Source organism: Ranitomeya imitator, chromosome 4 (genome assembly GCF_032444005.1).
Source record: "Ranitomeya imitator isolate aRanImi1 chromosome 4, aRanImi1.pri, whole genome shotgun sequence".
NCBI lineage: Eukaryota > Metazoa > Chordata > Amphibia > Anura > Dendrobatidae > Ranitomeya > Ranitomeya imitator.
In genome coordinates, this window is record NC_091285.1 from 8,039,256 (window position 1) to 8,111,344 (window position 72,089).

The window sequence follows — 72,089 nt, forward strand, 5'->3', positions numbered from 1 at the left end:
AGTCGGAAAGCCTTCCCAGTGGTGGATTCTGTTAAAGATCTGGTCAGACGGGAGTGGGACAAGCTGGATAAAGGGTTTTTACCTTCAGCTGCAAAAAGAAGGTACCCCTTTGAAGATGACACTTTATCCCAGTGGATGAAGGTTCCGAAAATAGATGCGGCAGTAGCCTCTACTTCAAAAACAGCCTCACTTCCGTTAGAAGATGTAGGGCTCCTCAAGGATCCTTCAGACAGAAAGGCTGACATGCTCCTTAACCCCTTCATGACCAGGGGATTTTTTCGTTTTTCCGTGTTCGTTTTTCGCTCCCCTCCTTCCCAGAGCCATAACTTTTTTATTTTTCCGTCAATTTGGCCATGTGAGGGCTTATTTTTTGCGGGACGAGTTGTACTTTTGAACGACATCATTGGTTTTAGCATGTCGTGTACTAGAAAACGGGAAAAAAATTCCAAGTGCGGTGAAATTGCAAAAAAAGTGCAATCCCACATTGGTTTTTTGTTTGGCTTTTTTGCTAGGTTCACTAAATGCTAAAACTGACCTGCCATTATGATTCTCCAGGTCATTACGAGTTCATAGACACCAAACATGACTAGGTTATTTTTTATCTAAGTGGTGAAAAAAAATTCCAAACTTTGCTAAAAAAAAAAAAAAAAAAAAATTGCGCCATTTTCCAATACTCGTAGCGTCTCCATTTTTCGTGATCTGGGGTCGGTTGAGGGCTTATTTTTTGCGTGCCGAGATGACGTTTTTAATGATAGCATTTCGGTGCAGATACGTTCTTTTGATCGCCCGTTATTGCATTTTAATGCAATGTCGCGGCGACCAAAAAAACGTAATTCTGGCGTTTCGAGTTTTTTTCCCACTACGCTGTTTAGCGATCAGGTTAATACTTTTTTTATTTGATAGATCGGGCAATTCTGAGCGCGGCGATACCAAATATGCGTAGATTTGATATTTTTTTTTTATTGATTTATTTTGATTGGGGCGAAAGGGGGGTGATTTAAACTTTTATGTTTTTTTTATTTTTTTCACATTTTTTTTAACTTTTTTTTTTAACTTTTGCCATGCTTCAATAGCCTCCATGGGAGGCTAGAAGCAGGGACAGCACGATCGGCTCTGCTACATAGCAGCGATCTGCTGATCGCTGCTATGTAGCAGAATTGCACGTGTGCTGTGAGCGCCGACCACAGGGTGGCGCTCACAGCGACGGGCAATCAGTAACCATAGAGGTCTCAAGGACCTCTATGGCTACAATGGAGACGCATCGCCGACCCCCGGACATGTGACGGGGGTCGGCGATGACGTCATTTCCGGCCGCCCGGCCGGAAGCGGTAGTTAAATGCCGCTGTCTGCGTTTGACAGCGGCATTTAACTAGTTAATAGGTGCGGGCAGATCGCGATTCTGCCCGCGCCTATTACGGGCACATGTCAGCTGTTCAAAACAGCTGACATGTCCCGGCTTTGGTGCGGGCTCACCGCGGAGCCCTGCATCAAAGCAGGGGAGCCGGCATCGGACGGTATAGTACGTCCGATGCCGGTAAGGGGTTAAAAAACTATGGGAGTCATCATCTGGAGCCTTTAAGCCGGCTATCGCAGGCACCTGTACGGCCAGATCAATCATGGTCTGGGTGACTCAGCTGGAGGAGCAGCTTAAAGCGAAGGTACCCAGGGATAAATTGTTGAATTCCCTGTCTCAGGTCAGAGAAGGAGCGGCTTATCTAGCGGATGCCTCAATTGATTCTCTGAAATTGGCGGCAAGATCGGCAGGTCTTTCGAATGCAGCCAGACGGGCTCTATGGCTTAAGACCTGGAAGGGGGATGCCCAGGCTAAAGCTAAACTTTGCTCCATTCCGTGTAGGGGTGAGTACCTATTCGGCCCGGTGCTGGATGACATCCTTGCAAAGGCAGAAGATAGGAAGAAGGGATTTCCTAAAACGTTTAATCCCACTTTTAGGAACGCCTTCCGAAGACGCATGCCCTTCAGGAGATTCCAGCCAGACCAGCAGGGATATAATCGTGACTGGGAAACATCAGATCATAAGAAGAAAGGTGGATACTATAAGAACCCTTCATCTTTCTCAAGACGTAGATGTAACTACAGATAGAACAGATCTACCAGTAGGGGGAAGACTAAAGTTCTTCTCAGATAAATGGAAAGAGATTACTTCTAGTGCCTGGATAATGGGGGTGGTTGAGTCCGGATTAAAATTAGAATTTTTAAGAACTCCCCCAGATTATTTTGTGATAACATCGCTGGACACTCCGGCCCAACAACAGGCCTTAGAATTAGAGATTCAACAATTGCTTACAAAGCGAGTTATTGAAGAAGTACCAAAACATCAGGAGAAGTCGGGGTTTTATTCGCCGCTATTCTTAATCTCTAAACCTGATGGGTCCTTTAGGACTATCATAAATTTACGTAAATTGAATAAATATCTTCAGTACCACGCTTTTAAGATGGAATCCATTAAATCAACAACTAAGCTTTTGTTCCCTAGGTGCTACATGTCGGTCTTGGATCTAAAAGATGCGTACTACCATCTTCCAGTTCACAGAAATCACCAGCAATTCCTCAGGATGGCAGTATGGGTAAACCATCAGATTAAACATTTTCAATTTTTGGCAATGCCATTTGGCCTGTCCATGGCACCTAGAGTTTTTACTAAGATTGTGTCGGAAGTAATGGCCCATATCAGGGAGAGAGAAACCCTTGTGGTGCCCTATCTAGACGATTTTTTGATAGTAGGAAATTCAGTTGACCAGTGTACGTCTAGGGTAAATGCCATAATATCATCCCTACAGGAACTCGGATGGATTATCAACTGGGAAAAGTCAAAACTGGAACCCACAAGACGTCAAATGTTCCTAGGGGTTCTTCTAGACTCAGAAGATCAATCATCCTTCCTACCAGAAGAAAAGAAGCGGAAGATCATTCAAAGGATCACGGCCGTAAGGACAGTTACAAACTTAAGTTTAAGAGACGCAATGTCTCTACTACGATCTCTGACTGCGTGTATACCGGCGGTGAGATGGGCTCAGGCTCATACCCGAATGCTTCAATACGAAGTTCTTCAAGCAGAAAAAGATCTTCACGGTGCTCTGAGCAGAAGGTTCAAATTATCACCCGCCACTCTTCACGATCTGAGATGGTGGCTCAATCCAGCACATTTGTCAAAAGGAGTTCTCTGGACCATCACTCCGAACAATATAGTTACAACAGATGCCAGCCCGTTCGGTTGGGGAGCCCATATGGGAGACATTCTAACCCAAGGGCGATGGTCGATTCAAGAGTCCCAGAACTCCTCAAATCTAAGAGAGCTTACGGCAGTCAATCAGGCTCTTCTCTTCTTACTACCATCCCTGAGGAATATGCATGTACAGATACAAACAGACAATATGACTGTGGTAGCCTACATCAATCATCAGGGGGGGACAAGGTCTCGATCCCTGATGACCACTACAGCACAGATATTGTCCCTGGCCGAGAAACACTTACAATCCCTGTCGGCAGTTCATATAAAAGGGGAACTCAATATAGAGGCGGACTATCTCAGTCGCCATTCCCTGCGTCAGGGAGAGTGGTCCCTAAACCAACAGATATTCGATCAGATAGTCAATCTGTGGGGGTTGCCGACAATAGATCTGTTTGCTACAAGGAAGAACAGGAAGGTCAGAAGGTTCGCATCTTTAAGGTACCGTCACACTAGACGATATCGCTAGCGATTCGTGACGTTGCAGCGTCCTCGCTAGCGATATCGTCCAGTGTGACAGGCAGCAGCGATCAGGCCCCTGCTGTGCTGTCGCTGGTCGGGGAAGAAAGTCCAGAACTTTATTTCGTCGCTGGACTCCCCGCAGACATCGCTGAATCGGCGTGTGTGACACCGATTCAGCGATGTCTTCACTGGTAACCAGGGTAAACATCGGGTAACTAAGCGCAGGGCCGCTCTTAGTAACCCGATGTTTACCCTGGTTACCATCCTAAAAGTAAAAAAAACAAACACTACATACTTACCTACAGCCGTCTGTCCTCCAGCGCTGTGCTCTGCACTCCTCCTGCTCTGGCTGTGAGCGTCGGTCAGCCGGAAAGCAGAGCGGTGACGTCACCGCTCTGCTTTCCGGCCGCTGTGCTCACACAGCCAGAGCAGGAGGAGTGCAGAGCGCAGCGCTGGAGGACAGACAGCGGTAGGTAAGTATGTAGTGTTTGTTTTTTTTTACTTTTAGGATGGTAACCAGGGTAAACATCAGGTTACTAAGCGCGGCCCTGCGCTTAGTAACCCGATGTTTACCCTGGTTACCAGTGAAGACATCGCTGGATCGGTGTCACACACGCCGATCCAGCGATGTCAGCAGGAGTCCAGCGACGAAATAAAGTTCTGGACTTTTATTCAGCGACCAACGATCTCCCAGCAGGGGCCTGATCGTTGGTCGCTGTCACACATAACGATTTCATTAACGATATCGTTTCTACGTCACAAAAAGCAACGATATCGTTAACAATATCGTTATGTGTGAAGGTACAGGGTGGAGCGCGGTAATTTGCTGATTTGGGAATGAAATAAAAAAATTATGATCATTAGAAAAATTTATTTTATATTTTAATTATACTGAACAGTAATGGAATTTTTAAATTACATGGTTTTAAATGGTGTATCTGGCAAATGTCGACCTTCGCTATCCACACACTGCTGCATACGTTTTCTGAAGTTTTCATGAACTCTAACAAGCATGTCCACTGGTATTCTGCCAATTTCAGCTTCAATATTGTTCCTTAGGTCTTCCAAGGTGTTGGAACGGTTGATATACACCTAAGGGTACCGTCACACAGTGAAATTTTGATCGCTACGACGGCACGATTCGTGACGTTCGAGCGATATATCTGTGACGTTCGAGCGATATCGCAATGTCTGACACGCTCCTGCGATCAGGGACCCTGCTGAGAATCGTACGTCGTAGCAGATCGTTTGAAACTTTCTTTCGTCGTCTAGTGTCCCGCTGTGGCGGCATGATTGCATGGTGTAACATATATCGTATACGATGTGCGCATAGTAACCAACGGCTTCTACATCGCACATACGTCATGAAATTATCGCTCCAGCGTCGTAGATTGCAAAGTGTGACAGCAGTCTACGACGCTGGAGCGATATTGTTACGACGCTGGAGCGTCACGGATCGTACCGTCGTAGCGATGAAAATTGCACTGTGTGACGGTACCCTTAGACTTCAGGTAACCCCAAAGGAAAAAAATCGCATGGGGCTAAATCTGGTGAGCGTGCTGGCCAGTTCACATCTCCCCTCAAAGAGATAAGCCGTCCAGGAAACATTTGCCTCAAACAATTCATGGTAACCCTCGCTGTGTGTGCAGTGGCACCATCCTGTTGGAACCATGTATCCTCTAGTTCCATTGCCTCAAGAGCCGGCTGAAAATAATCCTGTATCATAGACAAGTACCGTTCGGAGTTCAGTTATGGCACGACCATTATCCTGAAAAAAGTAAGGACCAATGATGCCTACTCGTGATATGGCGCACCACACAGTGACGCGGTCCGAATGCAGAGGTCTCTCGTGAACTTCTCTGGGGTTTGTTTCACTCCAGTAACGCATATTTTGTTTGTTTACACACCCACTGAGGTGAAAATGTGCCTCATCAGAAAAAAACACAATTGCGTCACGGGGTATCGTTGCTAACATGTCTTCACAAGAGGTCCGCCGTGTCAAATAGTCCCATGCTGACAAATGTTGGACCACGCACATTTTATACGGGTGAAAATTCAGTTCATCATGAAGAATCCGGTGGAGAGAACGTCTTGAAATGCCAAGAGCAAATGATTGCTTCCGAGCAGAGCGTTTCGGAGATTGCAGTACTGCTGCTCTAACTCTCTCCATGTTTTGTGGTGTTGTAATCCTTCTCTCAGGTCCCCTTCGTACACATGACACATTCCCTGCTGTTCTGAATGCATTCACCCAATTTACAATTGATTGCCGTCCAGGAACACGTCCGCGTGGAGGAACAGCGAATTGTAAACGAAAAGCACGCTGCACTGCAATGATCGAGTGGGCATTTGAAAAATACGCTTCAACACAAAATGACCTCTTCTCACGTGTCCACTGCATGATGGGAACTGAAAGGCAGAGGAATACAAATCTCCCATCAGCCACTGTAAGCCACACCCACTCTCCCCTCTCTTCGACCGACAGTGCCGCCACAGCATGCAGTGCAAAAAAGCAAATTACCGCGCTCCACCCTTAAGAGTTCATGTTTCAGCCTTGGGAGCTCTATATAACAGTGATATAGCTGGTAACAGATGGGTTGCTAGGTTTATTAAGGCATGTCAGCGTTCTAACCCAATCCATATTGTAAGAATACCCCCTTGGGATCTGAATTTGGTGCTTGAGGCGTTGACTGAACCTCCGTTCGAGCCATTAGACTCTATTTCAATGAAAAATTTAACCTTAAAAACAGCTCTACTCTTAAGGTACCGTCACACATAGCGACGCTGCAGCGATACCGACAACGATCCGGATCGCTGCAACGTCGCTGTTTGGTCGCTGGAGAGCTGTCACACAGACAGCTCTCCAGCGACCAACGATCCCGAGGTCCCCGGTAACCAGGGTAAACATCGGGTAACTAAGCGCAGGGCCGCGCTTAGTAACCCGATGTTTACCCTGGTTACCATCCTAAAAAGTAAAAAAACAAACGCTACATACTTACCTTCTGCTGTCTGTCCTCGGCGCTCTGCTTCTCTGGTCTGGCTGTGAGCGCCGGGCAGCCAGAAAGCAGAGTGGTGACGTCACCGCTCTGCTTTCCGGCTGACCGACGCTCACAGCCAGAGCAGGAGGAGTGCAGAGCACAGCGCTGGAGGACAGACGGCGGTAGGTAAGTATGTAGTGTTTGTTTTTTTACTTTTAGGATGGTAACCAGGGTAAACATCGGGTTACTAAGCGCGGCCCTGCGCTTAGTTACCCGATGTTTACCCTGGTTACAAGCAAAGACATCGCTGAATCGGTGTCACACACGCCGATCCAGCGATGTCTGCAGGGAGTCCAGCGACGAAACAAAGTTCTGGACTTTCTTCCCCGACCAGCGATCTCACAGCAGGGGCCTGATCGCTGCTGCCTGTCACACTGGACGATATCGCTAGCGAGGACGCTGCAACGTCACGGATCGCTAGCGATATCGCCCAGTGTGACGGTACCTTTAGCATTAACATCTGCCAGGAGGGTCAGTGATATACATGCGTTATCAGTAGATCCTCCCTATCTAATAATTCTCCAGGATAAGATTGTCTTAAAACCTGATCCCGCATACTTACCGAAAGTAGCAACTAAATTTCATAGAAGTCAGGAGATTTATTTACCATCTTTCTATGAAAATCCAGATTCAGAAGAGGAGAAAAAATATCATACTCTAGATGTAAAGAGGGCGATATTAGAATACCTGGATAGGACACAAAGCTGGAGACAGAGTAGGGCTCTGTTTGTTTCTTTCCAGAATCAGAAAAAGGGTTCTGGTGTCACGAAGAACTCTATCGCTAGATGGATTAGAGAAGCGATATGTCTTGCCTATTCTGCCAGGGGAGTAACACCACCAGAAGGCATCAGGGCGCACTCCACTCGGGCCATGGCATCATCCTGGGCGGAGAAGGCGGATGTCCCCATTGAAATGATATGTAAGGCGGCAACTTGGTCATCACCTTCCACCTTTTATAAGCACTATCGCCTTGATCTATCTGCTAATTCCAGCTTACAGTTTGGCCGTTCAGTACTTAGTGCTGTGGTCCCTCCCAGTTAAATAGTCTTTGAAAGTCTCTCGTTGTGGGTGCTGTCGTGGCGATAGGAAAACCGGTTTTTACGTACCGGTAATAGGATTTTACAGAGTCCACGACAGCACCCATACATTCCCCCCCGTATTTAGTTACTTATTCCTGCACTCTGTTGGAAGGTGTGCCTTAGAGATCACTCTATGGAGGTGGTGGTATTTAGTAGTGTTTAAGATAATATTGTCATGTACTGATTCATTGGCGGTAACCCTTGTACTCTGGAACACAAACTGGAGGGCGAGGGGGACCGCCCCTTTTTAACCTGTAGGTTCCTGTCCGGAAGGTGGGCGGATCCCCTCTCTCGTTGTGGGTGCTGTCGTGGACTCTGTAAAATCCTATTACCGGTACGTAAAAACCGGTATTCTTGTACATAGGGGCGGTATTATAGTAGTTGTATTCTTGTACATAGGGGCGGTATTATAGCAGTTGTATTCTTGTATATAGGGGCAGTATTATAGTAGTTATATTCTTGTACATAGGAGCAGTATTATAGTAGTTATATTCTTGTACATAGGAGCAGTGTTATAGTAGTTATATTCTTGTACATAGGGGCAGTATTATAGTAGTTATATTCTTGTACATAGGGGGCAGTATTATAGTAGTTATATTCTTGTACATAGGAGCAGTATTATACTAGTTATATTCTTGTACATAGGGGCAGTATTATAGTAGTTATGTTCTTGTATATAGGGCAGTATTATAGTAGCTATGTTCTTGTACATAAGGGCAGTATTATAGTAGTTATATTCTTGTACATAGTGGCAGTATTATAGTAGTTATATTCTTGTACATAGGAGCAGTATTATAGTAGTTATATTCTTGTACATAGGGGCAGTATTATAGTAGTTATATTCTTGTACATAGGGGGCAGTATTATAGTAGTTATATTCTTGTACATAAGAGCAGTATTATAGTAGTTATATTCTTGTACATAAGAGCAGTATTATAGTAGTTATATTCTTGTACATAGGAGCAGTATTATAGTAGTTATGTTCTTGTACATAGGGGCAGTATTATAGTAGTTATATTCTTGCACATAGGGGCAGTATTATAATAGTTATATTCTTGGATATAGGGGCGGTATTATAGCAGTTGTATTCTTGTATATAGGGGTAGTATTATAGTAGTTATATTCTTGTACATAGGAGCAGTATTAAAATAGTTATATTCTTGGATATAGGGGCGGTATTATAGTAGTTATATTCTTGTACATAGGGGCAGTATTATAGTAGTTATATTCTTGTACATAGGGGCAGTATTATAGTAGTTATATTCTTGTACATAGGGGCAGTATTATAGTAGTTATATTCTTGTACATAGGGGCAGTATTATAGTAGTGATATTCTTGTACACAGGGGCAGTATTATAGCAGTTGTATTCTTGTACATAGGGGCAGTATTATAGTAGTGATATTCTTGTACATAGGGGCAGTATTATAGCAGTTGTATTCTTGTACATAGGGGCAGTATTCTATGATTATTTCTAGGTGATATGATTGAACTCTATATGATGATAGTGTCTGGCCTGTGGTCAGGGTGATGTCGCTTGTTACCTGCAGGTGAATGTGGGGCTATAATTCCTGTGGTTGTTTGGGGGGTGCTTGTGTCCCCGTTCTATGAAGGTAAGCAGCCCATCCTCCGAAGACTAGTAGATCTTTTTAACTAGAACCTGAAGACCCACCTCTTCCGACAAGCCTACAACCTGCAGTAACCACCGATTGACCAAACCGCTGCATGACCAGCTCTACCCTCTCCTCCTGTATCCTCACCCATCCCTTGTAGATTGTGAGCCCTCGCGGGCAGGGTCCTCTCTCCTCCTGTACCAGTTGTGACTTGTATTGTTAAAGATTATTGTACTTGTTTTATTATGCATACCCCTCCTCACATGTAAAGCGCCATGGAATAAATGGCGCTATAATAATAAATAATAATAATAATAACTACTAGCCGCTGAGTATCGCTGTCGCTGTTGTAGAGTGGTGCAGCCTTGTTGACAAGGCGTGTTGGTGAGGAATTAGCCCCTCGCACACACAATACACAGCGATGTGACGCCGACCTTGTGCTCATCTTCTATCTTCTATCATTTCTTTTAATCTCTTCAGAATTTTGTCTGGACACTTCTCACAGCTGGAGGGTTGTTACAGTTGCAGCCTGCCTGTGCCCTAATCTGCCAGGATACAGCTTGCTACAATGTATCAGACGGTATAATAGGCTGTTTTGCTGCAGAGGGATTTTCAGACTGGATGCAACTGTAACAAACCCTCAGCTCTGTAGTATCCAGTCTTGACCTTTTGCTCCTTTGATGTGAAATAAGATCCGGACACCAAGAAATTCACTTGAATTTTTAATGCGCGATTCAAGGTCTGAGATTTATGGAAACCCAGATGATCACCGGACGGGCGCGGAGCGTCATCGTACGGCACCGAGTCGTGACATTTGCAGTTTTCTTGTCTGAATAACAAATTACATTTTCTATCCAAGTCTCTGAAGATTCGCGAGGATGAGGCTTGGGATTGGTCAAAGGCACCGAGTGATGGAGGAGGAGTCAGACAGTAGGCCCCAACTCCATATTATTGCAGCTCCTATCAATAACAGAGAGTGGGATAAATCTATACATCTCCCTGTTGGAGCCGCCACTCCTCCAGGTATGTGGGGGGACGAGGAGCCCACCTCTTCCTGGGGAAAGAGCTCACACAGCGACAACGACAGGATACATGCTCCAATTACAGCCAGAGCTGCGCTCGCTGTTCTGTCATTACTCCATATCTGCTCCAATCACAGCCAGGGCTGCGCTCGCTGTTCTGTCATTACTCCATATCTGCACCAATCACAGCCAGGGCTGCGCTCGCTGTTCTGTCACTACTCCATATCTGCACCAATCACAGCCAGGGCTGCGCTCGCTGTTCTGTCACTACTCCATATCTGCACCAATCACAGCCAGGGCTGCGCTCGCTGTTCTGTCACTACTCCATATCTGCACCAATCACAGCCAGGGCTGCGCTCGCTGTTCTGTCACTACTCCATATCTGCACCAATCACAGCCAGGGCTGCGCTCGCTGTTCTGTCACTACTCCATATCTGCACCAATCACAGCCAGGGCTGCGCTCGCTGTTCTGTCACTACTCCATATCTGCACCAATCACAGCCAGGGCTGCGCTCGCTGTTCTGTCACTACTCCATATCTGCACCAATCACAGCCAGGGCTGCGCTCGCTGTTCTGTCACTACTCCATATCTGCACCAATCACAGCCAGGGCTGCGCTCGCTGTTCTGTCATTACTCCATATCTGCACCAATCACAGCCAGGGCTGCGCTCGCTGTTCTGTCATTACTCCATATCTGCACCAATCACAGCCAGGGCTGCGCTCGCTGTTCTGTCACTACTCCATATCTGCACCAATCACAGCCAGGGCTGCGCTCGCTGTTCTGTCACTACTCCATATCTGCACCAATCACAGCCAGGGCTGCGCTCGCTGTTCTGTCACTACTCCATATCTGCACCAATCACAGCCAGGGCTGCGCTCGCTGTTCTGTCACTACTCCATATCTGCACCAATCACAGCCAGGGCTGCGCTCGCTGTTCTGTCATTACTCCATATCTGCACCAATCACAGCCAGGGCTGCCCTCGCTGTTCTGTCATTACTCCATATCTGCACCAATCACAGCCAGGGCTGCGCTCGCTGTTCTGTCATTACTCCATATCTGCACCAATCACAGCCAGGGCTGCGCTCGCTGTCCTGTCACTACTCCATATCTGCACCAATCACAGCCAGGGCTGCGCTCGCTGTTTTGTCACTACTCCATATCTGCACCAATCACAGCCAGGGCTGCGCTCGCTGTTCTGTCATTACTCCATATCTGCACCAATCACAGCCATGGCTGCGCTCGCTGTTCTGTCACTACTCCATATCTGCTCCAATCACAGCCAGGGCTGCACTCACTGTTCTGTCATTACTCCATATCTGCACCAATCACAGCCATGGCTGCGCTCGCTGTTCTGTCACTACTCCATATCTGCTCCAATCACAGCCAGGGCTGCGCTCGCTGTTCTGTCATTACTCCATATCTGCACCAATCACAGCCAGGGCTGCACTCACTGTTCTGTCATTACTCCATATCTGCTGCAGTCACTATTCTGTCTTTACTCTATACCTTACCCATGATGCAGTGCAGGTGGAGGTGCCTTGTACAACACTGACAGCTGCTCCAGATGTGGCTAGAGTACAAGGCGGTGCATCAGTATCAGGCCTGGATCACACATACGCGAGATACGGCCGAGTCTCACAGGTGAAAACCCAGATCTGGCACCGGCACTCCAGAGCAGAACGTGCGGCTCCATGTATTGCTGTGCGGCTGCACGCTCTGCTCTGGAGTGCCGGGGCCAGAGCTGGGTTTTCACCTGCGAGACTCGGCCGTATCTCGCGTATGTGTGATCGCGACCTTAGGTGTAGATTAACCTGGGAGATGCAGATGAGGAGGGGGCCGAATATAAGGCACTTAATACTAATCAACACAAACGACATAATCCGATCATGAGGATGAGCAGCGGAGATCCTGGATCTCTCCATCACCAGAGGCCCTGGACCCCGTCCTCCACCCGTCACCAGAGGTCCTGGACCCCGTCCTCCACCCGTCACCAGAGGCCCTGGCCCCCGTCCTCCACCCGTCACCAGAGGCCCTGGACCCCGTCCTCCACCCGTCACCAGAGGTCCTGGACCCCCGTCCTCCACCCGTCACCAGAGGTCCTGGACCCCCGTCCTCCACCCGTCACCAGAGGTCCTGGACCCCGTCCTCCACCCGTCACCAGAGGCCCTGGACCCCGTCCTCCACCCGTCACCAGAGGTCCTGGACCCCGTCCTCCACCCGTCACCAGAGGTCCTGGACCCCGTCCTCCACCCGTCACCAGAGGTCCTGGACCCCGTCCTCCACCTGTCACCAGAGGTCCTGGACCCCCGTCCGCCACCCGTCACCAGAGGTCCTGGACCCCGTCCTCCACCCGTCACCAGAGGCCCTGGACCCCGTCCTCCACCCGTCACCAGAGGCCCTGGACCCCGTCCTCCACCCGTCACCAGAGGTCCTGGACCCCGTCCTCCACCCGTCACCATGGCACATGCGCTGCAGGCACTTCGCTATAATCACATCTTATAATCTCCCCATCACCTCCAGAGCTGAAATCACTATTCTGCCGGAGTTGGCTGCTTCTGCATTACAAACAGTGTAGAGAACTCTCGGTCCTTTACTACACAATGCAGCTTGTTCCCACCATGCACCACAGTGGACTATGCAATTTACAGCCCAGCCTCATTCGTAGGTGCTGCTTTGGATGTGACTGGAGTAGAAGATCTGATGCGAGTTAGGACTTGTAACGCTTTCCGTCATGTTTTGGAGCCACACCACATTGAAACTCCGAACATCCCTAAACATTCACACCCCTGCCCAAGCCTCCAGAACCCACTGCCCTTACTTCCCTTCCCCCATCGGTGTCTGCAGCAGCCGGCGTGTCCCCATGATACAAGAGGCGGCGCTGGCCGATCCGGCTCTCTGGTGACCACAGGCGGCACCAGAACATTCATTGTGCCCAGTGCTGTGGAGGGATGGGATTACTTAATGCCAGTGTGATCCACAGCGCCCCCACAGGATGGATGGGGCATCAGCGTCCTGTGGGATTTGCTGCTAGTAATTATTAGGTGCGGAACGGCTGAACCAGACGCAACATCCTGCAAGTCCACATTCAGATTTATAGGGAACAAATATTTAAGGTGATGGCAGGCGGCTCCGCGACCCACGTCACCACCCAGGGCCCGCCTATACCCCACCAGGGCCCGCCTCACCGCCCCAGGACCACCACCTCCCCCCAGGGCCCGCATATACCCCACCTGGACCTGCCTCACCACCCAGGGCCCGCCTATACCCCACCAGGGCCCGCCTCACCGCCCCAGGACCACCACCTCCCCCCAGGGCCCGCATATACCCCACCTGGACCTGCCTCACCACCCCAGGGCCCGCCTCACGACACCTCGATAACCTCCATGCTGCCGGAGAAGCTGTTCTGGCTGCCAACCTTACCCAGCTCCTCTCGGGACCGGCCGTCCACCAGTTCATTTCCAAACTCCATTTGGCAGCTGCGCCTTTTAAATTGCTTTTCGAAGGGACTTTCTTCGTGCCAGCTGCGCCGAGAGTCCCCGTGGGTGCTCGGCTTCTGCCTCCTGCGCACTGCGCAGCAAGGGTCGGCGGGCAACTGTCCGCAGCTGAAGGCCGTGAAGTTTCCCCCTCCGTACAGAGCAGACGCCGAGTAGAAGTGGGAAGGGACGTCGGGGGTGAAGTACCAGCTGCCGGTCAGCGAGGAGGCCCGAGTCGCCAAGATGTCCGAGTGCCAGTCCTTCATACCCAGCGCCGGCTTGGACAGGTGCTGTTGACTGCTGGACAGTCCAAACAGAAAGTTACTTTTGCGATTGTCCTCCATGCTCCCGCTACGGAACAGTGGAGCCGCCAGGGACCGGGCGCCGCTGCGGCTCATCATCTGCTGCTGCCGCGCTTTACTTTCTGCTTGCCGGCAGGGGCTAGGCTGCTCCGGGACCCTTGCTGCCGCCTGCTCACGGTCAGGGCTGGCCTCCGGGGTCTGCTCCGACACCTCCTCCACAGGGGAGAACTGGAACATCTTGCTGCTACCTCCGTCATGGCTGCTGGAAGCGTTGTAGAACTCCTTGTGCTCCTCGGAGGAGGAGGAGGCAGAGACGGCTGCGCTGCCCGTGCTGCAGTAAGACACGGACTTGATGTCCAGGGAGAAGGAACGCTTCATCTTATTGCTGTCCTCCAGCTTCTCCCGCTGGGACACGTGCAGCCCGTTGATGCCCTGCAGCAGAGGAGCCGCGTCTTCCTCCTGCATTTTCTCAGCTGAGGTAGGGTGAGCGAGCGGTGGACTCGCTGGCTGCGGAGGAAGCTCCGCCGGGGGGCCGCCGTGCTCCAGCTGCAGCTTCCGTTTGCAGACCGGGGTTGTCTGGCCCGTCGGAGTCTTGATCTTCTTCTCGAAGTCCAGGAGCTGCCCCAGGAAGTTGAAGTTCGGGGAGATGGTCGGTCTCTTCTCCTTTACGAACCTGCGGAGAGAAGCGAGAGGTCAGAACTGCTCCGATCTCCGAGGCGCCGCCATCACACCCAGCGGCTCCCGCCCAGAGAGGGGCGTCACCTATAAGCCTCATCCAGGGTCATGTCCATCCTCTTCATGATGTAGGCGATGGCGATTGTCGCAGAGCGCGAGATTCCCGCCAGGCAGTGGACCAGGACACGCCCGTTGGAGGCCTTCGCCTTTTCTGTGCAACAGGAAAAAAAAATAAAAAATTTACTAAATATGATGGCGGGATGGGGCAGGGGTGGGGTCACTGGTCAGAAGCCCCTCCCACCACCGCGAGACCTCACCTATGAAGTCCACAGACTTGTCCAGCCACGGCAGGATCTTCTCACAGAAGCTGTCGTTCACCGGGACGCGCAGGAAGTGAGAGTCGCAGATGAAGTCGGGTTTGGGGCAGGTGTTACTCGCGTTCAGGACAAAACCAATCTCGTTCTGCTGCATCAGCTCCTGCGGAAGGAGGAAATCGCAGAGATTGGGCCGATCAGCGGCGACCACAGAGGACGAGGAACAACTGCACTGGAATAAACGGTCGCTGTGATCACTGCGCCAATTTCTCCATATCAGGTGGCACACCTCAGGGCTACTGGCCCTTTAAATCTGCAGCTATTCGGCTCCTCACCTTGTTGAGGACGTCCCGCTGGCAGCCCAGGTAGAGATGAGGCAATATCCGCGTGGGGCCGGCGCTGGACACGGGGAGACACGGCTGAGAGATGCAGGTGGGGACGATGGAGGCTTTCCCTTCACACAAGCCAGGGAAGTACGAGGAAAACTGGTAAAAGCCACCTGGAAAAGAGGAACGAGCAGGTAAGAGAGTGCCGAAAAACAGCAGGAAAGCGACAAAACAACTGGTGAGAAAGCGCTAAAAAACAGCAGGTGGGAAAGTGACAAAAAAACAGCATGTAGGAAAGCGACAAAAAAACAGCATGTAGGAAAGCGACAAAAAAACAGCAGGTGGGAAAGCGCCAAAAAACAGCAGGTGGGAAAGCGCCAAAAAACAGCAGGTGGGAAAGCGCCAAAAAACAGCAGGTGGGAAAGCGCCAAAAAACAGCAGGTGGGAAAGCGCCAAAAAACAGCAGGTGGGAAAGCGCCAAAAAACAGCAGGTGGGAAAGCGCCAAAAAACAGCAGGTGGGAAAGCGCCAAAAAACAGCAGGTGGGAAAGCGCCAAAAAACAGCAGGTGGGAAAGCGCCAAAAAACAGCAGGTGGGAAAGCGCCAAAAAACAGCAGGTGGGAAAGCGCCAAAAAACAGCAGGTGGGAAAGCGCCAAAAAACAGCAGGTGGGAAAGCGCCAAAAAACAGCAGGTGGGAAAGCGCCAAAAAACAGCAGGTGGGAAAGCGCCAAAAAACAGCAGGTGGGAAAGAGCCAAAAAACAGCAGGTGGGAAAGAGCCAAAACACCCGCAGGCGGGAAAGCGCCAAAAAACCCGCAGGCGGGAAAGCGCCAAAAAACCCACAGGTGGGAAAGCGCCAAAAGACCCGCAGGCGGGAAAGCGCCAAAAAACCCGCAGGCGGGAAAGCGCCAAAAAACCCGCAGGCGGGAAAGCGCCAAAAAACCCGCAGGTGGAAGAGTGCCAAAAAACAGCAGGTGGGAAAGCGCCAAAAAACAGCAGGTGGAAAAGCGCCAAAAATGACTAAGGCCCCTTTCACACATCAATGGATTGCGACTGATGGCAAAAAACCTGAATTTTGAAAGGAAAAAAAAAAAAAACAGATCCAGCGACTGATGCTGCCGGATCCGTTTTTTTCTCATAGATTTGTATTAGTGACGGATGGCCTCACGTTTCATCTGCCGTTAGCCGGTTCCATTGAAAATTGTCTGTCGGCCGGAGACAACAGACAGTAACAATTTTTATGTACGTCGAAAAAACGGACAGCGACAGATACATCGCCGTCCATCGTTTGCTCGAATGGAAGCCAATGGCGACGGATTCCTTTTTTTTCCGCTAGTTGGATCCATCCAAAAAAACGGATCCGTCGCATCAGTTTTTTACAATCTGTGACGGATCTGTCGATCCAACGGATTGTGACTGACGGCAAAAAACAGATGTGTGAAAGGGGCCTGACCCCTCCAAACTAGTGGGAACGCGGCTCAGCAAGAGCAAATCGGGGGATTACACAGAACATGACAAACGACTGTCACTGAATACAGACATCTGTAACCAGAGGCTGAAGATCAGCACTGTCCGGACAGCTGTCACAGCTGAGGGTTTGTTACACTGCATCCACACTGCGCAACAAAGGAACAAGTCTCTGCCGTCCTGAGGTTTTACTATTGGATCCAAAGTGGACGGACGCCGATACCTGACAGGAGATGCACGTGGCTGAACAGCTTCTCCAGCTTTCCCAGCAGAACAAAAAGGAAACAGTCAGTGGGCAGGGAGGCGACGTCCGCCGAGCTCTGATCGTACACAACGACCTGCTGCACCTGACACTCCAACTCCACCTGCAGAGAAAAGAGGGGACAGGGGGTCAAAAAGAGCACAGACATCAGCGACAGTGCACAGTACCACCCCCCGTGTATACACACCGTACGGTACCACCCCCCGTACATACACCGCACGGTACCACCCCTGTGTATACACCGCATGGTACCACCCCCCCGTGTATACACCGTACGGTACCACCCCCCGTACATACACCGCACGGTACCACCCCTGTGTATACACCGCATGGTACCACCCCCGTATATACACACCGCACGGTACCACCCCCCCGTGTATACACCGCACAGTACCACCCCCGTACATACACCGCACGGTACCACCCCCCGTGTATACACCGCGCGGTACCACCCCCCCCCCCCCATATATACACACCGCACGGTACCACCCCCCGTACATACACCGCACGGTACCACCCCTGTGTATACACCGCATGGTACCACCCCCGTATATACACACCGCACGGTACCACCCCCCCGTGTATACACCGCACAGTACCACCCCCGTACATACACCGCACAGTACCACCCCCGTACATACACTGCACGGTACCACCCCCGTACATACACCGCACGGTACCACCCCCCGTGTATACACCGCACGGTACCACCCCCGTACATACACTGCACGGTACCACCCCCCGTACATACACCGCGCGGTACCACCCCCCCGTGTATACACCGCACAGTACCACCCCCGTACATACACCGCACGGTACCACCCCCCGTACATACACCGCACGGTACCACCCCCCCCCCATATATACACACCACACGGTACCAACCCCCCCATATATACACACCGCACGGTACCACCCCCCGTACATACACCGCACGGTACCACCCCTGTGTATACACCGCATGGTACCACCCCCGTATATACACACCGCACGGTACCACCCCCGTACATACACCGCACGGTACCACCCCTGTGTATACACCGCACGGTACCCCCCCCCCCCCATATATACAAACCGCGCGGTACCCCCCCCCCCCATATATACACACCGCACGGTACCACCCCCCCATATATACACACCGCACGGTACCACCCCCCGTACATACACCGCACGGTACCACCCCCGTACATACACCGCACGGTACCACCCCCCGTACATACACCGCGCGGTACCCCCCCCCCCCCATATATACAAACCGCGCGGTACCCCCCCCCCCCCCATATATACACACCGCACGGTACCACCCCCCCATATATACACACCGCACGGTACCACCCCTCGTACATACACCGCACGGTACCACCCCTGTGTATACACCGCACGGTACCACCCCTGTGTATACACCGCATGGTACCACCCCCGTATATACACACCGCACGGTACCACCCCCCCGTGTATACACCGCACAGTACCACCCCCGTACATACACCGCACGGTACCACCCCCCGTACATACACCGCGCGGTACCACCCCCCCATATATACACACCACACGGTACCAACCCCCCCATATATACACACCGCACGGTACCACCCCCCGTACATACACCGCACGGTACCACCCCTGTGTATACACCGCATGGTACCACCCCCGTATATACACACCGCACGGTACCACCCCCCCGTGTATACACCGCACAGTACCACCCCCGTACATACACCGCACGGTACCACCCCCCGTACATACACCGCGCGGTACCACCCCCCCATATATACACACCACACGGTACCAACCCCCCCATATATACACACCGCACGGTACCACCCCCCGTACATACACCGCACGGTACCACCCCTGTGTATACACCGCATGGTACCACCCCCGTATATACACACCGCACGGTACCACCCCCCCGTGTATACACCGCACGGTACCACCCCCCGTACATACACCGCGCGGTACCACCCCCCCCCCCCATATATACACACCGCACGGTACCACCCCCCCGTGTATACACCGCACAGTACCACCCCCGTACATACACCGCACGGTACCACCCCCCGTACATACACCGCGCGGTACCACCCCCCCCATATATACACACCACACGGTACCAACCCCCCCATATATACACACCGCACGGTACCACCCCCCGTACATACACCGCACGGTACCACCCCTGTGTATACACCGCACGGTACCACCCCCGTATATACACCGCACGGTACCACCCCCGTACATACACCGCACGGTACCACCCCTGTGTATACACCGCACGGTACCACCCCCGTATATACACACCGCACGGTACCACCCCCCCGTGTATACACCGCACAGTACCACCCCCGTACATACACCGCACGGTACCACCCCCCGTACATACACCGCGCGGTACCACCCCCCCCATATATACACACCACACGGTACCACCCCCCCCCCATATATACACACCGCACGGTACCACCCCCCGTACATACACCGCACGGTACCACCCCTGTGTATACACCGCATGGTACCACCCCCGTATATACACACCGCACGGTACCACCCCCCCGTACATACACCGCACAGTACCACCCCCGTACATACACCGCACAGTACCACCCCCGTACATAAAGCACACAGTACCACCCCCGTATATACACACCGCACGGTACCACCCCCGTATATACACACCGCGCGGTACCACACCCCGTGTATATACACCGCACAGTACCACTCCTCCTGTATATATACACCGCACAGTACCACTCCTCCTGTATATATACACTGCACAGTACCACTCCTCCTGTACATGTACACTGCACAGTACCACTCCTCCTGTACATGTACACTGCACAGTACCACTCCTCCTGTACATGTACACTGCACAGTACCACTCCTCCTGTACATATACACTGCACAGTACCACTCCTCCTGTACATATACACTGCACAGTACCACTCCTCCTGTACATGTACACTGCACAGTACCACTCCTCCTGTATATGTACACTGCACAGTACCACTCCTCCTGTATATATACACTGCACAGTACCACTCCTCCTGTATATATACCCTGCACAGTACCACTCCTCCTGTATATATACCCTGCACAGTACCACTCCTCCTGTATATATACACTGCACAGTACCACTCCTCCTGTATATATACACTGCACAGTACCACTCCTCCTGTATATATACACTGCACAGTACCACTCCTCCTATGTATATATACACTGCACAGTACCACTCCTCCTGTATATATACACTGCACAGTACCACTCCTCCTATGTATATATACACTGCACAGTACCACTCCTGTATATATACACTGCACAGTACCACTCCTCCTGTATATATACACTGTACAGTACCACTCCTCCTACGTATATATACACTGCACAGTACCACTCCTCCTACGTATATATACACTGCACAGTACCACTCCTCCTATGTATATATACACTGCACAGTACCACTCCTTCTATGTATATATACACTGCACAGTACCACTCCTCCTGTATATATATACTGCACAGTACCACTCCTCCTGTATATATACACTGTACAGTACCACTCCTCCTGTCCTGTATATATACACTGCACAGTACCACTCCTCCTGTATATATACACTGCACAGTACCACTCCTCCTGTATATATACACTGCACAGTACCACTCCTGTATATATACACTGCACAGTACCACTCCTCCTGTATATATACCCTGCACAGTACCACTCCTCCTGTATATATACCCTGCACAGTACCACTCCTCCTGTATATATACACTGCACAGCACCACTCCTCCTGTATATATACCCTGCACAGTACCACTCCTCCTGTATATATACACTGCACAGTACCACTCCTCCTGTATATATACACTGCACAGTACCACTCCTCCTGTATATATACACTGCACAGTACCACTCCTCCTGTATATATACACTGCACAGTACCACTCCTCCTGTATATATACACTGCACAGTACCACTCCTCCTGTATATATACCCTGCACAGTACCACTCCTCCTGTATATATACACTGCACAGTACCACTCCTCCTGTATATATACACTGCACAGTACCACTCCTCCTGTATATATACCCTGCACAGTACCACTCCTCCTGTATATATACACTGCACAGTACCACTCCTCCTGTATATGTGCACTGCACAGTACCACTCCTCCTGTATATATACCCTGCACAGTACCACTCCTCCTGTATATATACACTGCACAGTACCGCTCCTCCTGTATATATACACTGCACAGTACCACTCCTCCTGTATATATACACTGCACAGTACCACTCCTCCTGTATATATACACTGCACAGTACCACTCCTCCTGTCCTGTATATATACACTGCACAGTACCACTCCTCCTGTATATACACTGCACAGTACCACTCCTCCTGTCCTGTATGTATACACTGCACAGTACCGCTCCTCCTGTATATATACACTGCACAGTACCGCTCCTCCTGTATATATACACTGCACAGTACCACTCCTCCTGTATATATACACTGCACAGTACCACTCCTCCTGTCCTGTATATATACACTGCACAGTACCACTCCTCCTGTATATACACTGCACAGTACCACTCCTCCTGTATATATACACTGCACAGTACCACTCCTCCTGTCCTGTATATATACACTGCACAGTACCACTCCTCCTGTATATATACACTGCACAGTACCACTCCTCCTGTATATATACACTGCACAGTACCACTCCTCCTGTATATATACACTGCACAGTACCACTCCTCCTGTATATATACACTGCACAGTACCACTCCTCCTGTCCTGTATGTATACACTGCACAGTACCGCTCCTCCTGTATATATACACTGCACAGTACCGCTCCTCCTGTATATATACACTGCACAGTACCACTCCTCCTGTCCTGTATATATACACTGCACAGTACCACTCCTCCTGTATATATACACTGCACAGTACCACTCCTCCTGTATATATACACTGCACAGTACCACTCCTCCTGTATATATACCCTGCACAGTACCACTCCTCCTGTATATACACTGCACAGTACCACTCCTCCTGTATATATACACTGCACAGTACCACTCCTCCTGTATATATACACTGCACAGTACCACTCCTCCTGTATATATACACTGCACAGTACCACACCCCTGTATATATACACTGCACAGTACCACTCCTCCTATGTATATATACCCTGCACAGTACCACTCCTCCTGTATATACACTGCACAGTACCACTCCTCCTGTATAAATACACTGCACAGTACCACTCCTCCTGTATATATACACTGCACAGTACCACTCCTCCTGTATATATACACTGCACAGTACCACTCCTCCTGTATATATACACTGCACAGTATCACTCCTCCTGTATATATACACTGCACAGTACCACTCCTCCTGTATATATACACTGCACAGTACCACTCCTCCTGTATATATACACTGAACAGTACCACTCCTCCTGTATATATACACTGCACAGTACCACTCCTCCTATGTATATATACCCTGCACAGTACCACTCCTCCTGTATATACACTGCACAGTACCACTCCTCCTGTATAAATACACTGCACAGTACCACTCCTCCTGTATATATACACTGCACAGTACCACTCCTCCTGTATATATACACTGCACAGTACCACTCCTCCTGTATATATACACTGCACAGTATCACTCCTCCTGTATATATACACTGCACAGTACCACTCCTCCTGTATATATACACTGCACAGTACCACACCCCTGTATATATACACTGCACAGTACCACTCCTCCTATGTATATATACACTGCACAGTACCACTCCTGTATATATACACTGCACAGTACCACTCCTCCTGTATATATACACTGCACAGTACCACTCCTGTATATATACACTGCACAGTACCACTCCTCCTATGTATATATACACTGCACAGTACCACTCCTCCTGTATATATACACTGCACAGTACCACTCCTCCTGTATATATACACTGCACAGTACCACACCCCTGTATATATACACTGCACAGTACCACTCCTCCTATGTATATATACACTGCACAGTACCACTCCCCCTGTATATATACACTGCACAGTACCACTCCTCCTGTATATACACTGCACAGTACCACTCCTCCTGTATATATACACTGCACAGTACCACTCCTCCTGTATATATACACTGCACAGTACCACTCCTCCTGTATATATACACTGCACAGTACCACTCCTCCTGTATATATACACTGCACAGTACCACTCCTCCTGTATATATACACTGCACAGTACCACTCCTCCTGTATATATACACTGCACAGTACCACTCCTCCTGTATATATACACTGCACAGTACCACTCCTCCTGTATATATACACTGCACAGTACCACTCCTCCTGTATATATACACTGCACAGTACCACTCCTCCTGTATATATACACTGCACAGTACCACTCCTCCTATCCTGTATATATACACTGCACAGTACCACTCCTCCTGTATATATACACTGCACAGTACCTCTCCTCCTGTATAAATACACTGCACAGTACCACTCCTCCTGTATATATACCCTGCACAGTACCACTCCTCCTGTATATATACACTGCACAGTACCACTCCTCCTATCCTGTATATATACACTGCACAGTACCACTCCTCCTGTATATATACACTGCACAGTACCTCTCCTCCTGTATAAATACACTGCACAGTACCACTCCTCCTGTATATATACACTGCACAGTACCACTCCTCCTGTATATATACACTGCACAGTATCACTCCTCCTGTATATATACACTGCACAGTACCACTCCTCCTGTATATATACACTGCACAGTACCACTCCTCCTGTATATATACACTGCACAGTACCACTCCTCCTGTATATATACACTGCACAGTACCACTCCTCCTGTATATATACACTGCACAGTACCACTCCTCCTGTATATATACACTGCACAGTACCACTCCTCCTGTATATATACACTGCACAGTACCACACCCCTGTATATATACACTGCACAGTACCACTCCTCCTATGTATATATACACTGCACAGTACCACTCCTGTATATATACACTGCACAGTACCACTCCTCCTGTATATATACACTGCACAGTACCACTCCTCCTATGTATATATACACTGCACAGTACCACTCCTCCTGTATATATACACTGCACAGTACCACTCCTCCTGTATATATACACTGCACAGTACCACTCCTCCTGTATATACACTGCACAGTACCGCTCCTCCTGTATATATACACTGTACAGTACCACTCCTCCTATGTATATATACACTGCACAGTACCACTCCTCCTGTATATATACACTGCACAGTACCATTCCTCCTGTATATATACACTGCACAGTACCACTCCTCCTGTGTATATACACTGCACAGTACCACTCCTGTATATATACACTGCACAGCACCACTGTATATACACTGTACAGGAGGAGTACCACTCCTCCTGTATATATACACTGCACAGTACCACTCCTCCTGTCCTGTATATATACACTGCACAGTACCACTCCTCCTGTGTATATACACTGCACAGTACCACTCCTGTATATATACACTGCACAGCACCACTGTATATACACTGTATATACACAGTACCACTCCTCCTATGTATATATACACTGCACAGTACCACTCCTCCTGTATATATACACTGCACAGTACCACTCCTCCTGTATATATACACTGCACAGTACCACTCCTCCTGTATATACCCTGCACAGTACCACTCCTCCTGTATATATACACTGCACAGTACCACTCCTCCTGTATATATACACTGCACAGTACCACTCCTCCTGTATATATACACTGCACAGTACCACTTCTCCTGTATATATACACTGCACAGTACCGCTCCTCCTGTATATATACACTGCACAGTACCACTCCTCCTGTATATATACACTGCACAGTACCACTCCTCCTGTATATATACACTGCACAGTACCACTCCTGTATATATACCCTGCACAGTACCACTCCTCCTGTATATATACACTGCACTGTACCGCTCCTCCTGTCCTGTATATATACACCGCACAGTACCACTCCTCCTGTATATATACACCGCACAGTACCCTCCTCCTGTATATATAGATAGATTAGCGAAATTAGGATTATTTAGTCTAGAAAAAAGACGACTGAGGGGCGATCTAATAACCATGTATAAGTATATAAGGGGACAATACAAATATCTCGCTGAGGATCTGTTTATACCAAGGAAGGTGACGGGCACAAGGGGGCATTCTTTGCGTCTGGAGGAGAGAAGGTTTTTCCACCAACATAGAAGAGGATTCTTTACTGTTAGGGCAGTGAGAATCTGGAATTGCTTGCCTGAGGAGGTGGTGATGGCGAACTCAGTCGAGGGGTTCAAGAGAGGCCTGGATGTCTTCCTGGAGCAGAACAATATTGTATCATACAATTATTAGGTTCTGTAGAAGGACGTAGATCTGGGGATTTATTATGATGGAATATAGGCTGAACTGGATGGACAAATGTCTTTTTTCGGCCTTACTAACTATGTTACTATGTTACTATGTTACTATATACACTGCACAGTACCACTCCTGTATATATACCCTGCACAGTACCACTCCTCCTGTATATATACACTGCACAGTACCACTCCTCCTGTATATATACACTGCACAGTACCACTCCTCCTATCCTGTATATATACACTGCACAGTACCACTCCTCCTGTATATATACACTGCACAGTACCTCTCCTCCTGTATAAATACACTGCACAGTACCACTCCTCCTGTATATATACACTGCACAGTACCGCTCCTCCTGTATATATACCCTGCACAGTACCACTCCTCCTGTATATATACACTGCACAGTACCACTCCTCCTATCCTGTATATATACACTGCACAGTACCACTCCTCCTGTATATATACACTGCACAGTACCTCTCCTCCTGTATAAATACACTGCACAGTACCACTCCTCCTGTATATATACACTGCACAGTACCACTCCTCCTGTATATATACACTGCACAGTATCACTCCTCCTGTATATATACACTGCACAGTACCACTCCTCCTGTATATATACACTGCACAGTACCACTCCTCCTGTATATATACACTGCACAGTACCACTCCTCCTGTATATATACACTGCACAGTACCACTCCTCCTGTATATATACACTGCACAGTACCACTCCTCCTGTATATATACACTGCACAGTACCACTCCTCCTGTATATATACACTGCACAGTACCACTCCTCCTGTATATATACACTGCACAGTACCACACCCCTGTATATATACACTGCACAGTACCACTCCTCCTATGTATATATACACTGCACAGTACCACTCCTGTATATATACACTGCACAGTACCACTCCTCCTGTATATATACACTGCACAGTACCACTCCTCCTATGTATATATACACTGCACAGTACCACTCCTCCTGTATATATACACTGCACAGTACCACTCCTCCTGTATATATACACTGCACAGTACCACTCCTCCTGTATATATACACTGCACAGTACCACTCCTCCTGTATATACACTGCACAGTACCGCTCCTCCTGTATATATACACTGTACAGTACCACTCCTCCTATGTATATATACACTGCACAGTACCATTCCTCCTGTATATATACACTGCACAGTACCACACCCCTGTATATATACACTGCACAGTACCACTCCTCCTATGTATATATACACTGCACAGTACCACTCCTGTATATATACACTGCACAGTACCACTCCTCCTGTATATATACACTGCACAGTACCACTCCTCCTATGTATATATACACTGCACAGTACCACTCCTCCTGTATATATACACTGCACAGTACCACTCCTCCTGTATATATACACTGCACAGTACCACTCCTCCTGTATATATACACTGCACAGTACCACTCCTCCTGTATATACACTGCACAGTACCGCTCCTCCTGTATATATACACTGTACAGTACCACTCCTCCTGTATATATACACTGCACAGTACCATTCCTCCTGTATATATACACTGCACAGTACCACTCCTCCTGTGTATATACACTGCACAGTACCACTCCTGTATATATACACTGCACAGCACCACTGTATATACACTGTATATACACAGTACCACTCCTCCTATGTATATATACACTGCACAGTACCACTCCTCCTGTATATATACACTGCACAGTACCACTCCTCCTGTATATATACACTGCACAGTACCACTCCTCCTGTATATACCCTGCACAGTACCACTCCTCCTGTATATATACACTGCACAGTACCACTCCTCCTGTATATATACACTGCACAGTACCACTCCTCCTGTATATATACACTGCACAGTACCACTCCTGTATATATACCCTGCACAGTACCACTCCTCCTGTATATATACACCGCACAGTACCCTCCTCCTGTATATATAGATAGATTAGCGAAATTAGGATTATTTAGTCTAGAAAAAAGACGACTGAGGGGCGATCTAATAACCATGTATAAGTATATAAGGGGACAATACAAATATCTCGCTGAGGATCTGTTTATACCAAGGAAGGTGACGGGCACAAGGGGGCATTCTTTGCGTCTGGAGGAGAGAAGGTTTTTCCACCAACATAGAAGAGGATTCTTTACTGTTAGGGCAGTGAGAATCTGGAATTGCTTGCCTGAGGAGGTGGTGATGGCGAACTCAGTCGAGGGGTTCAAGAGAGGCCTGGATGTCTTCCTGGAGCAGAACAATATTGTATCATACAATTAGGTTCTGTAGAAGGACGTAGATCTGGGGATTTATTATGATGGAATATAGGCTGAACTGGATGGACAAATGTCTTTTTTCGGCCTTACTAACTATGTTACTATGTTACTATGTTACTATATACACTGCACAGTACCACTCCTGTATATATACCCTGCACAGTACCACTCCTCCTGTATATATACACTGCACAGTACCACTCCTGTATATATACCCTGCACAGTACCACTCCTCCTGTATATATACACTGCACAGTACCACTCCTCCTGTATATAGACACTGCACAGTACCCCTCCTCCTGTATATATACACTGCACAGTACCGCTCCTCCTGTATATATACACTGCACAGTACCGCTCCTCCTGTATATATACACTGCACAGTACCTCTCCTCCTGTATATATACACTGCACAGTACCTCTCCTCCTGTATATATACACTGCACAGCACCACTCCTCCTGTATATATACACTGCACAGTACCACTCCTCCTGTATATATACACTGCACAGTACCTCTCCTCCTGTATATATACACTGCACAGTACCTCTCCTCCTGTATATATACACTGCACAGTACCTCTCCTCCTGTATATATACACTGCACAGTACCTCTCCTCCTGTATATATACACTGCACAGTACCTCTCCTCCTGTATATATACACTGCACAGCACCACTCCTCCTGTATATATACACTGCACAGTACCACTCCTCCTGTATATATACACTGCACAGTACCTCTCCTCCTGTATATATACACTGCACAGTACCTCTCCTCCTGTATATATACACTGCACAGTACCTCTCCTCCTGTATATATACACTGCACAGCACCACTCCTCCTGTATATATACACTGCACAGTACCACTCCTCCTGTATATAGACACTGCACAGTACCACTCCTCCTGTATATATACACTGCACAGTACCACTCCTCCTGTATATATACACTGCACAGTACCTCTCCTCCTGTATATATACACTGCACAGTACCTCTCCTCCTGTATATATACACTGCACAGTACCTCTCCTCCTGTATATATACACTGCACAGTACCTCTCCTCCTGTATATATACACTGCACAGTACCTCTCCTCCTGTATATATACACTGCACAGCACCACTCCTCCTGTATATATACACTGCACAGTACCACTCCTCCTGTATATAGACACTGCACAGTACCACTCCTCCTGTATATATACACTGCACAGTACCACTCCTCCTGTATATATACACTGCACAGTACCTCTCCTCCTGTATATATACACTGCACAGTACCTCTCCTCCTGTATATATACACTGCACAGTACCTCTCCTCCTGTATATATACACTGCACAGTACCTCTCCTCCTGTATATATACACTGCACAGCACCACTCCTCCTGTATATATACACTGCACAGTACCACTCCTCCTGTATATATACACTGCACAGTACCTCTCCTCCTGTATATATACACTGCACAGTACCTCTCCTCCTGTATATATACACTGCACAGTACCTCTCCTCCTGTATATATACACTGCACAGCACCACTCCTCCTGTATATATACACTGCACAGTACCACTCCTCCTGTATATAGACACTGCACAGTACCACTCCTCCTGTATATATACACTGCACAGTACCTCTCCTCCTGTATATATACACTGCACAGTACCTCTCCTCCTGTATATATACACTGCACAGTACCTCTCCTCCTGTATATATACACTGCACAGCACCACTCCTCCTGTATATATACACTGCACAGTACCACTCCTCCTGTATATAGACACTGCACAGTACCTCTCCTCCTGTATATATACACTGCACAGTACCACTCCTCCTGTATATATACACTGCACAGTACCACTCCTCCTGTATATATACACTGCACAGTACCACTCCTCCTGTATATATACACTGCACAGTACCACTCCTCCTGTATATATACACTGCACAGTACCTCTCCTCCTGTATATATACACTGCACAGCACCACTCCTCCTGTATATATACACTGCACAGTACCACTCCTCCTGTATATAGACACTGCACAGTACTCCTCCTCCTGTATATATACACTGCACAGTACCGCTCCTCCTGTATATATACACTGCACAGTACCACTCCTCCTGTATATATACACTGCACAGTACCACTCCTCCTGTATATAGACACTGCACAGTACCGCTCCTCCTGTATATATACACTGCACAGTACCACTCCTCCTGTATATATACACTGCACAGTACCTCTCCTCCTGTATATATACACTGCACAGTACCACTCCTCCTGTCCTGTATATATACACTGCACAGTACCACTCCTCCTGTATATATACACTGCACAGTACCGCTCCTCCTGTCCTGTATATATGCACTGCACAGTACCACTCCTCCTGTCCTGTATATATGCACTGCACAGTACCACTCCTCCTGTCCTGTATATATACACTACACAGTACAACTCCTCCTGTATATATACACTGCACAGTACCACTCCTGTATATATACACTGCACAGTACCTCTCCTCCTGTATATATACACTGCACAGTACCACTCCTCCTGTATATATACACTGCACAGCACCACTCCTCCTGTATATATACACTGCACAGTACCACTCCTCCTGTCCTGTATATATGCACTGCACAGTACCACTCCTCCTGTCCTGTATATATACACTACACAGTACAACTCCTCCTGTATATATACACTGCACAGTACCACTCCTGTATATATACACTGCACAGTACCTCTCCTCCTGTATATATACACTGCACAGTACCACTCCTCCTGTATATATACACTGCACAGCACCACTCCTCCTGTATATATACACTGCACAGTACCACTCCTCCTGTATATATACACTGCACAGTACCACTCCTCCTGTATATATACACTGCACAGTACCACTCCTCCTGTATACATACACTGCACAGTACCACTCCTCCTGTATATATACACTGCACAGTACCACTCCTCCTGTATATATACCCTGCACAGTACCACTCCTCCTGTATATATACCCTGCACAGTACCACTCCTCCTGTATATATACCCTGCACAGTACCACTCATCCTGTATATATACACTGCACAGTACCACTCCTCCTGTATATATACACTGCACAGTACCACTCCTCCTGTATATATACACTGCACAGTACCACTCCTCCTGTATATATACACTGCACAGTACCACTCCTCCTGTATATATACACTGCACAGTACCACTCCTCCTGTCCTGTATATATACACTGCACAGTGCAGCTCCTCCTGTATATATATACTGCACAGTACCACTCCTCCTGTATATATACACTGCACAGTACCACCCCTCCTGTATATATACTGCACAGTACCACTCCTCCTGTATATATACACTGCACAGTACCACTCCTCCTGTATATATACACTGCACAGTACCACTCCTCCTGTATATATACACTGCACAGTACCACTCCTGTATATGTACACTGCACAGTACCACTCCTCCTGTATATATACACTGCACAGTACACTCCTCCTGTATATATACACTGCACAGTACCACTCCACCTGTATATATACACTGCACAGTACCACTCCTCCTGTATATATACACTGCACAGTACCACTCCTCCTGTATATATACACTGTACAGTACCACTCCTGTATATATACACTGCACAGTACCACTCCTGTATATATACACTGCACAGTACCACTCCTGTATATATACACTGCACAGTACCACTCCTGTATATATACACTGCACAGTACCGCTCCTCCTGTATATATACACTGCACAGTACACTCCTCCTGTATATATACACTGCACAGTACCACTCCTCCTGTATATGTACACTGCACAGTACCACTCCTCCTGTATATATACACTGCACAGTACCACTCCTCCTGTATATATACACTGCACAGTACCACTCCTCCTGTATATATACACTGCACAGTACCACTCCTCCTGTATATATACACTGCACAGTACCACTCCTCCTGTATATATACACTGCACAGTACCACTCCTCCTGTCCTGTATATATACACTGCACAGTACCACTCCTGTATATATACACTGCACAGCACCACTCCTCCTGTATATATACACTGCACAGTACCACTCCTGTATATACACACTGCACAGTACCACTCCTCCTGTATATATACACTGCACAGTACCACTCCTCCTGTCCTGTATATATACACTGCACAGTACCACTCCTGTATATATACACTGCACAGTACCACTCCTCCTGTATATATACACTGCACAGTACCACTCCTGTATATACACACTGCACAGTACCACTCCTCCTGTATATATACACTGCACAGTACCACTCCTCCTGTATATATACACTGCACAGTACCACTCCTCCTGTATATATACACTGCACAGTACCACTCCTCCTGTATATATACACCGCACAGTACCACCCCCCGCGTATATAAACCGCGCAGTACCACCCCCGTACATACACCGCATAGTACCACCCCGTATATATACTGCACAGTACCACCCCCCGTGTACATACACCCCGCATGGTACCACTCCCATATATACACACTGCACAGCAACACAGTAGGTGCACCAGTAAGGGTCAGATGGGAGTAGTAGTAGGTGCACTAGTGAGGGTCGGATGGGAGTAGTAGTAGGTGCACCAGTGAGGGTCGGATGGGAGTAGTAGTACGTGCACCAGTGAGGGTCGGATGGGAGTAGTAGTACGTGCACCAGTGAGGGTCAGATGATAGTAGTAGTAGGAGCACTAGTGAGGGTCAGATGGGAGTAGTAGTAGGTGCACTAGTGAGGGTCGGATGGGAGTAGTAGTAGGAGCACCAGTGAGGGTCGGATGGGAGTAGTAGTACGTGCACCAGTGAGGGTCGGATGGGAGTAGTAGTACGTGCACCAGTGAGGGTCAGATGGGAGTAGTAGTACGTGCACCAGTGAGGGTCAGATGGGAGTAGTAGTAGCTGCACCAGTGAGGGTCAGATGGGAGTAGTAGTACGTGCACCAGTGAGGGTCAGATGGGAGTAGTAGTACGTGCACCAGTGAGGGTCAGATGATAGTAGTAGTAGGTGCACTAGTGAGGGTCGGATGGGAGTAGTAGTAGTAGGAGCACTAGTGAGGGTCGGATGAGAGTAGTAGTAGGTGCACTAGTGAGGGTCGGATGATAGTAGTAGTAGGAGCACTAGTGAGGGTCGGATGAGAGTAGTAGTAGGTGCACTAGTGAGGGTCGGATGGGAGTAGTAGTAGGAGCACTAGTGAGGGTCGGATGAGAGTAGTAGTAGGTGCACTAGTGAGGGTCGGATGGGAGTAGTAGTAGTAGGAGCACTAGTGAGGGTCGGATGAGAGTAGTAGTAGGAGCACTAGTGAGGGTCGGATGATAGTAGTAGTAGGAGCACTAGTGAGGGTCGGATGAGAGTAGTAGTAGGTGCACTAGTGAGGGTCGGATGATAGTAGTAGTAGGAGCACTAGTGAGGGTCGGATGAGAGTAGTAGTAGGTGCACTAGTGAGGGTCGGATGATAGTAGTAGTAGGTGCACTAGTGAGGGTCGGATGATAGTAGTAGTAGGTGCACTAGTGAGGGTCGGATGGCAGTAGTAGTAGGAGCACTAGTGAGGGTCGGATGATAGTAGTAGTAGGTGCACTAGTGAGGGTCGGATGATAGTAGTAGGTGCACTAGTGAGGGTCGGATGATAGTAGTAGTAGGTGCACTAGTGAGGGTCGGATGATAGTAGTAGTAGGTGCACTAGTGAGGGTCGGATGATAGTAGTAGTAGGTGCACTAGTGAGGGTCGGATGATAGTAGTAGTAGGTGCACTAGTGAGGGTCGGATGATAGTAGTAGTAGTTGCCGTTTACCTTCTGCTTGGCGGAGTGCTGGATGAGCTCTGTGATCTGCACCTTGTCCTGCTGTAGCCGCCTCTTCATCAGTTTGGAGCAGTTGATGTTGATGGCCTCCAGGATGTGGGACATGTTATAATCCACGAAGGGGCGGCTGTCGATCAGGAGAACTTTCTCCGCGCCGCTCTCCATCCACGTTACCAGCTTGTCAACAGTCAGCACTCGGCAGCGCGGTCCCATGGCAGCCATGGCCCACCTCCTGCCAGTCACACACACAGGGGTCAGTAAGGTGCGGCCCTCAGGGCCGAGAGGACCCCATCCTCCTCCATGACCGAATGTAAAAGCATTGCCCAAAGGGCCGGGGGGATCTGCTGCCGCTGCGATCTCCGATGTGTCGTTACGACATCACTGCCTCCTGCCGCAGAGGTGACAAGAAGCGACGGATCCTGGAAAGGAAACACAGAAATGGTGAAATAATCCGCACGTGTGGGCCGTCAATAGCAGCTCCGCAGGGGCACCGGTCCCCCACATCCTGAGACAAGCCCCCCAAACAAAGACCACAACTGGTGCAGGAGGAGGCGGCGGTCACCTATCTGGAAACCTGAGGGCGGCTCGGCCTCTCCCCATCATCGCTCCATGAGGGGTTTTTTCCTTCCCCAGTAAAGTTCCCAGCAGATGAGGGATCCTCTGAACATTAACTGGGGGACAGCAGAGAAAAGTTATAGCCCGAGCAGAAACTTCCCCGATGTCATGTGACCATCAGCGCAGAAGACGCAGAATCCAAATCCCTGCAACATATCATGTCATGTGCTCCAGTCACATCCAAAGCTGCATTCAGGCGCTCAGGTGGAAGGTAGGCGCCAGTCTGAGTAATGTCACCGCTGATCTCTGGTGACGGATAGGAGACATTCTCAGTGATGTCACCGCTGATCTCTGTTGATGGATAGGAGGCATTCCCAGTGAGGTCACCTCTGATCTCTGGTGATGGATAGGAGGCATTCCCAGTGATGTCACCGCTGATCTCTGGTGATGGATAGGAGGCATTCTCAGTGATGTCACCTCTGATCTCTGGTGATGGATAGGAGGCATTCCCAGTGAGGTCACCTCTGATCTCTGGTGATGGATAGGAGGCATTCTCAGTGATGTCACCGCTGATCTCTGGTGATGGATAGGAGGCATTCTCAGTGATGTCACCTCTGATCTCTGGTGATGGATAGGAGACATTCTCAGTGATGTCACCGCTGATCTCTGGTGATGGATAGGAGACATTCTCAGTGATGTCACCGCTGATCTCTGGTGATGGATAGGAGACATTCTCAGTGATGTCACCGCTGATCTCTGGTGATAGATAGGAGACATTCTCAGTGATGTCACCTCTGATCTCTGGTGATGGATAGGAGACACTCTCAGTGATGTCACCTCTGATCTCTGGTGATGGATAGGAGGCATTCTCAGTGATGTCACCTCTGATCTCTGGTGATGGATAGGAGGCATTCTCAGTGATGTCACCTCTGATCTCTGGTGATGGATAGGAGGCATTCTCAGTGATGTCACCGCTGATCTCTGGTGATGGATAGGAGGCATTCTCAGTGATGTCACCTCTGATCTCTGGTGATGGATAGGAGACATTCTCAGTGATGTCACCGCTGATCTCTGGTGATGGATAGGAGACATTCTCAGTGATGTCACCGCTGATCTCTGGTGATGGATAGGAGACATTCTCAGTGATGTCACCTCTGATCTCTGGTGATGGATAGGAGACATTCTCAGTGATGTCACCGCTGATCTCTGGTGATGGATAGGAGGCATTCTCAGTGATGTCACCGCTGATCTCTGGTGATGGATAGGAGACATTCTCAGTGATGTCACCGCTGATCTCTGGTGATGGATAGGAGACATTCTCAGTTATGTCACCTCTGATCTCTAGTGATGGATAGGAGGCATTCTCAGTGATGTCACCGCTGATCTCTGGTGATGGATAGGAGGCATTCTCAGTTATGTCACCTCTGATCTCTAGTGATGGATAGGAGGCATTCTCAGTGATGTCACCGCTGATCTCTGGTGATGGATAGGAGGCATTCTCAGTGATGACACCGCTGATCTCTGGTGATGGATAGGAGGCATTCTCAGTGATGTCACCGCTGATCTCTGGTGATGGATAGGAGACATTCTCAGTGATGTCACCGCTGATCTCTAGTGATGGATAGGAGGCATTCTCAGTGATGTCACCTCTGATCTCCGGTGATGGATAGGAGGCATTCTCAGTGATGTCACCGCTGATCTCTGGTGATGGATAGGAGGCATTCTCAGTGATGTCACCTCTGATCTCTGGTGATGGATAGGAGGCATTCTCAGTGATGTCACCGCTGATCTCTGGTGATGGATAGGAGGCATTCTCTGTGATGTCACCGCTTATCTCTGGTGCTGCTCTGCTGACCATGCCCACGTACTTGTCCGCTGGTGACCTATGTTGTATCTTGTGTAACGTTTTGCCTCGACTGTAGGGATAAAGTCCGGAGCTGTTATCAGCGGTCGTCTGGATGAAATCATGTGATCTTTGGCCTTGTAACAAAATAACCTCATGCACAGATAAGGGGGAGCGGTGATCTCACGCGGGGCGGTCACAACTGTGCACATCACTCCGTCAGCCATATTGGTTGGCACCCAACTTTCCCACAGTCAGATCAGATGAAGTCACTGATGGGAGACGCCGAAAACAAGGAACACTTTAGGAGTATCACATGAGTCATGAAAACGCCCTTTAAGAAAAGTAATCACACCCCTGGCACAGCGCCTGTGATCCGACATATCCAGGTGCAGACTCCACAACGCAACAAGGAAGCTCAGGTAGCCATGCGGCTAACAGGGACCAGGTCGTTGGTGGCAGCTCTGGATGTGCCGGCCACAGTCAGGAGAGCTCTCCCTTTAATAAGACCAGTGCCCAACAGCAGACACGCGTCCCCCCAGCAGGGCCTGATAGCAGCCGTGTGTCCCCCCAGCAGGACCCGATAGCAGCCGTGTGTCCCCCCAGCAGGGCCCGATAGCAGCCGTGTGTCCCCCCAGCAGGGCCCGATAGCAGCCGTGTGTCCCCCCAGCAGGGCCCGATAGCAGCCACGTGTCCCCCCAGCAGGGCCCGATAGCAGCCGTGTGTCCCCCCCAGCAGGGCCCGATAGCAGCCGTGTGTCCCCCCAGCAGGGCCCAATAGCAGCCGTGTGTCCCCCCAGCAGGGCCCGATAGCAGCCGTGTGTCCCCCCAGCAGGGCCCGATAGCAGCCGTGTGTCCCCCCCAGCAGGGCCCGATAGCAGCCGTGTGTCCCCCCCAGCAGGGCCCGATAGCAGCCGTGTGTCCCCCCAGCAGGGCCCGATAGCAGCCGTGTGTCCCCCCCAGCAGGGCCCGATAGCAGACGTGTGTCCCCCAGCAGGGCCCGATAGCAGCCGTGTGTCCCCCCCAGCAGGGCCCGAGAGCAGCCGTGTGTCCCCCCAGCAGGGCCCGATAGCAGCCGTGTGTCCCCCCAGCAGGGCCCGATAGCAGCCGTGTGTCCCCCCAGCAGGGCCCGATAGCAGCCGTGTGTCCCCCCAGCAGGGCCCGATAGCAGCCACGTGTCCCCCCAGCAGGGCCCGATAGCAGCCGTGTGTCCCCCCCAGCAGGGCCCGATAGCAGCCACGTGTCCCCCCAGCAGGGCCCGATAGCAGCCGTGTGTCCCCCCCAGCAGTGCACAGGCCCTTGTCCTGCTTCGGACCTGAGGGTTTATCAACAAAGCACCAGAGGATTCACTGGAGACCACTGTAACAATCGACCAGACTGGACATAACTGTAACAAACCCTCAGCGGTGAGAAGTGTTAGTAATAAACGCTCTCTCAGGGGTCTGACCCACAGACATAAATTCGGTGGCTTTGGAGAGATTTCTGGAGTGGACCCCGTGATCGGTGGGGATCGGAGCGGTCCATGTACGAGGTGCAGCGGGGGGATCCGCTCTTTCCCTCCATTTCGCGTAGCATAGCTCCACCATGACATCACCCTGTGATCCCGCCAGTTGGGGTGCAGCCCCCTCCCTCCGCTGCAGCTGTGATCACAATGCAGCATGATGTCACCCGGGGCCTTAACCCTTCACCCTCCGCCTAGAACGAGAATCCTGACATTTCCCAGGGTTCTTACCGCTTCACATTAATGGTAACTAATAACGAGAAAGTGGAGATGGGGAAGGGATGGGGGGGGGGTATCTGGGCAGTAACACCGGAAAATCCCTTTAAATGTTCTGGAAGATTGGATGCCGGATGACTGGACTTAATACAGAATGGACCTTTGGTTCTGGATTCAGTCCTGTAGTAAGTGGCTACAACATTACGGTGTCATTTACTGTCCTGACAAACAGCTGATTTTTGGAGTCTTAAAGGGACGGTGTATAAATCCTGCCGTGGTTTGATACAGCTCTGATGCCGGAGAGCCTTAAAGGGCCGGTGTCCAGTCTGCTGAATAACGATCGTCATGTAATTAAACGATTAGCAGCTCGTTCTAAGAGGTTTCAACTCTTCCCCATTTCTAAGATCTCTGCCGACTGCTAAAGAAAGAAAACATTCCACTATTTACATGCGGCCAGCTGCAGGGGCCCAGGGCTTCTCACAGCTGAGGGTTTGTTACACTGTATCAGTGTCTGAGGAGCTCACAGAGGATTGTATAGGAAGGATGCAACTGTACCGAACCCTCAGAGTTAACAAGCATCAGGTTGGGGGTTCAGCTTTAAAAGGATCCTGTCACAAGCGGATTTCCACATAAACCCCAGTGTTTGCTCAATGGTTTGCTCCCCTGTACAGGCCGTGCCCTGGCTGCTCAATCACTGGAACACGGGTCGAATGGGGAACGCGGCGCGGGGAGCGACGGGGGGACGCGGCGAGGGGAGCGACGGGGGGACGCGGCGCGGGGAGCTACGGGGGGACGCGGCGCGGGGAGCGACGGGGGGACGCGGCGCGGGGAGCGACGGGGGGACGCGGCGCGGGGAGCGACGGGGGACGCGGCGCGGGGAGCGACGGGGGACGCGGCGCGGGGAGCGACGGGGGAACGCGGCGCGGGGAGCGACGGGGGAACGCGGCGCGGGAAGCGACGGGGGAACGCGGCGAGGGGTGCGACGGGGGGAACGCGGCGCGGGGAGCGACGGGGGAACGCGGCGCGGGGAGCTACGGGGGGACGCGGCGCGGGGAGCGACGGGGGGACGCGGCGCGGGGAGCGACGGGGGACGCGGCGCGGGGAGCGACGGGGGAACGCGGCGCGGGGAGCGACGGGGGAACGCGGCGTGGGAAGCGACGGGGGAACGCGGCGAGGGGTGCGACGGGGGAACGCGGCGAGGGGTGCGACGGGGGGAACGCGGCGCGGGGAGCGACGGGGGGACGCGGCGAGGGGAGCGACGGGGGAACGCGGCGAGGGGAGCGACGGGGGAACGCGGCGCGGGGAGCGACGGGGGAACGCGGGGAGCGACGGGGGAACGCAGCGAGGGGGTGCGACGGGGGAACGCGGCGAGGGGAGCGACGGGGGAACGCGGCGAGGGGAGCGACGGGGGAACGCGGCGAGGGGAGCGACGGGGGAACGCGGCGAGGGGAGCGACGGGGGAACGCGGCGAGGGGAGCGACGGGGGAACGCGGCGAGGGGAGCGACGGGGGAACGCGGCGAGGGGAGCGACGGGGGAACGCGGCGAGGGGAGCGACGGGGGAACGCGGCGAGGGGAGCGACGGGGGAACGCGGCGAGGGGAGCGACGGGGGAACGCGGCGAGGGGAGCGACGGGGGAACGCGGCGAGGGGAGCGACGGGGGAACGCGGCGAGGGGAGCGACGGGGGAACGCGGCGAGGGGAGCGACGGGGGAACGCGGCGAGGGGAGCGACGGGGGAACGCGGCGAGGGGAGCGACGGGGGAACGCGGCGAGGGGAGCGACGGGGGAACGCGGCGAGGGGAGCGACGGGGGAACGCGGCGAGGGGAGCGACGGGGGAACGCGGCGAGGGGAGCGACGGGGGAACGCGGCGAGGGGAGCGACGGGGGAACGCGGCGAGGGGAGCGACGGGGGAACGCGGCGAGGGGAGCGACGGGGGAACGCGGCGAGGGGAGCGACGGGGGAACGCGGCGCGGGGAGCGACGGGGGAACGCGGCGAGGGGAGCGACGGGGGAACGCGGCGAGGGGAGCGACGGGGGAACGCGGCGAGGGGAGCGACGGGGGAACGCGGCGCGGGGAGCGACGGGGGAACGCGGCGAGGGGAGCGACGGGGGAACGCGGCGAGGGGAGCGACGGGGGAACGCGGCGCGGGGAGCGACGGGGGAACGCGGCGAGGGGAGCGACGGGGGAACGCGGCGAGGGGAGCGACGGGGGAACGCGGCGAGGGGAGCGACGGGGGAACGCGGCGAGGGGAGCGACGGGGGAACGCGGCGAGGGGAGCGACGGGGGAACGCGGCGAGGGGAGCGACGGGGGAACGCGGCGAGGGGAGCGACGGGGGAACGCGGCGAGGGGAGCGACGGGGGAACGCGGCGAGGGGAGCGACGGGGGAACGCGGCGAGGGGAGCGACGGGGGAACGCGGCGAGGGGAGCGACGGGGGAACGCGGCGAGGGGAGCGACGGGGGAACGCGGCGAGGGGAGCGACGGGGGAACGCGGCGAGGGGTGCGACGGGGGAACGCGGCGAGGGGTGCGACGGGGGAACGCGGCGAGGGGTGCGACGGGGGAACGCGGCGAGGGGAGCGACGGGGGAACGCGGCGAGGGGAGCGACGGGGGAACGCGGCGAGGGGAGCGACGGGGGAACGCGGCGAGGGGAGCGACGGGGGAACGCGGCGAGGGGAGCGACGGGGGAACGCGGTGCGGCGAGCGACGGGGAGGACACAGCAGAACAGATTAAATATAGCGTGGTAGGTTGGGGGAAAAATGTAACGTGGAAGCAGATTGGTGGTGGCGCTGTCAGGTGATCCCTGTCCTTTCTGACTCCGTCCAGCAGTCACTGGCTGATCACACAGAGCAGTACCTCGCCCGCAGCACATGGAGCAGTAGTGACCTTGAGGAGCCACTGCTCTCTGTTATCAGCCACTTCCGTGCACAGTGCCGGCTCCTTCCATGCTCAGACCCCGGGCCGTCTCCGGTGGTCCTCTGCCTCTACGCTCCGCACTGGGGCGCATACACGGGGGGCTGTACAGGGCGCACACTCAGGGTTTCCGCGGTGACAGGCTGAGGTGATGTCACAGGTGTCAGTGACGCAGACTGATGACGTCACGGGCCTCCCCGCCGTACTCACCGCTGCTCCGGGCCTGCTGTCCGGGCCTCGCCGTAGGGTCAGTGTCCGGGCTCCGGGCGGAGCGGGTGAGAGCGGCTGCGATGAGGTCACCGGGAAGAGGAGCTGCATGACGTCAGCGCCAGCCAATCAAAACCGGAGGCGGAGACAGCGGCGTGGCCTCCATGTGCGTCAACAATAGGGGCGGGGACATGACGTCATGCTGGGGAGTCCCAGCAGCTGCAGGCGATCAGCAACATCATCTGTAATAACAGAGCGTAATAATGTGATCTAATAACCTCCGCACTGTAATAAAGGAGTAATAATGTGATCTAATAACCTCCGCACTGTAATAACGGAGTAATGATGTGATCTAATAATCTCAGCACTGTAATAACGGAGTAATGATGTGATCTAATAACCTCAGCACTGTAATAACGGAGTAATAATGTGATCTAATAACCTCCGCACTGTAATAACGGAGTAATAATGTGATCTAATAACCTCCGCACTGTAATAACGGGGTAATAATGTGATCTAATAATCTCAGCACTGTAATAACGGGGTAATAATGTGATCTAATAACCTCCGCACTGTAATAACGGAGTAATAATGTGATCTAATAATCTCAGCACTGTAATAACGGAGTAATAATGTGATCTAATAACCTCCGCACTGTAATAACGGAGTAATGATGTGATCTAATAATCTCAGCACTGTAATAACGGAGTAATGATGTGATCTAATAACCTCCGCACTGTAATAACGGAGTAATGATGTGATCTAATAACCTCCGCACTGTAATAACGGAGTAATAATGTGATCTAATAACCTCTGCACTGTAATAACGGAGTAATAATGTGATCTAATAATCTCAGCACTGTAATAACGGAGTAATAATGTGATCTAATAACCTCCGCACTGTAATAACAGAGCGTAATAATGTGATCTAATAACCTCCGCACTGTAATAACGGGGTAATGATGTGATCTAATAACCTCCACACTGTAATAACGGAGTAATGATGTGATCTAATAATCTCAGCACTGTAATAACGGAGTAATGATGTGATCTAATAACCTCCGCACTGTAATAACGGAGTAATGATGTGATCTAATAACCTCCGCACTGTAATAACGGAGTAATAATGTGATCTAATAACCTCTGCACTGTAATAACGGAGTAATAATGTGATCTAATAATCTCAGCACTGTAATAACGGAGTAATAATGTGATCTAATAACCTCCGCACTGTAATAACAGAGCGTAATAATGTGATCTAATAACCTCTGCACTGTAATAACGGAGTAATGATGTGATCTAATAATCTCAGCACTGTAATAACGGAGTAATGATGTGATCTAATAACCTCCACACTGTAATAACGGAGTAATGATGTGATCTAATAACCTCCGCACTGTAATAACGGAGTAATGATGTGATCTAATAACCTCCGCACTGTAATAACGGAGTAATAATGTGATCTAATAACCTCCGCACTGTAATAACGGAGTAATAATGTGATCTAATAACCTCCGCACTGTAATAACGGAGTAATGATGTGATCTAATAACCTCCGCACTGTAATAACGGAGTAATGATGTGATCTAATAACCTCTGCACTGTAATAACGGAGTAATAATATGATCTAATAATCTCAGCACTGTAATAACGGAGTAATAATGTGATCTAATAACCTCCGCACTGTAATAACGGGGTAATAATGTGATCTAATAACCTCCGCACTGTAATAACGGAGTAATGATGTGATCTAATAACCTCCGCACTGTAATAACAGAGCGTAATAATGTGATCTAATACCCTCCGCACTGTAATAACGGAGTAATAATGTGATCTAATAATCTCAGCACTGTAATAACGGAGTAATAATGTGATCTAATAACCTCCGCACTGTAATAACGGAGTAATAATGTGATCTAATAACCTCCGCACTGTAATAACGGAGTAATGATGTGATCTAATAATCTCAGCACTGTAATAACGGAGTAATAATGTGATCTAATAACCTCCGCACTGTAATAACGGAGTAATGATGTGATCTAATAACCTCCGCACTGTAATAACGGAGTAATAATGTGATCTAATAACCTCCGCACTGTAATAACGGAGTAATAATGTGATCTAATAACCTCCGCACTGTAATAACGGGGTAATAATGTGATCTAATAATCTCAGCACTGTAATAACGGGGTAATAATGTGATCTAATAACCTCCGCACTGTAATAACGGAGTAATAATGTGATCTAATAATCTCAGCACTGTAATAACGGAGTAATAATGTGATCTAATAACCTCCGCACTGTAATAACGGAGTAATGATGTGATCTAATAATCTCAGCACTGTAATAACGGAGTAATGATGTGATCTAATAACCTCCGCACTGTAATAACGGAGTAATGATGTGATCTAATAACCTCCGCACTGTAATAACGGAGTAATAATGTGATCTAATAACCTCTGCACTGTAATAACGGAGTAATAATGTGATCTAATAATCTCAGCACTGTAATAACGGAGTAATAATGTGATCTAATAACCTCCGCACTGTAATAACAGAGCGTAATAATGTGATCTAATAACCTCCGCACTGTAATAACGGGGTAATGATGTGATCTAATAACCTCCACACTGTAATAACGGAGTAATGATGTGATCTAATAATCTCAGCACTGTAATAACGGAGTAATGATGTGATCTAATAACCTCCGCACTGTAATAACGGAGTAATGATGTGATCTAATAACCTCCGCACTGTAATAACGGAGTAATAATGTGATCTAATAACCTCTGCACTGTAATAACGGAGTAATAATGTGATCTAATAATCTCAGCACTGTAATAACGGAGTAATAATGTGATCTAATAACCTCCGCACTGTAATAACAGAGCGTAATAATGTGATCTAATAACCTCTGCACTGTAATAACGGAGTAATGATGTGATCTAATAATCTCAGCACTGTAATAACGGAGTAATGATGTGATCTAATAACCTCCACACTGTAATAACGGAGTAATGATGTGATCTAATAACCTCCGCACTGTAATAACGGAGTAATGATGTGATCTAATAACCTCCGCACTGTAATAACGGAGTAATAATGTGATCTAATAACCTCCGCACTGTAATAACGGAGTAATAATGTGATCTAATAACCTCCGCACTGTAATAACGGAGTAATGATGTGATCTAATAACCTCCGCACTGTAATAACGGAGTAATGATGTGATCTAATAACCTCTGCACTGTAATAACGGAGTAATAATATGATCTAATAATCTCAGCACTGTAATAACGGAGTAATAATGTGATCTAATAACCTCCGCACTGTAATAACGGGGTAATAATGTGATCTAATAACCTCCGCACTGTAATAACGGAGTAATGATGTGATCTAATAACCTCCGCACTGTAATAACAGAGCGTAATAATGTGATCTAATACCCTCCGCACTGTAATAACGGAGTAATAATGTGATCTAATAATCTCAGCACTGTAATAACGGAGTAATAATGTGATCTAATAACCTCCGCACTGTAATAACGGAGTAATAATGTGATCTAATAACCTCCGCACTGTAATAACGGAGTAATGATGTGATCTAATAATCTCAGCACTGTAATAACGGAGTAATAATGTGATCTAATAACCTCCGCACTGTAATAACGGAGTAATGATGTGATCTAATAACCTCCGCACTGTAATAACGGAGTAATAATGTGATCTAATAACCTCCGCACTGTAATAACGGAGTAATAATGTGATCTAATAACCTCAGCACTGTAATAACAGAGCGTAATAATGTGATCTAATAACCTCCGCACTGTAATAACGGAGTAATGATGTGATCTAATAACCTCCACACTGTAATAACGGAGTAATGATGTGATCTAATAATCTCAGCACTGTAATAACGGAGTAATGATGTGATCTAATAACCTCCGCACTGTAATAACGGAGTAATAATGTGATCTAATAACCTCCGCACTGTAATAACGGAGTAATGATGTGATCTAATAACCTCCGCACTGTAATAACGGAGTAATGATGTGATCTAATAACCTCTGCACTGTAATAACGGAGTAATAATATGATCTAATAATCTCAGCACTGTAATAACGGAGTAATAATGTGATCTAATAACCTCCGCACTGTAATAACAGAGCGTAATAATGTGATCTAATAACCTCCGCACTGTAATAACGGAGTAATGATGTGATCTAATAACCTCCGCACTGTAATAACGGAGTAATGATGTGATCTAATAATCTCAGCACTGTAATAACGGAGTAATAATGTGATCTAATAACCTCCGCACTGTAATAACAGAGCGTAATAATGTGATCTAATAACCTCCGCACTGTAATAACGGAGTAATGATGTGATCTAATAACCTCCGCACTGTAATAACGGAGTAATAATGTGATCTAATAACCTCCGCACTGTAATAACGGAGTAATGATGTGATCTAATAACCTCCGCACTGTAATAACGGAGTAATAATGTGATCTAATAACCTCAGCACTGTAATAACGGAGTAATGATGTGATCTAATAACCTCCGCACTGTAATAACGGGGTAATAATGTGATCTAATAACCTCCGCACTGTAATAACGGAGTAATGATGTGATCTAATAACCTCCGCATTGTAATAACGGGGTAATAATGTGATCTAATAACCTCCGCACTGTAATAACGGAGTAATAATGTGATCTAATAACCTCCGCACTGTAATAACGGAGTAATAATGTGATCTAATAACCTCCGCACTGTAATAACGGAGTAATGATGTGATCTAATAACCTCCGCACTGTAATAACGGGGTAATAATGTGATCTAATAACCTCCGCACTGTAATAACGGAGTAATGATGTGATCTAATAACCTCAGCACTGTAATAAAGGAGTAATAATGTGATCTAATAACCTCCGCACTGTAATAACGGAGTAATGATGTGATCTAATAACCTCAGCACTGTAATAACGGAGTAATGATGTGATCTAATAACCTCCGCACTGTAATAACGGAGTAATAATGTGATCTAATAACCTCCGCACTGTAATAACGGAGTAATAATGTGATCTAATAACCTCCGCACTGTAATAACGGAGTAATGATGTGATCTAATAACCTCAGCACTGTAATAAAGGAGTAATAATGTGATCTAATAACCTCAGCACTGTAATAAAGGAGTAATAATGTGATCTAATAACCTCCGCACTGTAATAACGGAGTAATGATGTGATCTAATAACCTCCGCACTGTAATAAAGGAGTAATAATGTGATCTAATAACCACCACACTGTAATAACGGGGTAATGATGTGATCTAATAACCTCCGCACTGTAATAACGGAGTAATAATGTGATCTAATAACCTCAGCACTGTAATAACGGGGTAATAATGTGATCTAATAATCTCAGCACTGTAATAACGGAGTAATAATGTGATCTAATAACCTCCGCACTGTAATAACGGAGTAATGATGTGATCTAATAACCTCAGCACTGTAATAACGGGGTAATAATGTGATCTAATAACCTCAGCACTGTAATAACGCAGTAATAATGTGATCTAATAACCTCCGCACTGTAATAACGGAGTAATAATGTGATCTAATAACCTCAGCACTGTAATAACGGGGTAATAATGTGATCTAATAATCTCAGCACTGTAATAACGGAGTAATAATGTGATCTAATAACCTCCGCACTGTAATAACGGAGTAATGATGTGATCTAATAACCTCCGCACTGTAATAACGGAGTAATGATGTGATCTAATAACCTCAGCACTGTAATAACGGAGTAATGATGTGATCTAATAACCTCCGCACTGTAATAACGGGGTAATAATGTGATCTAATAACCTCCGCACTGTAATAACGGGGTAATAATATGATCTAATAACCTCCGCACTGTAATAACGGGGTAATAATGTGATCTAATAACCTCCGCACTGTAATAACGGGGTAATAATGTGATCTAATAACCTCAGCACTGTAATAACGGAGTAATAATGTGATCTAATAACCACCGCACTGTAATAACGGGGTAATGATGTGATCTAATAACCTCCGCACTGTAATAACGGGGTAATAATGTGATCTAATAACCTCCGCACTGTAATAACGGAGTAATGATGTGATCTAATAACCTCCGCACTGTAATAACGGAGTAATAATGTGATCTAATAACCTCCGCACTGTAATAACGGGGTAATAATGTGATCTAATAACCTCCGCACTGTAATAACGGGGTAATAATATGATCTAATAACCTCCGCACTGTAATAACGGGGTAATAATGTGATCTAATAACCTCCGCACTGTAATAACGGGGTAATAATGTGATCTAATAACCTCAGCACTGTAATAACGGAGTAATAATGTGATCTAATAACCACCGCACTGTAATAACGGGGTAATGATGTGATCTAATAACCTCCGCACTGTAATAACGGGGTAATAATGTGATCTAATAACCTCCGCACTGTAATAACGGAGTAATGATGTGATCTAATAACCTCCGCACTGTAATAACGGGGTAATAATGTGATCTAATAATCTCAGCACTGTAATAACGGAGTAATAATGTGATCTAATAACCTCAGCACTGTAATAACGGAGTAATAATGTGATCTAATAACCTCTGCACTGTAATAACGGAGTAATAATGTGATCTAATAACCTCTGCACTGTAATAACGGGGTAATAATGTGATCTAATAATCTCAGCACTGTAATAACGGAGTAATAATGTGATCTAATAACCTCCGCACTGTAATAACGGAGTAATGATGTGATCTAATAACCTCAGCACTGTAATAACGGAGTAATGATGTGATCTAATAATCTCAGCACTGTAATAACGGAGTAATAATGTGATCTAATAACCTCAGCACTGTAATAACGGAGTAATAATGTGATCTAATAACCTCAGCACTGTAATAACGGAGTAATAATGTGATCTAATAACCCCAGCACTGTAATAACGGAGTAATGATGTGATCTAATAACCTCTGCACTGTAATAACGGGGTAATAATGTGATCTAATAATCTCAGCACTGTAATAACGGAGTAATAATGTGATCTAATAACCTCCGCACTGTAATAACGGAGTAATAATGTGATCTAATAACCTCCGCACTGTAATAACGGGGTAATAATGTGATCTAATAACCTCAGCACTGTAATAACGGGGTAATAATGTGATCTAATAACCTCCGCACTGTAATAACGGAGTAATGATGTGATCTAATAACCTCCGCACTGTAATAACGGAGTAATGATGTGATCTAATAACCTCAGCACTGTAATAACGGAGTAATAATGTGATCTAATAACCTCCGCTGTTATGGCTGGCAATCAGGCAACACAGCGTGCAGTAATCAGCGCACATACAGAGATCTGGCAATAACCAAAAACAATAGGACGAGCTCTGAGACGTGGAATCTCTGTAGACTGCAGTACCTGATGTATCCTCACACAACTATAAGCAGCAGTGGATTGCGCCTATCACTACCTATGCAACTCGGCACTGCCTGAGGAGCTGACTAGCCTGAAGATAGAAATACAAGCCTGACTTACCTCAGCGAAATACCCCAAAGGAATAGGCAGCCCCCCACATATAATGACTGTTAGCAAGATGAAAAGACAAACGTAGGAATGAAATAGATTCAGCAAAGTGAGGCCCGATATTCTAGACAGAGCGAGGATAGCAAAGAGAACTATGCAGCCTACAAAAAACCCTAAAACGAAAACCACGCAAAGGGGCAAAAAGACCCACCGTGCCGAACTAACAGCACGGCGGTGCACCCCTTTGCTTCTCAGAGCTTCCAGCAAAAGTTAATAGCAAGCTGGACAGAAAAAACAGAAAACAAACTAGAAGCACTTATCTAGCAGAGCAGCAGGCCCAAGGAAAGATGCAGTAGCTCAGATCCAACAGTGGAACATTGACAAGGAGCAAGGAAGACAGACTCAGGTGGAGCTAAATAGCAAGGCAGCCAACGAGCTCACCAAAACACCTGAGGGAGGAAGCCCAGAGACTGCAATACCACTTGTGACCACAGAAGTGAATTCAGCCACAGAATTCACAACAGTACCCCCCCCCTTGAGGAGGGGTCACCGAACCCTCACCAGAACCCCCAGGCCGACCAGGATGAGCCACATGAAAGGCACGAACAAGATCTGGGGCATGGACATCAGAGGCAAAAACCCAGGAATTATCTTCCTGAGCATAACCCTTCCATTTGACCAGATACTGGAGTTTCCGTCTAGAGACACGAGAATCCAAAATCTTCTCCACAATATACTCCAATTCCCCCTCCACCAAAACAGGGGCAGGAGGCTCCACAGATGGAACCATAGGTGCCACGTATCTCCTCAACAACGACCTATGGAATACATTATGTATGGAAAAGGAGTCTGGGAGGATCAGACGAAAAGACACCGGATTGAGAATCTCAGAAATCCTATACGGACCAATAAAACGAGGTTTAAATTTAGGAGAGGAAACCTTCATAGGAATATGACGAGAAGATAACCAAACCAGATCCCCAACACGAAGTCGGGGTCCCACACGGCGTCTGCGATTAGCGAAAAGCTGAGCCTTCTCCTGGGACAAGGTCAAATTGTCCACTACCTGAGTCCAGATCTGCTGCAACCTGTCCACCACAGAATCCACACCAGGACAGTCCGAAGACTCAACCTGTCCTGAAGAGAAACGAGGATGGAACCCAGAATTGCAGAAAAATGGAGAGACCAAGGTAGCCGAGCTGGCCCGATTATTAAGGGCGAACTCAGCCAACGGCAAAAATGACACCCAATCATCCTGGTCAGCGGAAACAAAACATCTCAGATATGTTTCCAAGGTCTGATTGGTTCGTTCGGTCTGGCCATTAGTCTGAGGATGGAAGGCCGAGGAGAAAGATAGGTCAATGCCCATCCTACCACAAAAGGCTCGCCAGAACCTCGAGACAAACTGGGAACCTCTGTCAGAAACAATATTCTCAGGAATGCCATGTAAACGAACCACATGCTGGAAGAACAAAGGGACCAAATCAGAGGAGGAAGGCAATTTAACCAAGGGCACCAGATGGACCATTTTAGAAAAACGATCACAGACCACCCAAATGACCGACATTTTTTGAGAAACGGGAAGGTCAGAAATGAAATCCATCGAAATATGTGTCCAAGGCCTCTTCGGGACTGGCAAGGGCAAAAGCAACCCACTGGCACGTGAACAGCAGGGCTTAGCCCTAGCACAAATTCCACAGGACTGCACAAAAGTACGTACATCCCGTGACAGAGATGGCCACCAGAAGGATCTAGCAACCAACTCCCTGGTACCAAAGATTCCTGGATGACCGGCCAGCACCGAACAATGAAGTTCAGAGATAACTTTACTAGTCCACCTATCAGGGACGAACAGTTTCTCGGCCGGACAACGATCAGGTTTATTAGCCTGAAATTTCTGCAACACTCTCCGCAAATCAGGGGAGATGGCAGACACAATGACTCCTTCCTTGAGGATACTCGCCGGCTCAGATAACCCCGGAGAGTCGGGCACAAAACTCCTAGACAGAGCATCCGCCTTCACATTTTTAGAGCCCGGAAGGTATGAAATCACAAAATCAAAACGAGCAAAAAATAACGACCAACGGGCCTGTCTAGGATTCAAGCGCTTGGCAGACTCAAGATAAGTAAGGTTCTTATGATCAGTCAAAACCACCACGCGATGCTTAGCACCCTCAAGCCAATGACGCCACTCCTCGAATGCCCACTTCATGGCCAGCAACTCTCGGTTGCCCACATCATAATTACGCTCAGCAGCAGAAAATTTCCTGGAAAAGAAAGCACATGGTTTGAACACTGAGCAACCAGAACCTCTCTGTGACAAAACCGCCCCTGCACCAATCTCAGAAGCATCAACCTCGACCTGGAACGGAAGAGAAACATCAGGTTGACACAACACAGGGGCACAGCAAAAACGACGCTTCAACTCCTGAAAAGCTTCCACGGCAGCAGAAGACCAATTAACCAAATCAGCACCCTTCTTGGTCAAATCGGTCAATGGTCTGGCAATGCTAGAAAAATTACAGATGAAGCGACGATAAAAATTAGCAAAGCCCAGGAATTTCTGCAGACTTTTTAGAGATGTCGGCTGAGTCCAATCCTGGATGGCCTGAACCTTAACCGGATCCATCTCGATAGTAGAAGGGGAAAAGATGAACCCCAAAAATGAAACTTTCTGCACACCGAAGAGACACTTTGATCCCTTCACGAACAAGGAATTAGCACGCAGTACCTGGAAAACCATTCTGACCTGCTTCACATGAGAGTCCCAATCATCTGAGAAGATCAAAATGTCATCCAAGTAAACAATCAGGAATTTATCCAGATACTCACGGAAAATGTCATGCATAAAAGACTGAAAAACAGATGGAGCATTGGCAAGTCCGAACGGCATCACCAGATACTCAAAATGACCCTCGGGCGTATTAAATGCCGTTTTCCATTCATCTCCCTGCCTGATTCTCACCAGATTATACGCACCACGAAGATCAATCTTAGTAAACCAACTAGCCCCCTTAATCCGAGCAAACAAGTCAGAAATCAATGGCAAGGGATACTGAAACTTAACAGTGATCTTATTAAGAAGGCGGTAATCAATACACGGTCTTAGCGAACCATCCTTCTTGGCTACAAAAAAGAACCCTGCTCCCAATGGTGACGACGATGGGCGAATATGTCCCTTCTCCAGGGACTCCTTCACATAACTGCGCATAGCGGTGTGTTCAGGTACGGACAAATTAAATAAACGACCCTTAGGGAATTTACTACCAGGAATCAAATCGATAGCACAATCACAATTCCTATGCGGAGGTAGGGCATCAGACTTGGACTCTTCAAATACATCCTGATAATCAGACAAGAACTCTGGGATGTCAGAAGGAATGGATGACGAAATAGACAAAAATGGAACATCACCATGTACTCCCTGACAACCCCAGCTGGTTACCGACATAGAGTTCCAATCCAATACTGGATTATGGGTTTGTAGCCATGGCAACCCCAACACGACCACATCATGCAAATTATGCAGTACCAGAAAGCGAATAACTTCCTGATGTGCAGGAGCCATGCACATGGTCAGCTGGGCCCAGTACTGAGGCTTATTCTTGGCCAAAGGTGTAGCATCAATTCCTCTCAACGGAATAGGACACCGCAAAGGCTCCAAGAAAAATCCACAACGTTTAGCATAATCCAAATCCATCAGATTCAGGGCAGCGCCTGAATCCACAAACGCCATGACAGAATACGATGACAAAGAGCACATTAAGGTAATGGACAAAAGGAATTTGGACTGTACAGTACCAATAACGGCAGAGCTATCGAACCGCCTAGTGCGTTTAGGACAATTAGAAATAGCATGAGTAGAATCACCACAATAGAAACACAGTCTGTTCAGACGTCTGTGTTCTTGCCGTTCTACTTTAGTCATAGTCCTGTCGCACTGCATAGGCTCAGGTTTACTCTCAGACAATACCGCCAGATGGTGTCAGACAATACCGCCAGATGGTGCACAGATTTACGCTCGCGCAAGCGACGACCGATCTGAATGGCCAAGGACATAGACTCATTCAAACCAGCAGGCATAGGAAATCCCACCATTACATCCTTAAGAGCTTCAGAGAGACCCTTTCTGAACAAAGCCGCTAGTGCAGATTCATTCCACAGAGTGAGTACTGACCACTTCCTAAATTTCTGACAATATACTTCTACATCATCCTGACCCTGGCATAAAGCCAGCAGATTTTTCTCAGCCTGATCCACTGAATTAGGCTCATCGTAAAGCAATCCCAGCGCCTGGAAAAATGCATCAACATTACTCAATGCAGAATCTCCTGGTGCAAGAGAAAACGCCCAGTCCTGTGGGTCGCCGCGCAAAAAAGAAATAATAATCAAAACCTGTTGAATAGGGTTACCAGAAGAATGAGGTTTCAAGGCCAAAAATAGCTTACAATTATTTCTGAAGCTCAGGAACTTAGTTCTGTCACCAAAAAACAAATCAGGAATCGGAATTCTTGGTTCTAGCATCGATTTCTGATCAATAGTATCTTGAATCTTTTGTACATTTACAACGAGATTATCCATTGAGGAGCACAGAGCCTGAATATCCATGTCCACAGCTGTGTCCTGAAGCACTCTAATGTCTAGGGGAAAAAAAAGACTGAAGACAGAGCTAAGAAAAAAAAATGCTGTCAGGATTTCTTTTTTCCCTCTATTGGGAATCATTGGTGTGGCTCCTTGTACTGTTATGGCTGGCAATCAGGCAACACAGCGTGCAGTAATCAGCGCACATACAGAGATCTGGCAATAACCCAAAACAATAGGACGAGCTCTGAGACGTGGAATCTCTGTAGACTGCAGTACCTGATCTATCCTCACACAACTATAAGCAGCAGTGGATTGCGCCTATCACTACCTATGCAACTCGGCACTGCCTGAGGAGCTGACTAGCCTGAAGATAGAAATACAAGCCTGACTTACCTCAGAGAAATACCCCAAAGGAATAGGCAGCCCCCCACATATAATGACTGTTAGCAAGATGAAAAGACAAACGTAGGAATGAAATAGATTCAGCAAAGTGAGGCCCGATATTCTAGACAGAGCGAGGATAGCAAAGAGAACTATGCAGTCTACAAAAAACCCTAAAACGAAAACCACGCAAAGGGGCAAAAAGACCCACCGTGCCGAACTAACAGCACGGCGGTGCACCCCTTTGCTTCTCAGAGCTTCCAGCAAAAGTTAATAGCAAGCTGGACAGAAAAAACAGAAAACAAACTAGAAGCACTTATCTAGCAGAGCAGCAGGCCCAAGGAAAGATGCAGTAGCTCAGATCCAACACTGGAACATTGACAAGGAGCAAGGAAGACAGACTCAGGTGGAGCTAAATAGCAAGGCAGCCAACGAGCTCACCAAAACACCTGAGGGAGGAAGCCCAGAGACTGCAATACCACTTGTGACCACAGAAGTGAATTCAGCCACAGAATTCACAACACTCCGCACTGTAATAACGGAGTAATGATGTGATCTAATAACCTCCGCACTGTAATATCGGAGTAATAATGTGATCTAATAACCTCCGCACTGTAATAACGGAGTAATAATGTGATCTAATAACCTCAGCACTGTAATAACGGAGTAATGATGTGATCTAATAACCTCAGCACTGTAATAACGGAGTAATAATGTGATCTAATAACCTCTGCACTGTAATAACGGGGTAATAATGTGATCTAATAATCTCAGCACTGTAATAACGGAGTAATAATGTGATCTAATAACCACCACACTGTAATAACAGAGTAATAATGTGATCTAATAACCACCGCACTGTAATAACGGAGTAATGATGTGATCTAATAACCTCAGCACTGTAATAACGGGGTAATGATGTGATCTAATAACCTCCGCACTGTAATAACGGAGTAATAATGTGATCTAATAACCTCAGCGCTGTAATAACGGGGTAATAATGTGATCTAATAATCTCAGCACTGTAATAACGGAGTAATAATGTGATCTAATAATCTCAGCACTGTAATAACGGAGTAATAATGTGATCTAATAATCTCAGCACTGTAATAACGGAGTAATAATGTGATCTAATAACCTCAGCACTGTAATAACGGAGTAATAATGTGATCTAATAACCTTAGCACTGTAATAACGGAGTAATAATGTGATCTAATAACCTCTGCACTGTAATAACGGGGTAATAATGTGATCTAATAATCTCAGCACTGTAATAACGGAGTAATAATGTGATCTAATAACCTCCGCACTGTAATAACGGAGTAATAATGTGATCTAATAACCTCCGCACTGTAATAACGGAGTAATGATGTGATCTAATAACCTCCGCACTGTAATAACGGAGTAATAATATGATCTAATAACCTCAGCACTGTAATAACGGAGTAATGATGTGATCTAATAACCTCCGCACTGTAATAACGGAGTAATGATGTGATCTAATAACCTCTGCACTGTAATATCGGAGTAATAATGTGATCTAATAACCTCCGCACTGTAATAACGGAGTAATAATGTGATCTAATAACCTCAGCACTGTAATAACGGAGTAATGATGTGATCTAATAACCTCAGCACTGTAATAACGGAGTAATAATGTGATCTAATAACCTCTGCACTGTAATAACGGGGTAATAATGTGATCTAATAATCTCAGCACTGTAATAACGGAGTAATAATGTGATCTAATAACCACCACACTGTAATAACAGAGTAATAATGTGATCTAATAACCACCGCACTGTAATAACGGAGTAATGATGTGATCTAATAACCTCAGCACTGTAATAACGGGGTAATGATGTGATCTAATAACCTCCGCACTGTAATAACGGAGTAATAATGTGATCTAATAACCTCAGCGCTGTAATAACGGGGTAATAATGTGATCTAATAATCTCAGCACTGTAATAACGGAGTAATAATGTGATCTAATAATCTCAGCACTGTAATAACGGAGTAATAATGTGATCTAATAATCTCAGCACTGTAATAACGGAGTAATAATGTGATCTAATAACCTCAGCACTGTAATAACGGAGTAATAATGTGATCTAATAACCTTAGCACTGTAATAACGGAGTAATAATGTGATCTAATAACCTCTGCACTGTAATAACGGGGTAATAATGTGATCTAATAATCTCAGCACTGTAATAACGGAGTAATAATGTGGTCTAATAACCTCCGCACTGTAATAACGGAGTAATGATGTGATCTAATAACCTCAGCACTGTAATAACGGAGTAATGATGTGATCTAATAATCTCCGCACTGTAATAACGGGGTAATAATGTGATCTAATAACCTCCGCACTGTAATAACGGAGTAATGATGTGATCTAATAACCTCCACACTGTAATAACGGAGTAATGATGTGATCTAATAACCTCCGCACTGTAATAACGGGGTAATAATGTGATCTAATAACCTCAGCACTGTAATAACGGAGTAATAATGTGATCTAATAACCTCCGCACTGTAATAACGGAGTAATAATATGATCTAATAACCTCAGCACTGTAATAACGGAGTAATAATGTGATCTAATAACCTCTGCACTGTAATAACGGGGTAAAAATGTGATCTAATAATCTCAGCACTGTAATAACGGAGTAATAATGTGATCTAATAACCTCAGCACTGTAATAACGGGGTAATAATGTGATCTAATAATCTCAGCACTGTAATAACGGAGTAATAATGTGATCTAATAACCTCCGCACTGTAATAACGGAGTAATGATGTGATCTAATAACCTCAGCACTGTAATAACGGAGTAATGATGTGATCTAATAATCTCCGCACTGTAATAACGGGGTAATAATGTGATCTAATAATCTCAGCACTGTAATAACGGAGTAATAATGTGATCTAATAACCTCTGCACTGTAATAACGGGGTAATAATGTGATCTAATAATCTCAGCACTGTAATAACGGAGTAATAATGTGATCTAATAATCTCCGCACTGTAATAACGGGGTAATAATGTGATCTAATAATCTCAGCACTGTAATAACGGAGTAATAATGTGATCTAATAACCTCCGCACTGTAATAACGGAGTAATGATGTGATCTAATAACCTCAGCACTGTAATAACGGAGTAATGATGTGATCTAATAATCTCCGCACTGTAATAACGGGGTAATAATGTGATCTAATAACCTCCGCACTGTAATAACGGAGTAATGATGTGATCTAATAACCTCCACACTGTAATAACGGAGTAATGATGTGATCTAATAACCTTCGCACTGTAATAACGGGGTAATAATGTGATCTAATAACCTCAGCACTGTAATAACGGAGTAATGATGTGATCTAATAACCTCTGCACTGTAATAACGGAGTAATAATGTGATCTAATAACCTCCGCACTGTAATAACGGGGTAATAATGTGATCTAATAATCTCAGCACTGTAATAACGGAGTAATAATGTGATCTAATAACCTCCGCACTGTAATAACGGAGTAATAATGTGATCTAATAACCTCAGCACTGTAATAACGGAGTAATGATGTGATCTAATAACCTCTGCACTGTAATAACGGAGTAATAATGTGATCTAATAACCTCCGCACTGTAATAACGGAGTAATGATGTGATCTAATAACCTCCGCACTGTAATAACGGAGTAATAATATGATCTAATAACCTCAGCACTGTAATAACGGAGTAATAATGTGATCTAATAACCTCTGCACTGTAATAACGGGGTAATAATGTGATCTAATAATCTCAGCACTGTAATAACGGAGTAATAATGTGATCTAATAACCTCAGCACTGTAATAACGGGGTAATAATGTGATCTAATAACCTCAGCACTGTAATAACGGAGTAATGATGTGATCTAATAACCTCAGCACTGTAATAACGGAGTAATAATGTGATCTAATAACCTCTGCACTGTAATAACGGGGTAATAATGTGATCTAATAACCTCAGCACTGTAATAACGCAGTAATAATGTGATCTAATAACCTCCGCACTGTAATAACGGAGTAATAATGTGATCTAATAACCTCCGCACTGTAATAACGGAGTAATAATGTGATCTAATAACCTCCGCACTGTAATAACGGAGTAATAATGTGATCTAATAACCTCCGCACTGTAATAACGGAGTAATAATGTGATCTAATAACCTCCGCACTGTAATAACGGAGTAATAATGTGATCTAATAACCTCCGCACTGTAATAACGGAGTAATGATGTGATCTAATAACCTCAGCACTGTAATAACGGAGTAATGATGTGATCTAATAACCTCCGCACTGTAATAACGGAGTAATAATGTGATCTAATAACCTCCGCACTGTAATAACGGAGTAATAATGTGATCTAATAACCTCCGCACTGTAATAACGGAGTAATAATGTGATCTAATAACCTCAGCACTGTAATAACGGGGTAATAATGTGATCTAATAACCTCTGCACTGTAATAACGGAGTAATAATGTGATCTAATAATCTCAGCACTGTAATAACGGAGTAATAATGTGATCTAATAACCTCAGCACTGTAATAACGGGGTAATAATGTGATCTAATAACCTCCGCACTGTAATAACGGAGTAATAATGTGATCTAATAACCTCCGCACTGTAATAACGGAGTAATGATGTGATCTAATAACCTCAGCACTGTAATAACGGAGTAATAATGTGATCTAATAACCTCAGCACTGTAATAACGGGGTAATAATGTGATCTAATAACCTCAGCACTGTAATAACGGAGTAATAATGTGATCTAATAACCTCCGCACTGTAATAACGGAGTAATAATGTGATCTAATAACCTCAGCACTGTAATAACGGGGTAATAATGTGATCTAATAACCTCCGCACTGTAATAACGGAGTAATAATGTGATCTAATAATCTCAGCACTGTAATAACGGGGTAATAATGTGACCTAATAACACTGTAATTACAGCACCGTACATTATAATATTGTAATACTATACCATGCAGATACACTAGCAGGTGTTGCTGGTCCTTGTAGTCCCCCTGCTCCACAATAACATAAGGTTTATGAAAACAAATGCAGATAAAACAATCGAATGTTGCCCTTAGCAAACAGTTGCCATCTCCAAACTTGATAATGAAAGGAACGCCCTGATTGGTTGCTATTGGTAACCACTCGCCCTTGTTCTTCACTGGGGGAAGCACACCAATCACAGGCCCGTTTTGTTGCCGCCCGCCGCTGGTATGTAACGAGTTGGTCTACACCAATATGGCGGCGGCGGCGCCGCAGAGATTGCGCTCTGTGATCAGGGGACATTAGTGACGGTGAGCGCACACCCTGCTCTGTCCCCGCACCAGTCCTGTGCTCCCTGCAGCCGCTCACCACCGCCCCCTGGTGGCGCGATGCCAAACGACTTTTACATAACAGCTCTGACGTAGCTTCTACAGACGCCCCAGCAGCGCGGGTTTTCATGGGAGATGTAGTCTGCGCTTGTTTGTTTTCTAACAAGTCAAGTGACTGGAGAACTACAGTTCCCATGAGGTAAAGCGCCACTTCCCGATTAAAGCTCGGGAGTCAGCTGAGCTGTTGTAAACAAACTGAGCTCTTCCACAAAAGTCTGTGTAGAGCTGGACCAGGGGCCCCAGGACGAGTCAGGGGCCCGGCCGGGCGTCATACAGGGGATCAGCAGGATGGAGGAAAGCAAGGTAAGAGCCGACACCCCCCAAACGGTATAATGTCCGTCATCCCCAGGGCAGCGCTTACTGGACTCATCTGCGGGGATGGAGGGGGATCGAGGGCGATAGAGGGGCCCCTGGGGGCCACACAGTTGAGAGAAGACCCCGGGGCTGGACAGAATAGTGAGCGCAGCTCCGGATGTGACTGGAGTAATGATAATGGCACAATGAGAGTGCGGGAGGTGTGAGCGTGCGAGAGGTGTGAGCGTGCCGGTACTGTGGATGTGCGGGAGGTGTGAGCGTGCCAGTACTGTGGATGTGCGGGAGGTGTGAGCGTGCCAGTACTGTGGATGTGCGGGAGGTGTGAGCGTGCGAGAGGTGTGAACGTGCCAGTGCTGTGGATGTGCGGGAGGTGTGAGCGTGCGAGAGGTGTGAGCGTGCCAGTGCTGTGGATGTGCGGGAGGTGTGAGCGTGCGAGAGGTGTGAACGTGCCAGTGCTGTGGATGTGCGGGAGGTGTGAGCGTGCGAGAGGTGTGAGCGTGCCAGTACTGTGGATGTGCGGGAGGTGTGAGCGTGCCAGTACTATGGATGTGCGGGAGGTGTGAGCGTGCCAGTACTGTGGATGTGCGGGAGGTGTGAGCGTGCGAGAGGTGTGAACGTGCGGGAGGTGTGAGCGTGCCAGTACTGTGGATGTGCGGGAGGTGTGAGCGTGCCAGTACTGTGGATGTGCGGGAGGTGTGAGCGTGCCAGTACTGTGGATGTGCGGGAGGTGTGAGCGTGCGAGAGGTGTGAACGTGCCAGTGCTGTGGATGTGCGGGAGGTGTGAGCGTGCGAGAGGTGTGAGCGTGCCAGTGCTGTGGATGTGCGGGAGGTGTGAGCGTGCGAGAGGTGTGAACGTGCGGGAGGTGTGAGCGTGCCAGTACTGTGGACGTGCGGGAGGTGGGAGCGTGCCGGTACTGTGGATGTGCGGGAGGTGGGAGCGTGCCAGTACTGTGGATGTGCGGGAGGTGTGAGCGTGCCAGTACTGTGGATGTGCGGGAGGTGTGAGCGTGCCAGTACTGTGGATGTGCGGGAGGTGTGAGCGTGCCAGTACTGTGGATGTGCGGGAGGTGTGAGCGTGCCAGTACTGTGGATGTGCGGGAGGTGTGAGCGTGCCAGTGCTGTGGATGTGCGGGAGGTGTGAGCGTGCCAGTACTGTGGATGTGCGGGAGGTGTGAGCGTGCCAGTACTGTGGATGTGCGGGAGGTGGGAGCGTGCCAGTACTGTGGATGTGCGGGAGCTGTGAGCGTGCCAGTACTGTGGATGTGCGGGAGGTGTGAGCGTGCCAGTACTGTGGATGTGCGGGAGGTGTGAGCGTGCCAGTACTGTGGATGTGCGGGAGGTGTGAGCGTGCCAGTGCTGTGGATGTGCGGGAGGTGTGAGCGTGCCAGTACTGTGGACGTGCGGGAGGCGCGAGCGTGCCAGTACTGTGGATGTGCGGGAGGTGTGAGCGTGCCAGTACTGTGGATGTGCGGGAGGTGTGAGCGTGCGAGAGGTGTGAGCGTGCCAGTACTGTGGATGTGCGGGAGGTGTGAGCGTGCCAGTACTGTGGATGTGCGGGAGGTGTGAGCGTGCCAGTACTGTGGATGTGCGGGAGGTGTGAGCGTGCCAGTACTGTGGATGTGCGGGAGGTGTGAGCGTGCCAGTACTGTGGATGTGCGGGAGGTGTGAGCGTGCCAGTACTGTGGATGTGCGGGAGGTGTGAGCGTGCCAGTACTGTGGATGTGCGGGAGGTGTGAGCGTGCCAGTACTGTGGATGTGCGGGAGGTGTGAATATGCCAGTACTGTGGACGTGCGGGAGGCACGGTACTATGGATGTGCCTTTGACACAGTGGACCATTCCCTATTATTACAGACCCTCTCATCCCTTGGCATCACAGACTTGGCCCTATCCTGGATCTCGTCATACCTAACAGACCGGACATTCAGCGTCTCCCACTCACACACCACCTCCTCACCTCGCCCCCTATCTGTCGGAGTCCCGCAAGGTTCAGTTCTAGGACCCCTGCTCTTCTCCATTTACACCTTTGGCCTGGGACAGCTCATAGAATCTCACGGCTTTAAGTATCACCTCTATGCTGACGACACATAGATCTACATCTCTGGACCAGATATCACCTCCCTACTAACCAGAATCCCTCAATGTCAGTCCACTATTTCATCCTTCTTCTCCACTAGATTTCCGAAACTTAACATGGACAAAACAGAATTCATCATCTTTCCCCCATCTCACGCGACCCCCCCCCCCCCCCCCCCCAACGAACCTATCCATTACAGTAAACGGCTGCCCACTCTCCCAGTTCCACAAGCTCGCTGCCTCGGGGTAATCCTTGACGCTGATCTCTCCTTCAAACCACATATCCAAGCCCTTTCCTCTTCCTGCCGACTCCAACTCAAAAATATTTCACAAATCCGTTCATTCCTCAACCATAAATCTGCAAAACCCCTAGTCCATGCCCTCATCATCTCTCGCCTTGACTACTGCAACCTCCTGCTCTGTGGCCTCCCCTCTAACACTCTCGCACCCCTCCAATCTATTTTAAACTCTGCTGCCCGACTAATCCACCTGTCCCCCCGCTATTCCCCGGCCTCTCCCCTCTGTCAATCCCTTCACTGGTTCCCCATTGCCCAGAGACTCCACTACAAAATCCTAACCATGACGTACAAAGCCATCCACAACCTGTCTCCTCCATACATCTGTGACCTCGTCTCCCGGTACTTACCTGCCCGCAACCTCCGATCCTCACAAGATCTCCTTCTCTACTCCCCTCTTATCTCCTCTTCCCACAATCGTATACAAGATTTCTCTCGCGCATCCCCCCTACTCTGGAATGCTCTACCACAACACATCAGACTCTCGCCTACCATCGAAACCTTCAAAAAGAACCTGAAGACCCACCTCTTCAGACAAGCCTACAACCTGCAGCTACCACCGATTGACCAAACCGCTGCATGACCATCTCTACCCTCACCTACTGTATCCTCACCCATCCCTTGTAGATTGTGAGCCCTCGCGGGCAGGGTCCTCTCTCCTCCTGTACCAGTTATGACTTGTATTGTTTAAGATTATTGTACTTGTTTTTATTATGTATACCCCTCCTCAAATGTAAAGCGCCATGGAATAAATGGCGCTATAAAAATAAATAATAATAATAATATGCGGGAGGCGTGAACGTGCCAGTACTGTGGATGTGCGGGAGGTGTGAGCGTGTCGGTACTATGGATGTGTGGGAGGTGTGAGCGTGCCAGTACTGTGGATGTGCGGGAGGTGTGAGCGTGCCAGTACTGTGGATGTGCGGGAGGCGTGAACGTGCCAGTACTGTGGATGTGCGGGAGGCGCGAGCGTGCCGGTACTATGGACGTGTGGGAGCTGTGAGCATGCCAGTACTGTGGACGTGCGGGAGCTGTGAGCGTGCCAGTACTATGGATGTGCGGGAGCTGTGAGCGTGCCAGTACTGTGGACGTGCGGGAGGCATGAGCGTGCCAGTACTGTGGACGTGCGGGAGCTGTGAGCGTGCCAGTACTATGGATGTGCGGGAGCTGTGAGCATGCCAGTACTGTGGACGTGCGGGAGCTGTGAGCGTGCCAGTACTGTGGACGTGCGGGAGCTGTGAGCATGCCAGTACTGTGGACGTGCGGGAGGCATGAGCGTGCCAGTACTGTGGACGTGCGGGAGCTGTGAGCGTGCCAGTACTGTGGAAGTGCAGGAGGCATGAGCGTGCCAGTACTGTGGACGTGCGGGAGCTGTGAGCGTGCCAGTACTATGGATGTGCGGGAGGCGTGATGTGCCGCTACTATGGATGTGCGGGAGGCGTGATGTGCCAGTACTTACTGTGGATGTGCGGGAGGCGTGATGGGCCGGTACTATGGACGTGCGGGAGGCGTGAGCGTGCCAATACTATGGATGTGCGGGAGGCGTGAGTGTGCCGGTACTACGGATGTGCAGGAGGCACGAGCGTGGCGGTACTACGGATATGCGGGAAGCGCGAGTGTGCCGGTACTACGGATGGGCGTGAGCGTGCCGGTACTGTGGACGTACGGGAGGCATGAGCGTGCCGGTACTGTGGACTCTGAGCGTGCGGGTACTACGAGCATGCAGCATTTCTCACATCCAGTATCTATGCTCCATCCTTCACTTTACAGGTCTGTGGCGGAAAGGTGAAGAAGCCGGGGAAGAGAGGGAGGAAACCGGCCAAGATTGATCTGAAGGCCAAGCTAGAGCGGAGCAGGCAGAGCGCTCGGGAGTGTCGGGCCCGGAAAAAACAGCGCTACCAGTACCTGGAGGAACTGGTGTCCAGCCGGGAGCGAGCCATCTGTGCGCTGCGGGAGGAGCTGGAGATGGTAACTTCCCCCGTCCTCCTGTGTCTTACCTTGTATGTGAGGGAATCTGCCCAGAATCCAGATAAATCTCACTGCGCCGTCATCGCCTCCAGGGGAACTAATAATGACAAGAATTTCAATACTTCCCGATCTCCTAAACGCTTCTGTACACCCGCACGCCAGTATATAAACCTCATCATGTTATGTCTCCTATGTGTAGGAGGACAAAGAAGGCCACCGCCATCAGCAGGACCCCCGACCAAAAGTTTCAATCATCCCCCCTTTTTCAAATTTAAAAAAAAAAAAAAAAAAAGTTTGATGTCAGCGCGTCCGGAAAAGTCCAGTGTATCAGAACCTAAAACAACTGGACCCTTATGGATGTATAATGTGTGCCCCCTGTTCTGTTCTCTGCTCCCTCCAGTACAAGCAGTGGTGTAAAGCCATGGATCAAGGGAAAATCCCTTCCGAAATCCGAGCTCTTCTCACCGGGGAGGAACTTAACAAATCTCCGAACTCCAGCAAACAGCAAAGATCTATAAAGGCCGAACCCGCGGAGAAATGAGCCAGTAAGTAGCTGCCCATCTGAACTAGTATCACCCACCTCTCCCTACCCCCCAAAAAAGAATTTAACCCTTATTTCACCAGCTCTGCATTTGCACTGTACCTCACCTGGTGGTCCGGGGGTCTGAGGACATGCCAAAAATATCAAGTCCATATGCTCCATTAGGGTATCTCCAGAAGACGCCTCCAAAACCAGATTTGAGGGTTTTTTTCGTAACTTTTTTTTAATTCGATTTTCCTTCCTCTTCTCCCAAGATCCATAACTTTTTTTTCATGCAGTTATAAATGACATCATTCATTCTTACCATATAATAGACTGAAAAACAGAATAAAAAAAAATCCAAGAGGGATGAAATGTTGGGGAGAAGAATAAACACAATTCCGACATCGTTTTGGGGGTTCTGTTTTTACCGCTTTCATAGTTGGTCACATGATTCTCCCAGTTAGCTCGATTATGCCGATTAGGATTTATTTTAGATTTTAGTTATTAAAATAAAAAAAATTAAAAAATTGCACACAGATATAGTATTTATACCATTTTGGGGTAATTATGTTTAGATTTTTTTTACTGAATTATTTTATGATAGTGCGGCAAATCTGGAGGTCTATTTTTCTTTGCAGCGTTTTAAATTTTCATAGATCAGACTTTTAAAGACACGACAATTTTTTTTTTTTTACAATTTAAAAAGGAAGAAAAAAGGTTGATTTTAAAATTTTTATTTTATTTTTGTAGTCCCCTTAGGGGACTTGAACCTGCAAAATACAACGTCGGCAACTGGGAAATTAAAGAATTATAACCATTAATTTATTTTTCTTTTTTTTAAAGGAGCCGCTCACTGTTTTATTTTGTTGAAGACGTCTCTGCACAGACGGCCACGTGGAAGAATGAGGGTCTGGCAGCTAAGATTTCCCACCCACAACCCCGGAGCAGAGCCCTCCCTGATCATAACATCAGACAGAGATGGAAGTCACGTTGGCTCCGCCGTCCGCGTCTTGTGCTGGTGACCGCTCGTCACCGCCCCATCCGTAGCCGGCAGGCGACAGAGGGCGTGTCCTCATAGGTTCTAAGGGTTAGATACTCGGTGTTCCGCTTTCAATGCCGCAGTTTCCTCACTGTTCTGTGCCAGTGCACTACATGTTCCAGAATGCCGCACGGTGCCAGTCACTTTATGGAGGAGTCCTGGGGGTGATGGAAAGGTGCATTCAATGGGTTTGTCTGCTGCTCCCAGCATCCGTTTTGCTTGATGTTGTCAGTCCAGCCGCCTGTAGCTCTACAGCTCTGCTACATCGCAGCCACGCACATACATAGTGCCTTGTAAGGCGGATGGTAATCGACTCATCTGTCCCATCCACAAAATGAACTGCATGGCCCAAATTTGTATTAATAATTTTTTATCACTACGCAAACCGCAACATTAACGCTTCTTGCCTTAAAGGGTAACTCCATCTTAAATCGATCCCCCTTATCTTATGTTATTTTCAGTGTAAAGAGGCATAGAGCAGAAGAGATTTATTCCTGACAACCCGCCTCTAAGAATTGATTAGTGGTTGTCGTCGCAGCTTGAAGCATCATGTAATGCAATGGACAAGAAGTGGGGGACTCCAGAAGAGTTCATATTTTAAAGGGGGGTGTCTGAGACTGATGCCTGCTTGTCTGTCTGGTCTTAATAGCACAGAACTGAATGTGATGGTTAATTAAAGGGACAGTACAATTAAATGGAATTTCTGTACAGGAAAAAGTGCAATAAACTGATAAAAGTTTAAGAGGTGACCTGTGCTTTTTTTTTTAAAATAGTCACAACCCTCATAAAATGGAACAAAAGGGTCGGAGTGACTTAAACAACCTGGTGTTTGGTTCTAGACTGGCCGGGACCAGGATCACAGGAACCGCCAACCTTGTGAGGTTTGCTGGTGCCGCTGTGTGGAGAGTATACCAAGCCTGGTGCGATCAAGGAAAGAAAAAGTCCAGTTGTAAGGGAACCAATAGACAGAAACAATTAGTTCAGCAGAGGATAAGAAAAAATCGTTTTGATGAAAGGGATCAAAGAAGGATGCAAATACTAGGTCCAATGAATTAGGCAGAGGAGGATGTGAGGAATCATTCTGATTAAAAGAATAAGAGGACGTAAAGGATAGTTCCATTGAAAGGAAAAGAGGATGTTGTGAATTGTTATAAAAAAATGGGTCAGAGAAAGATGTGAAGCATTGTTCTGATGAAGGGATCAGAGGAGAATAACGCATTGTTCTGATGATATTATTAGAGGAATGTGAAGCATCAATCAGATGAAGGGATCAGAGGAGAATGTAAAGCATCATTCCGATTAAGGGATCAGAGGAGAATGTAAAGCATCGTTCTGATGAAGGGATCAGAGAAGGTAAAGCATCCTTTTGACGAAGGAATCGGAAGAGAATGTAAAGCATGTTCTGGCAAAGGGATCAGAGGAGAATGTAAAGCATCGTTCTGATGGAGGGATCAGAGGAGAACGTAAAGCATCCTTTTGACGAACGGATCAAAGGAGAATGTAAAGCCTTCTGATGAAGGGATCAGAGGAGAATGTAAAGCCTTCTGATGAAGGGATCAGAGGAGAACGTAAAGCATCGTACTGATGAAGGGATCAGAGAACGTAAAGCATCCTTTTGACGAACGGATCAGAGGAGAATGTAAAGCATCGTTCTGATGAAGGGATCAGAGAACGTAAAGCATTCTTTTGACGAACGGATCAGAGGAGAATGAAGAGCATCGTTTTGATGAAGGGATCAGAGAACGTAAAGCATCCTTTTGACAAAAGGATCAGAGGAGAATGTAAAGCATTGTTCTGGCAAAGGGATCAGAGGTGAATGTAAAGCATTGTTCTGATGAAGGGATCAGAGAATGTAAAGCATCCTTTTGACGAAGGGATCAGAGGAGAATGTAAAGCAACGTTCTGGAAAAGGGATCAGAGGAGAACGTAAAGCATCGTTCTGATGGAGGGATCAGAGGAGAACGTAAAGCATCATTTTGACGAATGGATCAAAGGAGAATGTAAAGCATCGTTCTGATGAAGGGATCAGAGGAGAACGTAAAGCATAGTTCTGATGAAAGGATAAGAGGAGAACGTAAAGCATCGTTATGATGAAGGGATCAGAGAACGTAAAGCATCCTTTTGACGAACGGATCAGAGGAAAATGTAAAGCATCGTTCTGATGAAGGGATTAGAGGAGAATGTAAAGCATAGTTCTGATGAAGGGATCAGAGAACGTAAAGCATACTTTTGACAAAGGGATCAGAGGAGAATGTAAAGCATTGTTCTGGCTTAGGGATCAGAGGAGAATGTAAAGCATCCTTTTGACAAAGGGATCAGAGGTGAATGTAAAGCAAGAAAGAATAATTCTGATGAAAGAATCAGAAGGATGTTAAGCATCAAACTGATGAAAGGAGCAGAAGATGCAAATTAGGGATGTCACACTAAAATACACAGTAGGCCAAAATTTAAAAACTTAAATTCGCAGGTCAACCCTGATATTTATTGAAAAAATGTCTATGATGGAAAGCACCATTCTGATTAAGGGATCGGAGGAGGCTGTGAAGCATAGTTCTGATGAAGGGATCAGAGGAGGCTGCGAAGCATCATTCTGATGAAGGGATCAAAGAAGGATGTGAAGCAACGTTGTGATGAAAGCAGCAAAGGAGGATGTGAAACATCATTTCTGATGAAGGAATCGGAGGAGGCTTTGAAGCATTGTTCTGATGAAAGGATTGGAGGAGGATGTGAAGCATTGTTCTGCTAACAAGAGCAGAGGAGGAAGTGAAACATCTTTCTTATGTATATGAGAAGAAAAAACAGTGGCACTCACCGGTCCTGTAGAATTCAAATCTGAATTCTTCAGAAAAACATTTTTAAAACTGGCTGTTAAGAGGGAAGGAGCGCATGTGCAGGACGACTATGGTTTCGTGCTCTCCTGTGCTTCTAGTGGTCCTGTACAAGTTAAACACAGGTTGAATGGTGCCGGTTTTCTTTTTGTTTCGGAATCATCGTTCTGCTGAAAGGAGCAGAGGAGGTTGTGAAGCATCGTTCTGCTGAAAGGAGCAGAGGAGGTTGTGAAGCATCGTTCTGCTGAAAGGAGCAGGGGAGGATGTGAAGCATCGTTCTGCTGAAAGGAGCAGGGGAGGATGTGAAGCATCGTTCTGCTGAAAGGAGCAGGGGAGGTTGTGAAGCATCGTTCTGCTGAAAGGAGCAGGGGAGAATGTGAAGCATCGTTCTGCTGAAAGTAGCAGGGGAGGATGTGAAGCATCGTTCTGCTGAAAGTAGCAGGGGAGGATGTGAAGCATCTTTCTGCTGAAAGGAGCAGGGGAGGATGTGAAGCATCGTTCTGAAAGGAGCAGAGGAGGTTGTGAAGCATCGTTCTGCTGAAAGGAGCAGGGGAGGTTGTGAAGCATCGTTCTGCTGAAAGGAGCAGGGGAGGATGTGAAGCATCGTTCTGCTGATAGGAGCAGGGGAGGATGTGAAGCATCGTTCTGCTGAAAGGAGCAGGGGAGGATGTGAAGCATCGTTCTGCTGAAAGGAGCAGGGGAGGATGTGAAGCATTGTGCTGCTGAAAGGAGCAGGGGAGGATGTGAAGCATCATTCTGCTGAAACGAGCAGAGGAGCATGTGAAGCATCGTTCTGCTAAAAGAAGCAGAGGAGGATGTGAAGCATCATTCTGCTGAAACAAGCAAAGGAGGATGTGAAGCATCGTTCTGCTGAAACAAGCAAAGGAGGATGTGAAGCATCGTTCTGCTGAAACAAGCAGAGGAGGATGTGAAGCATCGTTCTGCTGAAACAAGCAGAGGAGGATGTGAAGCATCGTTCTGCTGAAACAAGCAGAGGAGGATGTGAACCATCGTTCTGCTGAAATGATCTAAGAAAGCATAGGAAGAATCGTGAAGAAAGAAGCAGAGAAATATGTGCATCGTGGTTCTGATGAAAGGGTCAGAGGAAGATGTCAAGCATTGTTCTGATAATAGGAGCAGAGGGGAATGTGGACCATCGTTCTGATGATATGAGCAGAGGAAGAAGTGAATAATAGGCCTGAAAGGAGCAGATGAGGATATTAAGAATAGGTCAGATGAAAGGAGCAGATGAGGATGTGAAGAATAAATCTTAAGAAAAGATAAGAGAATTTAAAGCATTATTCTGATGAATGAAGTAGAGGATTATGTGAAGAATCGTTCTGATAAAAAGAGCAGCGGAAGATGTGAAAGATCCTTTTAATTAAACAATCAGAGAAGGAAGTGAAGAATCGTTCTGATGAAGGGAGCAGAGAAGAATATGCAGAATTGTTGTGATGTAAGGATCAGAGGAGGATTTGTAGAATCATTCCAATGGAAAAAGTGTGGTACAACTAAGAAAACGAGCCAAATACAACGGTAGTGTCTATGAACACACAAATCATCCTTTGCACATATAAGTTTTCCTGGTGAGGTGAAATTGCTCAGTCACAAGTCAGAGTGAACAGCATGGATGTCAGCGGTATCCCGCACGCCTCCCCAGCGCCGCCCTACTCACTGCAGTCTCTGCTCTGCTTCTCTTCGAGTCAGGCCGTCTTGCTGAGTTTGCCTCTTGCAGTACTTCTCAGCACTGCTGCATCTTCTTGCTATAAAGGGGTAAGGCCAGTTTCTGCAGGACTTTAACTCTGCCATGTACGGCAGAGATTAGGTTTCTTGGCATATCCCGTGTAAGCAGGGTATATTTGAGGCAACTTCTTCCACCACTCCTTGCCTGAACTTGGTTCCTAGTTTCTGATAATGTCCTGTGCTTGTTTGTATTGTTACTCCAGTTATAGACCCGGCTAGTTTACATGTCCTGTCTGACCTCTCCGCTTCTGATCTCAGCTACAGGTAGCGAACCTGGGCTGCCTGTCCTGACCTCGGATTTACTGACCAAGCCTTTGCCTTCTTCCTCCTTTACCTCTTACCTGTGTCTCTGACCCTCCGGTCAGCTGCTGCAGTCACGGGGACTGCTGTGGAGTGGGACCTGGTGTTAAACGACGGCCTATCCTCACCGTCAGAGACTCTAGTGAATACCTGGTAGTCATGCCCCTCCAGAATGAGCTCAGCCCATGGCACAGCGAGTCCACAACCACCAGCGTTACAATGAACATTTATGCTGAAATACAGAACCTGGTGAAACTTAAATGGTAAGATTTTTAGTAAAACGGGGGATGTAATATATATGTGAATTATTTAGTTAGTTAGTTAGTTAGTAAGTAAGTAAGGCCGAAAAAAGACATTTGTCCATCCAGTTCAGACTATATTCCATCATAATAAATCCCCAGATCTACGTCCTTCTACAGAACCTAATTGTATGATACAATATTGTTCTGCTCCAGGAAGACATCCAGGCCTCTCTTGAACCCCTCGACTGAGTTCGCCATCACCACCTCCTCAGGCAAGCAATTCCAGATTCTCACTGCCCTAACAGTAAAGAATCCTCTTCTATGTTGGTGGAAAAACCTTCTCTCCTCCAGACGCAAAGAATGCCCCCTTGTGCCCGTCACCTTCCTTGGTATAAACAGATCCTCAGCGAGATATTTGTATTGTCCCCTTATATACTTATACATGGTTATTAGATCGCCCCTCAGTCGTCTTTTTTCTAGACTAAATAATCCTAATTTCGCTAATCTATCTGGGTATTGTAGTTCTCCCATCCCCTTTATTAATTTTGTTGCCCTCCTTTGTACTCTCTCTAGTTCCATTATATCCTTCCTGAGCACCGGTGCCCAAAACTGGACACAGTACTCCATGTGCGGTCTAACTAGGGATTTGTACAGAGGCAGTATAATGCTCTCATCATGTGTATCCAGACCTCTTTTAATGCACCCCATGATCCTGTTTGCCTTGGCAGCTGCTGCCTGGCACTGGCTGCTCCAGGTAAGTTTATCATTAACTAGGATCCCCAAGTCCTTCTCCCTGTCAGATTTACCCAGTGGTTTCCCATTCAGTGTGTAATGGTGACATTGATTCCTTCTTCCCATGTGTATAACCTTACATTTATCATTGTTAAACCTCATCTGCCACCTTTCAGCCCAAGTTTCCAACTTATCCAGATCCATCTGTAGCAGAATACTATCTTCTCTTGTATTAACTGCTTTACATAGTTTTGTATCATCTGCAAATATTGATATTTTACTGTGTAAACCTTCTACCAGATCATTAATGAATATGTTGAAGAGAACAGGTCCCAATACCGACCCCTGCGGTCCCCACTGGTCACAGCGACCCAGTTAGAGACTATACCATTTATAACCACCCTCTGCTTTCTATCACTAAGCCAGTTACTAACCCATTTACACACATTTTCCCCCAGACCAAGCATTCTCATTTTGTGTACCAACCTCTTGTGCGGCACGGTATCAAACGCTTTGGAAAAATCGAGATATACCACGTCCAATGACTCACCGTGGTCCAGTCTATAGTTTACCTCTTCATAAAATCTGATTAGATTGGTTTGACAGGAGCGATTTCTCATAAACCCATGCTGATATGGAGTTACACAGTTATTCTCATTGAGATAATCCAGAATAACATCCCTCAGAAACCCTTCAAATATTTTACCAACAATAGAGGTTAGACTTACTGGCCTATAATTTCCAGGTTCACTTTTAGAGCCCTTTTTGAATATTGGCACCACATTTGCTATGCGCCAATCCTGCGGAACAGATCCTGTCGCTATAGAGTCCCTAAAAATAAGAAATAATGGTTTATCTATTACA

The 72,089-nt window shown here is 47.9% G+C and overlaps 2 protein-coding genes across 2 annotated transcripts; one reads left to right on the top strand and one right to left on the bottom strand.

Annotated features, from left to right (window-relative positions):
* Positions 1-10,144: 10,144 nt before the first annotated feature.
* On the bottom strand, positions 10,145-41,326 carry DUSP16 (dual specificity phosphatase 16). Its single transcript, XM_069762865.1, has 7 exons — positions 41,186-41,326; positions 33,941-34,368; positions 17,239-17,380; positions 15,559-15,722; positions 15,227-15,386; positions 14,997-15,120; positions 10,145-14,907 (listed from the first exon to the last, which is right to left on the bottom strand). The coding sequence occupies exons 2-7, from the start codon at positions 34,169-34,171 to the stop codon at positions 13,821-13,823; spliced, it is 1,908 nt and encodes a 635-aa protein (XP_069618966.1). The 5' UTR covers positions 34,172-34,368; positions 41,186-41,326; the 3' UTR covers positions 10,145-13,820.
* Positions 41,327-59,306: 17,980 nt separating this feature from the next.
* On the top strand, positions 59,307-66,122 carry CREBL2 (cAMP responsive element binding protein like 2). Its single transcript, XM_069762896.1, has 4 exons — positions 59,307-59,468; positions 63,621-63,818; positions 64,219-64,363; positions 65,185-66,122. The coding sequence occupies exons 1-3, from the start codon at positions 59,454-59,456 to the stop codon at positions 64,357-64,359; spliced, it is 354 nt and encodes a 117-aa protein (XP_069618997.1). The 5' UTR covers positions 59,307-59,453; the 3' UTR covers positions 64,360-64,363; positions 65,185-66,122.
* Positions 66,123-72,089: the final 5,967 nt, after the last annotated feature.

Bases quoted from the DNA above. Each gene is read 5' to 3' on its own strand.
- DUSP16 (XM_069762865.1), bottom strand. From the start codon at position 34,171: ATGGCTGCCATGGGACCGCGCTGCCGAGTGCTGACTGTTGACAAGCTG. The intron at 15,723-17,238 runs GTATCGGCGTCC...CCTCTTTTCCAG, and splicing joins CCACGTGCATCTCCTGTCAG to GTGGCTTTTACCAGTTTTCC. The intron at 15,121-15,226 runs GTGAGGTCTCGC...CCTGTTGCACAG, and splicing joins CAAGTCTGTGGACTTCATAG to AAAAGGCGAAGGCCTCCAAC.
- CREBL2 (XM_069762896.1), top strand. The intron at 63,819-64,218 runs GTAACTTCCCCC...TGCTCCCTCCAG, and splicing joins TGCGGGAGGAGCTGGAGATG to TACAAGCAGTGGTGTAAAGC.